The sequence below is a fragment of the Coregonus lavaretus genome, assembly GCF_964263955.1.
Source record: "Coregonus lavaretus genome assembly, chromosome: 37".
Lineage (NCBI taxonomy): Eukaryota > Metazoa > Chordata > Actinopteri > Salmoniformes > Salmonidae > Coregonus > Coregonus lavaretus.
Genome location: NC_140024.1, coordinates 24,116,010 through 24,188,098, shown reverse-complemented (window position 1 = coordinate 24,188,098; position 72,089 = coordinate 24,116,010). Strand labels below are relative to the sequence as shown.

Genomic DNA, 72,089 nt, shown 5'->3' with positions numbered 1-72,089 from the left:
AAAGGGTCTGAATACTTATGTAAATACATTTATTTTTATTTATTTTAAATTTGCAAACATTTCTAAAAACCTGTTTTCGCTTTGTCATTATGGGGTATTGTGTGTAGATTGCTGTGGATTTTTTTTATTTAATCAATTTTAGAATAAGGCTGTAACGTACAAAATGTGTAAAAAGTCAAGGGGTCTGAATACTTTCCGAAGGCACTATATAATCCTTATTATTTCGTTGAATGATTTTCTAGTTGAGTGTTATTATTTCTATATGGCCTGCACTTTCTCCATCTGAACTTCTAACACGGGTGAGAAGGGTGTGGCTTCGTGACAATGATCACAAGAGCAGCCGTTCACCGATTTGACAGCTCCAACTCAGTTACACCTCCGACATCGCTTAAATCAAAACAATTAAATGCTATGCAGTTTGTCGGTAATCATGGGTTAATGCTGAACTGATTGAATCTAGGCCCTAGTCTCCTTTCTCCCAGGTAGTTGCTACTCTCTCATCCTCTCTCTCAGTTCTAGTCTCTCTCATCCACTGCCTTAGCTAGCAACAATACTCTCTCAGTTTGTTATTGGGGATTCAAATAAACAATGGAGAGTTCTGTTTTCCTTTAGTTGCAATTATCTACTATTCTAAAGTTCCAGAAATGTGGTTGAAAAGGTCAGTGTCTCTTCTCTCCCATTGCTGTCTCAGTTAGAGCCTCCTAGACGGTTTCAGTTTCTGGGCTCAGATTAACAAAACAATAGATAGAGTTTTACTTTCCTTTAGTTGCAATGTACTGTATTCCCTATTATTTACAGTTCTAAAGTTTGGAGGAAAATGTTAGCAATCATTCATATGGGAGTGCATATGAGGGGCTTCCCCATCCATCCTTCTAGACTTCTTACTTCCTAGTTAGGCCTTCCCATGGCCCAATCCCAAAAGGACCCATAGACGCTACGGCTATGCCCTATTCACTTGTGGAGATCTGAGAGGATTTGACAGACCAATCAATATGGTAACAGTTCCACCTTGCCCTCTGGCTAGGTGGACATTTGACCATATTGCTTATACTATAACAGTCAAACGTTCTCAGATCTCCCCAATGCATAGGGCATAGGGCATGTATCTTTAGTCAGGGATTCTCCCAGTGGGGATTAGCTGCAGCTGAGACAGTCGTTGTCCACCGTCATGTGGTGCTGAACCTTGGAGTTTCAATTCCATCGCTGTCCGCTTCAGTGGTGCTGAATCTACCATTACTGTTATTACCTTGTTTGTTTACACTCCATCTGACCTTTTACAATTGTGATGAATTGCCACCACACCGTTATTTTCTCTATGCTCCATAGTCTCTATAGCATCTCATATGACAGTAATACTCTGTTTTCACCTGCTCCATATATTTCCCTGAGGTAGAGAGAGAAAGAGAGTGAAAGTGAGAGAGACAGAAAGAGAGAGAGAGACAGAAAGAGAGATAGAGAGAGCGAGAGAGAGAGAAAGAAAGAGCGAGCGAGAGAGATATAGAGAGAGACAAAGAAAGAGAGAGTGAGAGAGAAAGCTCGGCTCAGCTGGTGTTTAGTGTCCTTTTCACTTTCTGTGTGCGTCCCAAATGGCACCCTATTCCCTATATAGTGCACAACTTCTGACCAGGGCCCGCCAGAGGAAGAGTGAGCAGGGCTCCGCTGATGCTTGGTATGATCAACATGTCTTTTTAACTGTCAGTGTTTTCACACAACTGATTTCGAGCACAGACTATTAAAAGTCTCAGTGCATCAGCTACAGATCCCAGACTGAGAGAGAAAAGAAAAGCTTTGAGTCAACCCATTGGGATATTCTCTGGGGATTTGGTGGGTAAGTCGAGTCCCTAGTAGAAAATGCTGAGGTGCAGAGTTTTGTGTTCCTCCTAGAACAGTGCTTATCAAGCTACTACTGTAAGGTGTAATCATAGAGAACAGCCTGTACACCCTATGTAGTAAAGTCCTTAATAATGTTTACTCAGCTCTTAAAAACACCTGAAATACTTAAAATACCTGAAATACTTAAAATACCTGAAATACTTAAAATACCTGAAATACTCAGCATATTGTGTGGGTGTGGATGCGTCCCAAATCACACTATTTTCCCTGTATAGTGCACTATGTAGGGAATAGTGTGCCATTTGGGATGGACACACTCAGTGTGATGCGTGATTTTAAGGAGTCAGGCGCAGGAGGGTAAATCACAGTATACAGAGTTTATTCCGTAATCCAGCGTAACCAGTCCAGTGCGCAAAACAGGCGCACTGGAACAAACATGCACACGGGGAAAATACCCCAGCAATACAAAATACTGAGCTCAACCGAGCTACTAATCCTCACAATGAACAATCACCCACAAGGACAAGGGGGCAGAGGGAACACTTAAACATGTACTAATGAGGGGAATATGAACCAGGTGTGTATAATTGACAAGACAAGACAAATGGAATGATGAGATATGGAGCGGCAGTGGCTAGAAGGCCGGTGACGACGAACGCCGAAGCCTGCCCGAACAAGGAGGGAAGGCAGCTTTGGAGAAAGTCGTGACAGTACCCCCCCTCCTTGACGCGCAGCTCCAGCAGCGCACCGACCCCGGCCTCGGGGACGGCCAGGAGGACGCGGAGCAGGGCGAGCCGGATGGCGACGGTGGAAATCCCGCAACAGGGAGGGATCGAGGATATCCCTCACCGGGACCCAGCACCGTTCCTCCGGACCGTACCCCTCCCACTCCACGAGGTACTGAAGGCCCCCCACTCGACGCCTCAAATCCAAGATGGAACGGACGGAGTACGCCGGGGCCCCCTCGATGTCCAGAGGAGGCGGAGGGACTTCCCGCACCTCAGACTCCTGGAGCAGACCAGCCACCACCGGCCTGAGGAGAGACACATGAAACGAGGGGTTAATACGGTAATCATGGGGGAGTAATAACCTATAGGTAACCTCGTTGATTCTCCTCAGGACTTTGAACCACAAACTGCGGGCTCAACTTCCGGCAGGGCAGTCAACCACCGCAGGAGCCTCGGTCTGGCTCTGGTGCCATGGTGCCAGAACCGGTTGGTAACCTAAAACACATTGGAATGGTGTTAGGTTAGTGGAGGAGTGACGAGAGCGTTCTGGGCATATTCTGCCCATGGCAAGACAACCGACCACTCCCCCGGCCGGTCCTGGCAGTAGGACCGCAGGAACCTACCCACATCCTGATTTACCCGTTCCACCTGCCCATTAGACTTGGGGTGGAAACCACAGGTCAGGCTGACCGAGACCCCCAGACGTTCCATGAACGCCTTCCAGACCTTGGATGTGAACTGGGGACCCCGGTCAGACACTATATCATCTGGTACCCCGTAGTGCCGGAAGACATGTTTAAACAGGGCCTCCGCAGTTTGCAGGGCCGTGGGGAGACCGGGCAGAGGAAGGAGGCGGCAGGCCTTGGAAAAGCGGTCCACAACGACCAGGATGGTGGTGTTACCTTACTCTGGGCGTACACCGAGCAGGAGGAGACATCCACCCTCACGTCCTTAGTCAAGGTAGGCCACTAGTACTTTCCGGTCAGGCAGCGCACTGTACGACCGAGACCTGGGTGACCAGAGGAGTGTGACGTGTGTGCCCAGTAGATCAGACGGTCACGGATAAGAGCAGGCATGTACTGCAGCCCAGCTGGACACTGAGGTGGAGATGGCTCTGTGCGTAACACCTGCTCTATATCCGCGTCCATCGGCCATACTACCGGCGCCACAATGCAGGAGGCCGGGAGTATGGGGTGTTGTCTCTGGGCCTCTCCTCTGTGTCATACAGCCGTGACAAATGCGTCTGCCTTCACGTTCTTCGTACCCAGGATGTATGATAGTGTGAAATCAAACCGGGTGAAGAATAGGGCCCACCTGGCCTGGCGAGGATTCAGCCTCCTTGCTGCCCGGCTGTACTCCAGTTTACGGTGGTCCGTCCAGAAGAAGAAAGGATGTTTTGCCCCTTCGAGCCAATGCCTCCACACGGCCAGGGCTCGGACAACAGCCAACAGCTCCCAATCACCAACGTCGTAGTTCTGCTCCGCCGGGCTGAGCTTCTTAGAGAAGAAGGCACAGGGGCGGAGCTTGGGTGGCGTGCCCGAGCATTGAGATAGGACAGCGCCTAGCCCTACCTCGGACGCATCCACCTCCACTACGAACGGTAGTGATGGATCCGGGTGGGCCAGTACCGGGGCTGAGGTGGACAGACCCTTCAGGTTACTGAAGGCCCTGTCCGCCTCAGCAGACCAGCGGAGCCGGGACGGCCCACCCTTCAACAGAGATGTAATGGGAGCTGCGACCTTGCCAAAGCCCCGGATAAACCTCTGATAGTAGTTGGCGAAGCCAATAAAGCGCTGCACCTCCTTAACCGTGGTTGGAGTCGGCCAATTACACACAGCTGAAATCTGATCTCCCTCCATCTCCACACCTGAGGTGGTAATGCGGTATCCGAGGAAGGAGACGGACTGCTGGAAAAACAGACACTTTTCTGCCTTGGCATAAAGGTCATTTTCCAACAGTCGGGCCAGCGCTATACGAACCAGGGACACATGCTCGGCACGCGTAGAGGAATACACCAGAATGTCATCGATGTAGACCACTACACCGCGACCAAGCGTGTCCCAAAACACCTTGTTCACAAAGGACTGGAAGACGGATGGAGCATTCATCAAACCGTAGGGCATCACCAGGTATTCATAATGCCCCGTGGTTGTGCTGAAAGCTGTCTTCCACTCATCCCTCTCTCGGACACTCACCAGGTTGTACGCACTCCTGAGACTCCGGAGAAGCGCGCCCCATGCATTGACTCGATCACTTTTTAAATTTTTTTTATTTCACCTTTATTTAACCAGGTAAGCCAGTTGAGAACAGGTTCTCATTTACAACTGCGACCTGGCCAAGATAAAGCAAAGTAGTGCAATAAAAACAACACAGAGTTACATATGGGGTAAAAAACATAAAGTCAGAAATACAACAGAAAATATATATACAGTGTGTGCAAATGTAGCAAGTTATGGAGGTAAGGCAATAAATAGGCTATAGTGCAGAATAATTACAATAGTATTAACAATGGAATGCTAGATGTGCAAGAGATTATGTGCAAATAGAGATACTGTGGTGCAAAAGAGCAAAATAAATAACAATATAGGGATGAGGTAGTTGGGTGGGCTAATTTCAGATGGGCTGTGTACAGGTGCAGTGATCGGTAAGGTGCTCTGACAACTGATGCTTAAAGTTATTGAGGGAGATAAGAGTCTCCAGCTTCAGAGATTTTTGCAATTCGTTCCAGTCATTGGCAGCAGAGAACTGGAAGGAATGGCGGCCAAAGGAGGTGTTGGCTTTGGGAATGACCAGTGAGATATACCTGCTGGAGCGCAGACTACGGGTGGGTGCTGCTATGGTGACCAATGAGCTAAGATAAGGCGGGGATTTGCCTAGCAGTGATTTATAGATGGCCTGGAGCCAGTGGGTTTGACGACGAACATGTAGTGAGGACCAGCCAACAAGAGCGTACAGGTCACAGTGGTGGGTAGTGTATGGGGCTTTGGAGACAAAACGGATGGCACTGTGATAGACTACATCCAATTTGCTGAGTAGAGTGTTGGAGGCTATTTTGTAAATGACATCGCCGAAGTCAAGGATCGGTAGGATAGTCAGTTTTACGAGGGCATGTTTGGCAGCATGAGTGAAGGAGGCTTTGTTGCGAAATAGGAAGCCGATTCTAGATTTAACTTTGGATTGGAGATTCTTTATGTGAGTCTGGAAGTTGAGTTTACAGTCTAACCAGACACCTAGGTATTTGTAGTTGTCCACATACTCTAGGTCAGACCCGTCGAGAGTGGTGATTCTAGTCGGGTGGGCGGGTGCCAGCAGCGTTCGATTGAAAAGCATGCATTTAGTTTTACTAGTGTTTAAGAGCAGTTGAAGGCTACTGAAGGATTGTTGTATGGCATTGAAGCTCGTTTGGAGGTTTGTTAACACAGTGTCCAATGAAGGGCCAGATGTATACAAAATGGTGTCGTCTGCGTAGAGGTGGATCTGAGAGTCACCAGCAGCAAGAGCGACATCATTGATATACACAGAGAAAAGTGTCGGCCCAAGAATTGAACCCTGTGGCACCCCCATAGAGACTGCCATAGGTCCAGACAACAGGCCCTCCGATTTGACACACTGAACTCTATCTGAGAAGTAGTTGGTGAACCAGGCGAGGCAGTCATTTGAGAAACCAAGGCTATTTAGTCTGCCAATAAGAATGCGGTGGTTGACAGAGTCGAAAGCCTTGGCCAGGTCGATGAAGACGGCTGCACAGTACTGTCTATTATCAATCGCGGTTATAATATCGTTTAGGACCTTGAGCGTGGCTGAAGTGCACCCGTGACCAGCTCGGAAACCGGATTGCATAGCGGAGAAGGTACGGTGGTATTCGAAATGGTCGATGATCTGTTTGTTAACTTGGCTTTCGAATACTTTCGAAAGGCAGGGCAGGATGGATATAGGTCTGTAGCAGTTTGGATCTAGAGTGTCACCCCCTTTGAAGAGGGGGATGACCGCGGCAGCTTTCCAATCTCTGGGGATCTCAGACGTTATGAAAGAGAGGTTGAACAGACTAGTAATAGGGGTTGCGACAATTTCGGCGGCTAGTTTTAGAAAGAAAGGGTCCAGATTGTCTAGCCCAGCTGATTTGTAGGGGTCCAGATTTTGCAGCGCTTTCAAAACATCAGCTGTCTGAATTTGTGTGAAGGAGAAGCGGGGGGGGGCATGGGCAAGTTGCAGCAGAGGGTGCAGAGTTGGTGGCCGGGTTAGTGGTAGCCAGATGGAAAGCATGGCCAGCTGTAGCAAAATGCTTGTTGAAATTCTCGATTATTGTAGATTTATCGGTGGTGATAGTGTTTCCTATCCTCAGTGCAGTGGGCAGCTGGGAGGAAGTGCTCTTATTCTCCATGGACTTTACAGTGTCCCAAAACGTTTTGGAGTTAGTGCTACAGGATGCAAATTTCTGTTTGAAAAAGTTAGCCTTTGCTTTCCTGACTGCTTGTGTATATTGGTTCCTAACTTCCCTGAAAAGTTGCATATCGCGGGGACTATTTGATGCTAATGCTGTACGCCACAGGATGTTTTTGTGCTGGTCAAGGGCAGTCAAGTCTGAGGAGAACCAGGGGCTATATCGGTTCTTAGTTCTGTATTTTTTGAATGGGGCATGTTTATTTAAGATTGAGAGGAAATTACTTTTAAGGAACAACCAGGCATCCTCTACTGACGGAATGAGATCTATATCCATCCAGGATACCTGGGCCAGGTCAATTAGGAAGGCCTCCTCGCTAAAGTGTTTTAGGGAGCGTTTGACAGTGATGAGGGGTGGTCGTTTGACCGCGGACCCGTTACGGACGCAGGCAATAAGGCAGTGATCGCTGAGATCCTGGTTGAAGACAGCTGAGGTGTATTTAGAGGGTATGTTAGTCAGGATGATATCTATGAGGGTACCCATGTTTACGGATTTAGGGTTGTACCTGGTAGGTTCGTTGATAATTTGCGTGAGGTTGAGGGCATCTAGCTTGGATTGTAGGATGGCTGGGGTATTAAGCATATCCCAATTTAGGTCACCAAGCAGTACAAACTCTGAGGATAAATGGGGGGCAATCAATTCACATATGGTGTCCAGGGCACAGCTGGGGGCTGAGGGGGGTCTGTAGCAAGCGGCAACAGTGAGAGACTTATTTCTGGAAAGGTGGATTTTTAGAAGTAGAAGCTCAAACTGTTTGGGCACAGACCTGGATAGTATGATAGAGCTCTGCAGGCTATCTCTACAGTAGATTGCAACTCCACCCCCTTTGGCAGTGAGGGGATGAGGATAACTAAATCGTATCGTCTCCTTGTTCAGTGATTGATAATCAATGCAAGGACGCAGACCGCCGTCTTTCTTCTTCACAAAAAAGAAACTAGAGGAGGTGGGTGAAGTGGAGGGACGTATAAACCCCTGGCACAGGGACTCGGTGATGTATCTTTCCATAGCCTCTGTTTCAGCCTGTGACAGGGGATACACATGACTCCTGGGAGGCACAACGTCTACCCGGAGGTTTATTGCGCAATCCCCCGCCCGATGTGGTGGTAATTTGGTCGCCTGCATTTTGGAAAACGTGTGCGCCAAATCGAGGTATTCGGGGAGAATGCGCACGGTGGTTGCACCAACGGAAACACCGAGACATCTACCCTGACACTTTCGCGACCACACCGTGAGAACCCTCTGCGGCCATGAGAACGTGGGGTTGTGGAGTGCTAACCAAGGGATACCTAGTACAACAGGGAAAGCAGGAGACTCAATGATAAAAAACGTGACTTGCTCGCAATGAGTCTCGTGGGTAACCATGGTGATTGGTGCGGTAACTTCCCTAACAAACCTGGACCCTAATGGTCGACTATCAAGTGCTCTGATGGGGAGTGGAATGGACAGGGGAACCAATGAAATGCCTAGACTGTGTGAGAATGCCCTGTCCATAAAGTTCTCAGCTGCGCCTGAATCGACTAGCGCCTTACATTGGGGAACTACAATGTGATCAGGAAAGTGGATGGGTAGGGTACAGTGTGCAGCAGAGGGCTCTGAACAAGTGTGGGTGTTCGATACCTGGGGTGATGCGAGAGTGCCCTGCCTGCCGCCTCCAGACCCAAAAGAACGCTGACGACATCGTGCGGTGTAATATCCCTTTGTGCCACCAGAGTGACACTGGCACTGTCGTCCTCTGCTCTCTCGGATTGCAGCTCCACCCAGCTCCATCAGCTCGTGATCCGAGTCGGCCGGGTTTGGAATGGGCAGACCCCTCCAGGATGTCCTCTGGCCGCCAGCAGGTTGTCCAAACGGATGGCCATGTCTACCAGTTGCGTGAAGGACAACATGGTGTCCCGGCAGGCTAGCTCCCTTCGGACGTCCTCCCACAGATGGCACCGGAAGTGGTCAATAAGGGCCCGCTCGTTCCACCCGGACCCAGCTTGCTAGAGTCCGAAACTACAAGGTGAAGTCCTGCGCAGTCCTCGTCCCCTGCCTCAGGTGGACCAGCCGCTCGCCCGCCTCTCGACCTTCGGGCGGGTGATCGAAGACAGCCCGAAAGAGGCGAGCGAACTCCCCGTAGTTGTCCAACGCGGTTCCTCCTTAATTCCAGACCGCGTTGGCCCACTCCAGGGCTTTCCCCGAGAGACAGGAGATGAGGGCGGACACCTTCTCCCGCTCCGATGGGGCCGGCCTGATGCTGGAGAAGTAGAGCTCCAGTTGGAGGAGGAATCCCTGTCAGAGAGCAGCTGTCCCGTCCAACTCCCCTGGTCAGGATAAATGGATCCCTCTGGGTTCTGGGGAGTGGGTGGCTGGATCCGGTTGCCCAGCTGGTCTCGACAGATCGGGTCCTCTCCTCTCTAGGCGTTGGACGACCTGAAGAACCCGATCCATCGCTTCTCCCAAACTGGCTAGCATTGTTGAATGCTCCTGGACCTGTGCCACGACTCCAGGCATGCGCTCCTCTCCTGCTGACTCCATTTCGGGTGGGTGATTCTGTGATGCATGATTTGAAGGAGTCAGGCGCAGGAGGGTAAATCACAGTATACAGAGTTTATTCCGTAATCCAGCGTAACCAGTCCAGTGCGCAAAACAAGCGCACTGGAACAAACATGCACACGGGGAAAATACCCCGGCAATACAAAATACTGAGCTCAACTGAGCTACTAATCCTCACAATGAACAATCACCCACAAGGACAAGGGGGGCAGAGGGCACATTTAAACACGTACTAATGAGGGGAATATGAACCAGGTGTGTGTAATTGACAAGACAAGACAAATGGAATGATGAGATATGGAGCGGCAGTGGCTAGAAGGCCGGTAACGACGAACGCCTAAGCCTGCCCGAACAAGGAGGGGAGGCAGCTTCGGAGGAAGTCATGACACTCAGCTACTTTCTTTTGTTTATGAATGGCTTTTAATTCCATGATGAGGAATTTGCTTGGATTTTATTTGTTAGTAATTTGAGGTGCTTAATTGAATAGATTTGAAAAAATGCATATTTGCAAAAATGTTATAAATACATGAAAATACATAACACTTATTCAACAGTATGACAGTTTTATTTGCTATCGTGTGTGTGTGTGTTTGTTTTGTTGCCGTCCTGTGTGTGTGTGTGTGTTTCCTATGAAACTGTCAACCATTGGTTTTTGATCCCACAGCAACACAATGGTTCGTTACACAGAGCTATAGTTCACCCCAACATCTCATCTATCATAGACAGAGCTAGAAACGCTGTTATTGGTTCCATCCATCCACACACACGCACACATGCACGCTCGCACACACACACCTCTACCCCCAATGAAGCAGTGGAACAGGACAGAAGCTGTGTTTAATGGAGGTAGCAGGTTTCCCTGCCCACTGAGATGCAGGCTACTGTAATTACAGAGGCAGGGACACACACACACTCTCTCTGTGGTAGAGAGTAGCCTTTCTTCCCCAGCAGATGGTCTTGAGGAACAGTAATTAATACAGGGGGAAGGAGAGGAGAGGAGAGGAGAGGAGAGGGAGATGAAGGATGGAGAGGAGAGAGGAGGATAGGAGGAGAGGAAAGGAGAAGAGTGTTGAAGAGAGGGGAAGGAGAGGAGAGGGCTAACCTGAATCATCAGTAGCAGAAACTCACCAACCTTCACCGTGTAAACCCTCTCGTAATCATGATGTCATCATAATGCTGGGTTGAAGAGAGAGGGCCTCAGCTGGGTTGAAGAGAGAGGGCCTCAGGACTCTGAAGGCGTGGGGTCCATGCCTCTTGACTCTAAAGCTATGGGGTTTATTGTGTGTGCGTGCATGCATATGCAGCATGTGCATGTGTACATGTGTGAGTATACATTGTGGGTGTGTCCTAGACAACAGCTGGGCATGTCCAATTATCCCACAGATTGTGTGTCCCCCAGCCCCCCCGCCCCCCCCCCCCCCCTCTCTCTCTCTCTCTCTCTCTCTCTCTCTCTCCCATAAGGACTGCTGTGATTCATCTTCTCCTTGTTGATTCTCATCTTGATGATAATGTCTCCTGTCCTCTGCTCAGTCATTTGCCCCGGAACATTCCTCCAGGCACTTTACGTGATTTATCTACAAGTAAAGTGGCAGCTGTAAATCTACTGTCTGTCTGACTATCCGGGGGCGTTTATTTGTGTGTGTGTGTGTGTGTGTGTGTGTGTGTGTGTGTGTGTGTGTGTGTGTGTGTGTGTGTGTGTGTGTGTGTGTGTGTGTGTGAGAGAGAGCAAGAACGTGTGTGTGTACGTGTAGGGCTGTGGCGGTCACAAAATGTTGTCAGCCGGTAATTGTCATGCAAATGACTGCCGGTCTCACGGTAATTGACTGTTAATTAACATAAACATGTTTAGCATCTCTGGGCGTGTGTTTGTGCTGTGTGTGACACCTGTGTGAGGTATTCATTCATTAATAATAGTTGATGCCCTTCGCCAGTATATCTAACTGTACCTCAACGTTTCAACACACTGTACAGACATGAACCCCCTAGAGTCGATGTCCACGCCCCCCTGCAGAAATATAATTAGCATAATACCAAAATAAATCCCATAAAAAACGGTCAGTTTAAGATAGAGATATCTGGTTTGCACTTCAGCATCTGCAGTGAAAGGCGACAGAGCTAGAGCAGTGTTTTTCAGACCATGAGACATCCCGAAAAAAATCACAAAATTGTCTGTAGCGTCCGAACGGCCTACAAACTAGTATGACCCCTGTATGGAAAGATGAGACGCTCACGAATGTCGGTTGTTTTGCTCTAGGATGCCCACAGGCCTCACAAGACTTGTCTGAAGGTCAAGTTGAAAAAATTAATGGAAGTATATGGAGAAAAATAAGGGGTTAAATACATGTTTAAAAAAGTAATGCTTCCTAATCTTTCTTATATCGCTCAGATATAGGACAGACACTTCAGAACAAACTTCCTTTTGATTTTTGGGGGGACTATCTATTGTTCCATGTAGTGAATCTGTTATTCAATGCATTTGAATGGGCTAGTAGCAGTAAGGCCAAATACATTATTTAATCAAATAAATACATACTGCCAAGGACAGACAGAAGAGGCACAAAAGTAGTCACTTATTCTCACACAGCAACTAATTGCAAGACGTGTTTTACTGGTTGATAAAAATACATAACGTCCTTATGCAACCAGTATACAACCTGATCATAATGTTATAAAATACGTCATAACGACATCATTGCAACCAATTTTAGCCCACTAGGAAGGGTCCTGTGAGAAGGTGTGAGTTGTGGATACTGTATACTGTAATAAACAATATGTTGTGTCCCAAATGGCTCTGGTCAAAAGTAGTGCACTATGTTGTGAATAGGGTGCCATTTGGGACACAACCCATGTAAATGAGAAGCATCCGGAGCCTCCCAGGCATCATGCCACTGTAGCTATGACGTCATTATGTTAGAGGGTTCACAAGGTGAAGGTTGGTGAGTTTTTATCTTCTTATAAGTGCTACTGATGAGTCAGGTTAGTCCGCTCCTCTCCTCTCTTTTCCTCTCCTCTCTCCGGATGCTTCTCCCCTCTTCTTCTCTTTTCCTCTCCTCTCCCTCTCCTCTCCCCTCTGGCCTTAGCAGGGTCAGGGGGTTATGCCGTGCAGCCAGATCCGTGTTAACATGTTATTTAGTGAAACTCTGCAGTGCATGTGTAGGTCCCAAATGGCACCTTATTCCCTATTTAGTGCACTACATTTGACAAGGACCCAAAGGTCAAAAGTAGTGCACTATATAGGGAATAGGGTGCCATTTGGGATGGAGACCATTATACATAAAAAGCTGATTAACACATTTGCAAAAGTATGATTTTAAAAGACAGAGGGAAAACCGAATGTCACGCTCATAATAGCACTACAATGTGTCTAGACACTAGCTATATGAAATGTGCACAGTAATGTATGTGTGTGCACATTTCATATAGTAATGCATATTAATGATTTTATGTAGTCATATATATTATTTACACCCCTCCTCTCCTCCTCTCCTCTCTTCCTCTCCTCCTCTCTCTCCTTAGGAGAATCTCAATTGCATACTCCTCACGTCCTCTCTCCTCACCTCCTTCTCAAAACCCATTGGAGAAGGTCAGAGGGGAGGGTTTCTGTGCAGAACGATCATTATTTGACTAATAATGGCGGCCTCAAGGATAATAATGGGCCGGTGTTAGAAACGCTGTGGTGAATTTCTGGGCCCTGGCTTTCCCTGACTACGGATATCGGTCTATTAGAACTAAACGGCTAATGTTATAAATACTGATGAAGGTTTAATAATCATACTTAATGTATCTGGATATGTAATTATATAGAATGCATACTACAGGTGGCTGGTGGCACCTTAATTGGGGAGGACGGGCTCAGAGTAATGGCTGGAACGGAATGAATTTAACGGTATAAAAAGCGTCAAACATATAGTTTGATATCAATCCATTCACTCCATTACAGTCATTATGAACTGTCCTCCCCTCACCTGCCTCCTGTGATGCATACTGTATGTATTTAATGCATATAATGAGGATGCTCCCTAAAGAATCTGCAAGGCGTATAATCTCCCGGTGGTGCGGTGCTCGGAACTCGGTTTCCACAGCAACGCTCCTTGGATTCCGTTTGAGGGCTGCATGCAGTCAAAACCATATTGACTGAGATTGCATCTCAAATTACACACTATTCCCTTTACAGTGCACTGCTCTGGTCAAAAGTAGGGCACTATAGACTGAGTATGCCAAACAGTAGGAACACCATCCTAATATTGAGTTGCACCCACTTTTGCCCTCAGAACAGCCTCAATTCATCGGGCCATGGACTCTACAAGGTGTCGAAAGCGTTCCACAGGGGTGCTGGCCCATGTTGACTCCAATGCTTCCCACAGTTGTGTCAAGTTGGCTGGATGTCCTTTGGGTGGTGGACCATTCTTGATACTTTTAAGCATGAAAAACCCAGCAGCGTTGCAGTTCTTGACACAAACCGGTGCGCCTGGCACCTACTACCATACTCTGTTTAAAGGCACTTAAATATTTTGTCTTGCCCATTCACCCTCTGAATGGCACACATACACAATCTGTGTCTCAATTATCTCAAGACTTAAAAATCCTGCTTTAATCTGTCTCTTCCCCTTCATCTACACTGATTGAAGTGGATTTAACAGGTGAAATCAATAAGGGATCATAATAATATGCCATTTCGCAGACACTTTTATCCAAAGCGACTTACAGTCATGTGTGCAAATTTTTATGTATGGGTGATCCCGGGGATCGAACCCACTACCCTGGCGTTACAAGCGCTATGCTCAACCAATTGAGCTACAGAGGACCACATAGCTTTCACCTGGTCAGTCTATGTCATGGAAAGAGAATAGGATACCATTTGGGACTCATACAGAGACAGCGTCTCAAATGACACTACAGTGGGGAGAACAAGTATTTGATACACTGCCGATTTTGCAGGTTTTCCTACTTACAAAGCTTGTAGAGGTCTGTAATTTTTATCATAGGTACACTTCAACTGTGAGAGACGGAATCTAAAACAAAAATCCAGAAAATCACATTGTATGATTTTTAAGTAATTAATTTGCATTTTATTGCATGACAGAAGTATTTGATCACCTACCAACCAGTAAGAATTCCGGCTCTCACAGACCTGTTAGTTTTTCTTTAAGAAGCCCTCCTGTTCTCCACTCATTACCTGTATTAACTGCACCTGTTTGAACTCGTTACCTGTATAAAAGACACCTGTCCACACACTCAATAAAACAGACTCCAACCTCTCCACAATGGCCAAGACCAGAGAGCTGTGTAAGGACATCAGGGATAAAATTGTAGACCTGCACAAGGCTGGGATGGGCTACAGGACAATAGGCAAGCAGGTTGGTGAGAAGGCAACAACTGTTGGCGCAATTATTAGAAAATGGAAGAAGTTCAAGATGACGGTCAATCACCCTCGGTCTGGGGCTCCATGCAAGATCTCACCTCGTGGGGCATCAATGATCATGAGGAAGGTGAGGGATCAGCCCAGAACTACACGGCAGGACCTGGTCAATGACCTGAAGAGAGCTGGGACCACAGTCTCAAAGAAAACCATTAGTAACACACTACGCCGTCATGGATTAAAATCCTGCAGCGCATGCAAGGTCCCCCTGCTCAAGCCAGCACATGTCCAAGCCCGTCTGAAGTTTGCCAATGACCATCTGGATGATCCAGAGGAGGAATGGGAGAAGGTCATGTGGTCTGATGAGACAAAAATAGAGCTTTTTGGTCTAAACTCCACTCGCCGTGTTTGGAGGAAGAAGAAGGATGAGTACAACCCCAAGAACACCATCCCAACCGTGAAGCATGGAGGTGGAAACATCATTCTTTGGGGATGCTTTTCTGCAAAGGGGACAGGATGACTGCACCGTATTGAGGGGAGGATGGATGGGGCCATGTATCGCGAGATCTTGGCCAACAACCTCCTTCCCTCAGTAAGAGCATTGAAGATGGGTTGTGGCTGGGTCTTCCAGCATGACAATGACCCGAAACACACAGCCAGGGCAACTAAGGAGTGGCTCCGTAAGAAGCATCTCAAGGTCCTGGAGTGGCCTAGCCAGTCTCCAGACCTGAACCCAATAGAAAATCTTTGGAGGGAGCTGAAAGTCCGTATTGCCCAGCGACATCTCCGAAATCTGAAGGATCTGGAGAAGGTCTGTATGGAGGAGTGGGCCAAAATCCCTGCTGCAGTGTGTGCAAACCTGGTCAAGACCTACAGGAAACGTATGATCTCTGTAATTGCAAAAAAAGGTTTCTGTACCAAATATAAAGTTCTGCTTTTCTGATGTATCAAATACATATGTCATGCAATAAAATGCAAATTAATTACTTAAAAATCATACAATGTGATTTTCTGGATTTTTTGAAGTGTACCTATGATAAAAATTACAGACCTCTACATGCTTTGTAAGTAGGAAAACCTGCAAAATCGGCAGTGTATCAAATACTTGTTCTCCCTACTGTACAGTGGGGAAAAAAAGTATTTAGTCAGCCACCAATTGTGCAAGTTCTCCCACTTAAAAAGATGAGAGAGGCCTGTAATTTTCATCATAGGTACACGTCAACTATGACAGACAAAATGAGAGAAAAAAATTCCAGAAAATCACATTGTAGGATTTTTAATGAATTTATTTGCAAATTATGGTGGAAAATAATTATTCGGTCAATAACAAAAGTTTCTCAATACTTTGTTATATACCCTTTGTTGGCAATGACACAGGTCAAACGTTTTCTGTAAGTCTTCACAAGGTTTTCACACACTGTTGCTGGTATTTTGGCCCATTCCTCCATGCAGATCTCCTCTAGAGCAGTGATGTTTTGGGGCTGTCGCTGGGTAACACGGACTTTCAACTCCCTCCAAAGATTTTCTATGGGGTTGAGATCTGGAGACTGGCTAGGCCACTCCAGGACCTTGAAATGCTTCTTACGAAGCCACTCCTTCGTTGCCCGGGCGGTGTGTTTGGGATCATTGTCATGCTGAAAGACCCAGCCACGTTTCATCTTCAATGCCCTTGCTGATGGAAGGAGGTTTTCACTCAAAATCTCACGATACATGGCCCCATTCATTCTTTCCTTTACACGGATCAGTCGTCCTGGTCCCTTTGCAGAAAAACAGCCCCAAAGCATGATGTTTCCACCCCCATGCTTCACAGTAGGTGTGGTGTTCTTTGGATGCAACTCAGCATTCTTTGTCCTCCAAACACGACGAGTTGAGTTTTTACCAAAAAGTTATATTTTCGTTTCATCTGACATTCTCCCAATCCTTTTCTGGATCATCCAAATGCACTCTAGCAAACTTCAGACAGGCCTGGACATGTACTGGCTTAAGCAGGGGGACACGTCTGGCACTGCAGGATTTGAGTCCCTGGCGGCGTAGTGTGTTACTGATGGTAGGCTTTGTTACTTTGGTCCCAGCTCTCTGCAGGTCATTCACTAGGTCCCCCCGTGTGGTTCTGGGATTTTTTCTCACCGATCTTGTGATCATTTTGACCCCACGGGGTGAGATCTTGCGTGGAGCCCCAGATCGAGGGAGATTATCAGTGGTCTTGTATGTCTTCCATTTCCTAATAATTGCTCCCACAGTTGATTTCTTCAAACCAAGCTGCTTACCTATTGCAGATTCAGTCTTCCCAGCCTGGTGCAGGTCTACAATTTTGTTTCTGGTGTCCTTTGACAGCTCTTTGGTCTTAGCCATAGTGGAGTTTGGAGTGTGACTGTTTGAGGTTGTGGACAGGTGTCTTTTATACTGATAACAAGCTCAAACAGGTGCCATTAATACAGGTAACGAGTGGAGGACAGAGGAGCCTCTTAAAGAAGAAGTTACAGGTCTGTGAGAGCCAGAAATCTTGCTTGTTTGTAGGTGACCAAATACTTATTTTCCACCATAATTTGCAAATAAATTCATAAAAAATCCTACAATGTGATTTTCTGGAAATTTTTTCCTCAATTTGTCTGTCATAGTTGACGTGTACCTATGATGAAAATTACAGGCCTCTCTCATCTTTTTAAGTGGGAGAACTTGCACAATTGGTGGCTGACTAAATACTTTTTTCCCCCACTGTATGTGGCAACTTTATATGTACGTATGGGGAATAGGTTGTAATTTGATATCTGGAGTATTGAGAATCAGTGAATAGATCAACCAAATCTCATTTAATAATACTGGTTGGTAGAGAGATAGCTAACATGTCAATGGTTGTTTTCATTCGATTTTTGGTAATCAATTCCTGTCCCTGAGGAAATGGAGGCTGCATCCAATAAGACACACCTTTCCGTATATAGTGCACTTCTTTTGACCGGGTCCTATAGGGAATAGGGTGCCATTTGGAACGCAAACCAGAGAGTGCTGTTATTTGAATATGATGGTATAGGATAAATGAATAGCATGATGTAAGAAGTGTTTCTCTAACTCAGACACGTCCTTGATTTAACCTCTAAAAAATTGATTTACGACCACCTGCAGTCAGAGCATAAATAAATAATAGAAGAACTCTATATTCACACTACATCACCCTATCAATTATACTACCACCTTCACCATCAAGACACTACACTGTTACACCATCACTTATAGTAGCACCATTCCTTACCTACCCTACTGTATTCACCTCCCCTCCCATTCCTTACCTACCCTACTGTATTCACCTCCCCTCCCATTCCTTACCTACCCTACTGTATTCACCTCCCCTCCCATTCCTTACCTACCCTACTGTATTCACCTCCCCTCCCATTCCTTACCTACCCTACTGTATTCACCTCACCTCCCCTCCCATTCCTTACCTACTCTACTGTATTCACCTCCCCTCCCATTCCTTACCTACCCTACTGTATTCACCTCCCCTCCCATTCCTTACCTACTCTACTGTATTCACCTCCCCTCCCATTCCTTACCTACCCTACTGTATTCACCTCCCCTCCCCTTCCTTACCTACTCTACTGTATTCACCTCCCCTCCCATTCCTTACCTACCCTACTGTATTCACCTCCCCTCCCATTCCTTACCTACCCTACTGTATTCACCTCCCCTCCCATTCCTTACCTACCCTACTGTATTCACCTCCCCTCCCATTCCTTACCTACCCTACTGTATTCACCTCCCCTCCCATTCCTTACCTACCCTACTGTATTCACCTCCCCTTCCTTACCTACCCTACTGTATTCACCTCCCCTCCCATTCCTTACCTACCCTACTGTATTCACCTCCCCTCCCATTCCTTACCTACCCTACGGTATTCACCTCCCCTCCCATTCCTTACCTACCCTACTGTATTCACCTCACCTCCCCTCCCATTCCTTACCTACCCTACTGTATTCACCTCCCCTCCCATTCCTTACCTACTTTACTGTATTCACCTCCCCTCCCATTCCTTACCTACCCTACTGTATTCACCTCCCCTCCCATTCCTTACCTACCCTACTGTATTCACCTCACCTCCCCTCCCATTCCTTACCTACCCTACTGTATTCACCTCACCTCCCCTCCCCTTCCTTACCTACCCTACTGTATTCACCTCCCCTCCCATTCCTTACCTACCCTACTGTATTCACCTCACCTCCCCTCCCATTCCTTACCTACCCTACTGTATTCACCTCCCCTCCCATTCCTTACCTACCCTACTGTATTCACCTCCCCTCCCATTCCTTACCTACCCTACTGTATTCACCTCACCTCCCCTCCCATTCCTTACCTACCCTACTGTATTCACCTCCCCTTCCTTACCTACTCTACTGTATTCACCTCCCCTCCCATTCCTTACCTACCCTACTGTATTCACCTCCCCTTCCTTACCTACCCTACTGTATTCACCTCCCCTCCCATTCCTTACCTACTCTACTGTATTCACCTCCCCTTCCATTCCTTACCTACTCTACTGTATTCACCTCCCCTCCCATTCCTTACCTACTCTACTGTATTCACCTCCCCTCCCATTCCTTACCTACCCTACTGTATTCACCTCCCCTCCCATTCCTTACCTACCCTACTGTATTCACCTCACCTCCCCTCCCCTTCCTTACCTACCCTACTGTATTCACCTCCCCTCCCATTCCTTACCTACCCTACTGTATTCACCTCACCTCCCCTCCCATTCCTTACCTACCCTACTGTATTCACCTCCCCTCCCATTCCTTACCTACCCTACTGTATTCACCTCCCCTCCCATTCCTTACCTACCCTACTGTATTCACCTCACCTCCCCTCCCATTCCTTACCTACCCTACTGTATTCACCTCCCCTTCCTTACCTACTCTACTGTATTCACCTCCCCTCCCATTCCTTACCTACCCTACTGTATTCACCTCCCCTTCCTTACCTACCCTACTGTATTCACCTCCCCTCCCATTCCTTACCTACTCTACTGTATTCACCTCCCCTTCCATTCCTTACCTACTCTACTGTATTCACCTCCCCTCCCATTCCTTACCTACTCTACTGTATTCACCTCCCCTCCCATTCCTTACCTACCCTACTGTATTCACCTCCCCTCCCATTCCTTACCTACCCTACTGTATTCACCTCCCCTCCCATTCCTTACCTACCCTACTGTATTCACCTCACCTCCCCTCCCATTCCTTACCTACCCTACTGTATTCACCTCCCCTTCCTTACCTACTCTACTGTATTCACCTCCCCTCCCATTCCTTACCTACCCTACTGTATTCACCTCCCCTTCCTTACCTACCCTACTGTATTCACCTCCCCTCCCATTCCTTACCTACTCTACTGTATTCACCTCCCCTCCCATTCCTTACCTACCCTACTGTATTCACCTCCCCTTCCATTCCTTACCTACTCTACTGTATTCACCTCCCCTCCCATTCCTTACCTACCCTACTGTATTCACCTCCCCTTCCTTACCTACTCTACTGTATTCACCTCCCCTCCCATTCCTTACCTACCCTACTGTATTCACCTCCCCTCCCATTCCTTACCTACCCTACTGTATTCACCTCCCCTTCCTTACCTACTCTACTGTATTCACCTCCCCTCCCATTCCTTACCTACCCTACTGTATTCACCTCCCCTCCCATTCCTTACCTACCCTACTGTATTCACCTCCCCTCCCATTCCTTACCTACTCTACTGTATTCACCTCCCCTCCCATTCCTTACCTACTCTACTGTATTCACCTCCCCTCCCATTCCTTACCTACCCTACTGTATTCACCTCCCCTCCCATTCCTTACCTACCCTACTGTATTCACCTCCCCTTCCTTACCTACTCTACTGTATTCACCTCCCCTCCCATTCCTTACCTACCCTACTGTATTCACCTCCCCTCCCATTCCTTACCTACCCTACTGTATTCACCTCCCCTCCCATTCCTTACCTACCCTGCTGTATTCACCTCACCTCCCCTCCCCTTCCTTACCTACCCTACTGTATTCACCTCCCCTCCCATTCCTTACCTACCCTACTGTATTCACCTCCCCTCCCATTCCTTACCTACCCTACTGTATTCACCTCCCCTCTCATTCCTTACCTACTCTACTGTATTCACCTCCCCTCCCATTCCTTACCTACCCTACTGTATTCACCTCCCCTCCCATTCCTTACCTACCCTACTGTATTCACCTCCCCTCCCATTCCTTACCTACCCTACTGTATTCACCTCCCCTTCCTTACCTACTCTACGGTATTCACCTCCCCTCCCATTCCTTACCTACCCTACTGTATTCACCTCACCTCCCCTCCCATTCCTTACCTACCCTACTGTATTCACCTCACCTCCCCTCCCATTCCTTACCTACCCTACTGTATTCACCTCCCCTCCTTACCTACTCTACTGTATTCACCTCCCCTCCCATTCCTTACCTACCCTACTGTATTCACCTCCCCTCCCATTCCTTACCTACCCTACTGTATTCACCTCCCCTTCCTTACCTACCCTACTGTATTCACCTCCCCTTCCATTCCTTACCTACCCTACTGTATTCACCTCACCTCCCCTCCCATTCCTTACCTACTCTACTGTATTCACCTCCCCTCCCATTCCTTACCTACCCTACTGTATTCACCTCCCCTCCCATTCCTTACCTACCCTACTGTATTCACCTCCCCTCCCATTCCTTACCTACCCTACTGTATTCACCTCCCCTTCCTTACCTACTCTACGGTATTCACCTCCCCTCCCATTCCTTACCTACCCTACTGTATTCACCTCACCTCCCCTCCCATTCCTTACCTACCCTACTGTATTCACCTCACCTCCCCTCCCATTCCTTACCTACCCTACTGTATTCACCTCCCCTCCCATTCCTTACCTACTCTACTGTATTCACCTCCCCTCCCATTCCTTACCTACCCTACTGTATTCACCTCCCCTCCCATTCCTTACCTACCCTACTGTATTCACCTCACCTCCCCTCCCATTCCTTACCTACCCTACTGTATTCACCTCCCCTTCCTTACCTACTCTACGGTATTCACCTCCCCTCCCATTCCTTACCTACCCTACTGTATTCACCTCACCTCCCCTCCCATTCCTTACCTACCCTACTGTATTCACCTCACCTCCCCTCCCATTCCTTACCTACCCTACTGTATTCACCTCACCTCCCCTCCCCTTCCTTACCTACCCTACTGTATTCACCTCCCCTCCCATTCCTTACCTACTCTACTGTATTCACCTCCCCTCCCATTCCTTACCTACTCTACTGTATTGACCTCCCCTCCCATTCCTTACCTACCCTACTGTATTGACCTCCCCTCCCATTCCTTACCTACCCTACTGTGTTCACCTCCCCTCCCATTCCTGACCTACTCTACTGTATTCACCTCCCCTCCCATTCCTTACCTACCCTACTGTATTCACCTCCCCTCCCATTCCTTACCTACCCTACTGTATTGACCTTCCTTCCACTCCCATTTCCTAAACCCTTACCCTCTCCCCTGCCCTCCGCTCCCTTGCCCTGCCCTGCCTCCCCATCTTCTCCTCTCTCCTGCCCTGCCCTGCCTCCCCCTCCCCTCCCCTGCCTCCCCATCCTCTCCTCTCTCCTGCCCTGCCTCCCCCTCCCCTCCCCTGCCTCCCCATCCACTCCTCTCTCCTGCCCTGCCTCCCCCTCCCCTCCCCTGCCTCCCCATCCACTCCTCTCTCCTGCCCTGCCTCCCCCTCCCCTCCCTCCCCTCCCCTGCCTCCCCATCCACTCCTCTCTCCTGCCCTGCCTCCCCCTCCCCTCCCCTGCCTCCCCATCCACTCCTCTCTCCTGCCCTGCCTCCCCCTCCCCTCCCCTGCCTCCCCATCCACTCCTCTCTCCTGCCCTGCCTCCCCCTCCCCTCCCTCCCCATCCACTCCTCTCTCCTGCCCTGCCTCCCCCTCCCCTCCCCTGCCTCCCCATCCACTCCTCTCTCCTGCCCTGCCTCCCCCTCCCCTGCCTCCCCATCCTCTCCTCTCTCCTGCCCTGCCTCTCCTTTCTCCTGCCTATCTATGAAAAGCTGAGACTCTCACAAACATGCACGTTTTGCTTTATAATACTCACAAGCTACACAAGAGTCGTTAGAACGCAAGGGGTTCTTTTACATAGAACTTCATAGGACATTCATGGACATAGTGTCTATAATACTGTAATAAGCTCCCATAGTTGCTGTCACAAACACCAAACTCCACACAGTTGTCACTGACTAGTTGGATATTCATTTCCACTGAGCAAACCATTTCTGTACTTACAGTATTCATATAAATACATTTTTATCAGGTTTTTGCTTTGGCGGACAGTTTTTTAAATTTATATTTGTCAAAATAACTAATGAATGCAACTGTTTATGTCTAAATTGTTTTGTGTTATACTTATAGCCCTGCTTGACCTGAAAATAAAATGGTTAAACACTTAATCGTGAGGCTAAATATAAGGGCTCGACATGCAGATAATGACAGGTTTTTGCTGGTGTTAACATTCCTCTACTGTCTGCTTCTGCTACCATTATTCTACATTACAGAGTTACACCATTGGGCGAGAATATCTACAAAGGCACCCATACTGTTTGTGACGTGCGTCTGCGCCGATGGAGACTTAGTGCACTACTTTTGACCAGGGCCCATAGCAGTATGTAGAGAATAGGGTGTCATTTAAGACACACCTTGCCCAGCAGGAAGTGTTAGCTAGCTTCAAATGCTTCAGGCTGAGCCTCTATGAGCCTAGCTCAGACATTACAGCTTGTGTGCTGAGAGAGAGAGAGAGAGAGAGAGAGAGAGAGAGAGAGAGAGAGAGAGGAGAGAGAGAGAGAGAGAGAGAGAGAGAGAGAGAGAGAGAGAGAGAGAGAGAGAGAGAGAGAGAGAGAGAGAGAGAGAGAGAGAGAGAGAGAGAGAGAGAGAGAGATGAGAGAGAGAGAGAGAGAGAGAGAGAGAGAGAGAGAGAGAGGAATTTGATCTCGATCTCTGAAGGCACCATGCATCCAACAGCAGAATTATAAATAGCTCTCCTCCCAGCAGCCAGCCAGGCCCCCTTCACTGTATAACAAAGACAAGACTGCATCCCAAATGACACCCTGTGCCTTATGGGGAATTTATAGCCCTATTGGCTATGGTATAAAGAAGTGTACTATATAGGGGGCTGTTTGGGATGTAGACAATAGGATGACATTGATAAATCGAGACCTTGAGGCTATAAGGGTCTATCTGACATTTTTGTCAAAATGTAGTTATTGACATAGCCTTGTTCTGTTCAATGTTCTCTACTTATAGTAGTATCGAATTACCCCAATTCATGTTGTTAAGTTCAAAAGAATACAATATATTAAAAAAATTGCAAATAGAACATATGGTCCCAAGATCCCAAAATGCTCTTTGTACAGACTAATTAAAGACTGGTCTGTCTATTGAAGCCTTTCAGCTCTCCACAATAACACGATTGTTGGGGAGAATGAGCAAGCAGCTAAGATTAGCTAGCTAGCTGCCTCGGGACTACACAGAAGAATAGCCCATGGTGAGTGTTCTCTATTGGTCAGTGTCTCAAATGGCACCCTATTCCCTACATAGTGAACTACTTTTGACCAGGGCCCATAGGGCTCGGACACACCCCTCGATTCCGCTGGCTAGAACCAATGAAATGACTTCCTTGTTTTTGACACACCCAGTCTGAACAGGACCTGTGAGTAATTTCATTCTCACTCTGAGCTTCAAAAGGGGCATTGAAAATGTTCTCTATTGATTAGTGTTAAAGTATTGTCATCCTCGGAATGTTGGGGCTAGCGCGAAAATGAGCACTGTCTGGTGGTCCCCCAGGAGAGGGTTAGGAAAGGTTAGGGTTGATTACTTGGTGGGTTTCATTTGAGCCCATGGCCACAGGGGACAATGAAGTTACAGATTGCATCTTTTAGTAGGAAGGTTCATACAATAGAATGACTTAAAGATGCAATCTGTAACTTCATTGTCCCCTGTGGCCATGGGCTCAAATTAATCCCACCAAGAAATCAACCCTAACCTCTAGTGATTTACAGAATCTCTGTGGGCCATACAGTACATTACTCTCTCATGCCATTTGAGAAGTGGAATTTCTTCTGGTAATACATACTGTATATAGAGGCTACAGCCTATAGGACTATATCACTGACTTAATGTATCAGATTATGTAACAACTAAAAACCACTTTGAACAATGTGTTGGAAATAAAGGAGACTGTTGTTTTGTACAATTTCTCACTAAATATATTTACATGACATACAATTCGCCATCAGTGCAATACATAGGAATGTTGCATATTTACCCAATGTTAGACTCTTTCCTTTATGAAGAAAAAATAACCAAATGGCAGATGCTGAATTCAACTCATGTGTAAAGTAACATTTTGCGACTCTCAAATCTTGTAAATAGCTTCACACAAACTCAAAAAAATAAAGTTCTAGAACCACCCCATCAACAATCAGATATTTAGCATTGTAAAAGTAAATAGATCACATGTACATATATCTTTTTCATACATGTAATGGATTGCTTTTGTACAAACATTTTTATATAACTTTGGCAGTTTCTCAGGAACAAAGTAATCTTAATAAATATGAAACAACAATATCAAACCGTCAGCAATGTAATGTAGGCTTGCCTTCCAAAGCTCGTGTTCACAGTGGTCGTACAGAAAGGCTGGAAGCCGATGGCTGAACGGAAAGATTACAGGCAAAAATAAAAAGAGAAAATAGGATCCACCCTTTCTGTGTAGACTGACAGCACTGGAGGCTTTTTGTTGTTGTCATGGTTATAAAATTACAAACACCTATGAAGGTTTACATAGCAGTCATCGCTGTTTAAAAAAATGGTCTCTTTTCAGGTTTCGGCTTAAATACAAAGAGTTTTAGGGCCAGGGTACATGGACCCTGACCCTGTGGTCACTGTGAGATGATGGAAGAGACATGGTTGTAAACGAAACATGCACAACAAGTGCTGTGTGAGGGGACGAGTAACAAAACAAGGGTGCAAATGAACGATTTTTAACGATTAAAATGCCACCGTTTTATAGAGAGAGAATGATTTTACACTGAACCAAATAATCAAGCAAATTTTTCATCAAACATACTAAGTATCACCATAATTCATCACCGTTATATTTTGTTGTTTTGTTTTGTTGTTGTTGTTATACTTTTTTCCCTCTGGTTTGGCACTTTATCGGAACAAATCTAAATGTTGTACAAAAAGGTATTTCATGTCTCGTTAACATAACTCGTAGAATATAGTACTTAATATTGAGCATACGGTAAGTAAACACTGGTACATACTGTAGTTTAAAATGAACATTCCAACAGATGTTTTACGCACATGCACCAAAACACACAACATAACTCCTCAACTCAGTCAGCCTTCATCTTCCTTCCTTCCTTCCCCTTGTCCCCCTTCCTCTACTCCCTTCCATGCAATCATCCATTCATTCCATCCATCCCTCCATCACATCTCCATACTAGGAGGCCACCTCCTCTGAAGAGCGTGTGTCTGTCTTGAGACGACAAAACTCTTTGGCCACTTCGTCGTTGGTCCTTTGAGAGAGTATCCTCATGATGGTGAGTCCGGTCTCGTCCATGGTGATACTCTTCACCAGGGGGTAGCAGGCACAGCAGCTCCCCTGGTCGGCCAGTTCTCTGAGCTGGAGGACCGCCATGCCGATGATGCGGTCCTCTCTGGCGAAGCAGTAGTCCTTCACTGAGACGTGGAGCTCGTAACACTCTGGACCGTGCTCGTTGCTCAGAATACTGGGGAGGAAGAGAGACAACAACATGATCAACATCAGTAGTAGTTTATTGAACAGGATAGAGAGAAAGATGCTGGATAAGAACCCATGCTGCAGCGGTATATGTGATCTGAAAGGCAGTAGCTTAGACCGCTAGACAACCGTAGGCCACATCAACATCACATCAATAACATATTTATTAACAACAACAACAACTTGCAGTCAGAAAGGAGAGGTCATGTCATGTTGTATGACTGATTGATTAATTGAATGATTGATTAGACAACGGAACTCATTCAGTCAGAGACCAGACACCACAGTGCTAAAGGTTGGTTAGATAACACGAACACAAGCACACACACACAGAAACCACACACACGCACAGAAACCAGACACAAACACACACGCCACTCTCCTTATGTAGAAAGGCTAATATCAATGAGAACTGAGAGCATTTCACGAGAGGCCAGATGGCTTTGTCCCATAGCAGGGTGTATAAGAATGTGTATAATAATATATATAATTTGTCAGTGAGAGACGTTGGCTCGGTGACATCTCTATGAATGGAGAGGGTTCATTGTTGTAACTGACTGAAATGAGGGACACTTCAATTATGTTTTGCAACAGAGTTAAACGTCTGTGTTCAGAGGGACCATTATTTCCAAGCCAACCTTTTCTTTAGGATCCTACCTAATTATCCACAGACTACTAATGGCTTCTGAAGATTCAAACAAAAGCACACAAACGCATGCTCGCGCACGTACGCATGCACGCACGCAAACACACACACACACACAGAGAGCGCATCAGGAAGGAAGATATTTTACTAACAAATTCTAAGAATCCTTGAATAATATAAAGTCAACTTGGAAAACCATACATCAACTGATGAATAAGAAAAATCATCTACAACTATCCCATCTCAATTTATTGTTGGAAATAAGACCTATAGTGATCCTGATGTTATTTCATGTGAATTTAATAACTTTTTTGTGAATGTGGGTTCCTCTCTGTCAAAGAAAATAGAGAACGCTGATGGAAATCTCTTGGATTACATTAAGGGACATTTCCCTTCTCTGCTTTAGTTTGATCCTCCTGATGTAATGGAGGTGATGGAGGTCATTGGTAACTTAAAGATATCAGCAGCAGGTCATGATGAAATTGGTACCTCTTTGGTGAAATCAGTGTCTTCCTGGCTTACTGAGCCTCTGAGTACTGTATATCTTCACCAAATCTATGCAAACTGGTATTGTTCCTAAAGATTAGAAAATTGCCAAAGTTATCCCCCTCTATAAATCTGTGGATCCAAGATATCTTACAAATTATCGCCCAATATCTGTACTACCATGTTTTTCTAAAATCCTAGAAAACCAATATGGTTTTCATAAAAACTACTTCACAGCTCTTTTGCAACTTGTAGATAAAATCTTTACAGCCCTGAACAACAATGAAGACGTTCTTGGCATCTTTTTAGATTTATCCAAAGCGTATGACACAGTTGATCATTAAATATTACTTTCTAAATTGCATTATTACGGTTTTCATGATTATACATAAAAATTGGCTATAGTTATGTTTATGATAGAGAACAGTTTGTTTATGCAAACGGCTGTGCATCTACCAGGGCCAAGATATCCTGAGGCATGCCACAGGGTTCGATAATTGGACCTTTGTTATTCCAATGACCTTGCTGCTGTTTCTTCTACCGAACTTCCCATTCTCTTTGCTGACGTTACCAATTTGATTTTATCACACAAAAACTTTTATTCACTAATTAATGAAGCCAACTCAGGCATGGCCAAATTTTCTGAATGGTTCCAGATAAATCAAATGATCTTTAAATGTAAAAAAATTGAACTTTATTGTATTCACTACTAAGAATAAGATATATAAAAAATATAAATAAAAGCCAGAATCTCAATTGGTGGGAATGAAATGGAACAAGTCACATCCACTAGATTCTTCTGAGTTTCCTCCTGGAAAGATCATATTCAATTTGTCTGCAGCAAAGTGATGAAATCTGTTGGTATCATCAGAAAGATTAGTAGTTTGGTACATCAGGCTTGCTTCCTAACTCTATACTATAGCTACATTTACCCATATCTCATTTACTGTAATATTGTCTGGGCCATTACATATGCCTCCTACCTACACAAATTACTCATCCTACAAAATACATTTGCAAGACTAGCCACCTCCTCTAATTACCTGGAGCCATCTGCACCTTTGGTTAAGAAACTCAATATCTTGTCTATTTACGACATTAATGTACGCCAATTATGCACTTTCATCTACAAATACTCCTACCTGCCAGACAGTTTACCTAAACACTTCAATGGATTCTTCCAGGCTAATTCTGAAATCCATCTATATAACACAAGACACTGCGATAACATTCACCCTCCCAACTGCCGCACCTCACATAGTCAATTCTCTATCAAATACAGAGGTACCATACTCTGGAATTCTTATCTTCACATTGCCAAAACATCATCATCCCTCAATAATTTCAAGCGAAGACGGGGTCAGCCTGATGAACCAAACTACTCAGTAATCTCCTCCATAACTAACTCTCACACATTCACATGCACACATTTTTTTCGTGATTACTGATCAATTCATTTATAGATTTATAATTAGTGAGTTTTGTTATCTGTTTTATCAAACCTTTTTTATTTTTGTCCTTATATATTGTATATTGTTTTTTTGTGTTGTGGGTATCATATAAGCCCTTGGGCTTCCAACCACACCTGCACACCGTTTTATACATTTCGTTTTTATCTGTATTGTTGTTTTCTTTGGTGCAAATAAAACAAAACAAAACAAGAAGTGCATGTATATGCAGACAGTGTTCCTGTTGACATTGATCTCCGTCGGTGGACGGTGGCATTAACAGAGCACCAGAGACTACGTACGCAGTACGGAGGATCATTCTCTCTGTCTCTCTCTGACTGAGCGTCAGATGCAGCTGGCTCAGTATCAGAAACACAGTGAGAGGATTGGATGCAGCTGCATAGATAGACCCTGTCTGCATCCCAAATGGCACCTTATTCCCCATGTAGTGCACTACTTTTGACCAGGGCACAAGACACTGAGTGTACAAAACAGAAAACACCTGCTCTTTCCATGACATAGACTGACCAGGTGAATCCAGCTGAAAGCTATGATCCCTTATTGATGTCACCTGTTAAATCCACTTAAATCAGTGTAGAGTAAGGGGAGGAGACAGATTAAAGAAGGATATTTAAGCCATTGAGACATGGATTGTGTGTGTGCCAATGGGCAAGACAAAATATTTAAGTGCCTTTGAACGGGGTATGGTAGTAGGTGCCAGGCGCACTGGTTTGATTGTGTCAAGAACTGCAAAGCTGCTGGGTTTTTCATGCTCAATAGTTTCCGGTGTGTATCAAGAATGGTCCACCTCCCAAAGGACATCCAGCCAACTTGACACAACTGTGGGAAGCATTGGAGTCAACATCGGCCAGCATCCCTGTGGAACGCTTTCGACACCTTGCAGAGACCATGCCCGACAAATTGAGGCGGTTCTGTGGGCAAAAGGGGGTGGAACTCAATATTAGGAAGGTGTTCCTAATGTTTAGTACACTCAGTGTATAGGAAATAGGATGCCTTTTGGGACACAGGCTCTACATTGTGCTTTAAATGCAGCTGGCTCAGTATCAGACATACAGTGGTACAGCTGCATAGATAGGGTGAGTGATCTATCTCACCCCTCTCTCTATTCAAGTAATTGAAATGTCTCCATTTTTAAAAGCACTTCATCATCTCATTACTTTCTGCTATCATGCTGATAAAGTATTTCTAGTTTCATTTGTAACCTTTTCCAAACGTTTTGACAGCGTCACTGCAGGTGACCAAGACACACATTACTGAAGCCAAAACACAGGATTATGTTATCTGCTTTAGACAATAAACCAGACTTACTATCAGAATGTTTAATTGTACTTCAGACAATTAACCAGACTTACTTTAGACAATAAACCAGACTTACTTTAGACAATAAACCAGACTTACTATCAGAATGTTTAATTGTACTTCAGACAATTAACCAGACTTACTTTAGACAATAAACCAGACTTACTTTAGACAATAAACCAGACTTACTATCAGAATGTTTAATTGTACTTCAGACAATTAACCAGACTTACTTTAGACAATGAACCAGACTTACTTTAGACAATAAACCAGACTTACTATCAGAATGTTTAATTGTACTTCAGACAATTAACCAGACTTACTTTAGACAATAAACCAGACCTTTAGACAATAAACCAGACTTATTTAGACAATAAACCAGACTAACTTTAGACAATAAACCAGACTTACTATTGGAATGTTTCGTTGTATTTTGGTGACCAATTGTTGTTCTTGGTCTTGGTGGTGAACTTGCGTTTCTTGTCGGCGAGGTGTGGTCCGACCGCATTCACCTCCACGAACGGTCGGAACATGGCATTGGTCTGCCAGCTTAGGTTGTTGACCCCCACCACTGCAAAGGAACAGCAGAGACACGTCAATCAATCAGTCGATCAATCAATCAGTCGATCAATCAATCAATCAGTCAATCAGCCAATCAATCACAGTCAATCAATCAATCAATCAATCAATCAACCAATCAATTAATTAATACATCAATCGATCGATCAGTCAATCAATCAATCTATCTATCAGCCAATCAATCAATCAATCAATCGATCAGTCAATCAAATCATCCATCCATGCACACATCCATCCATCCATCCATCCATCCATCCATCCATCCATCCATCCATCCATCCACTATGTAAACTTAAATAAGATACTTGTTGTAAAACCACTGGTCCATTTACTTTTAAATAAAACACGTGTTCTTAAACCACTGGTCATTGAGTGTGAGTCACTCCGGCTGCATTTACACAGGCAGCCCAATTCAGATATTTTTTTTACTAATTTATCTTTTGACCAATTAGATCAGCTCTGAAAAATATCTGATGTGAAAAGATCTGATGTGATTGGTCAAAAGACCAGTTAGTGGAAAAAATATCAGAATTGGGCTGCCTATGTAACGCAGCCACTGTCTCTGTCTAACTAGTGTTCTGTAAAATAGGGTTTTAACCACTGGTCTCTGTCTCTGTCTGACTAGTGTTCTGTAAAATAGGGTTTTAATGATACCTTCAGAAATGTTTTTATGCTATGGTGGTTATTATTCTCTATAGAAGTCTCCAACAGACAGTAGGACGCAGTGTAGCAGAAATCTATCTGATAATGACCACAGCTTTACCATTAGAATACATCAACTACAATCCAACTATCCATGTTCCTCCCAGTGGTTCCTCTTTGAACATTACAGGTGTGAATAGATTTGACTAAGAATGATAAATCGTTGCTGTAAAGTCAGGTTTAATTGTTTCACAGTTTCTGCTTTCTTCCTCTGTGTGTGCGTGTGTGTGTTTGTGTGTACAGGAATGGGATGTGCGAGTGCTTGTGTGTGTGTGTGTGTGTGTCTCACCCTTCACGTTGACTTTGTGCTCTCCAGTGCCAGGGTGAGAGATGAGATCCACCTGCATGGACACCTCCCCCACGGAGCTGTCTGTAGACTGACCTGCAGACCAACAACACAACACTACTGTCAGAGAGAGAGAGAGAGAGAGGAGAGAGAAGAAGAGAGATGAGGAGGAGGAGAGTGAGAGAGAGAGGAGGAGGAGAGAGAGCACAGCGAGAATCTTCACCTGGAGACCACCATATAACACTACCGTCAGAGAGAGAGAGGAGGAGAGAGGAGGAGTGAGAGAGAGGGAGAGAGCGGGGAAGAGAGAGGGAGAGAGGAAGAGAGTGAGAGAGAGGAGGAGTGAGAGAGAAGGAGAGAAAGAGAGAGAGGGAGAGAAAGAGAGAGTGAGAGAGAGAATCGTCACCTGCACGGACCTGCAAGTCATTACAACCACATGTTGTAACAGAGTCAGAGGGGAGAGACAGAGAGAGAGAAGGAGAGACAGAGAGAGAGAGAGAGAGAGAGAGAGGAGAGACAGAATGAGAGAAAAGGAGAGACAGAAAGTAAAAAAGACAGAAACACTGCATCTCAAATAAGGTTACACACACACTGATCCAGAAAGGTAGAGAAGAGACCCCTGTGTGTAGTGACTGAAACATAAACTGCAACAAGAAGTGAATGACTCACTCCACTTCCTCCTGTGTCACTGAGAAGTAGGGTTCTCTGGAAACCAATGACATAAGAAAAACAAGCTACATAGAAAACAAAACAACATATGGAGCCGTAGATAAATGCATTAAGCTCTGAGTAAAAGAACAGAACAGAATGGAACACATGCACGCACGCACGCACATACACACACACACACACAAACAGACACAGGCACGCATGCACACACACACACACACACACACACAGAATGGTAACGCAAAGTGCTGGCCTACACAGAGACTCCAAACATTTAGGACCACTACCCTCTCTGGAGCAGAGAACAAACAAACAAACAAACATTAAATATGGAGGTGCACTCAATGACAGACCCAGGAGAGAGAAAGGAAGAGAGTGGGGATAATAGAGAAAGAGAGGGAGGGAGAGAGAAATAGGGATGAGGAGAGGGGGGTAAGAGAGAGAGAGAGAGAGAGAGAAAGAGAGAGCTAGAGATGAACAAGAGAGAGGAGGAGGAGGAGAAAGATGGGGTAAGAGAGAGAGAAAGACAGACAGAGAGACAGAAACATGGACACAGACAGAACAGCCAGACGTGGGGGTAGTAGCACAGAGAGAACAGCCAGACGTGGGGGGTAGTAACACAGAGAGAATAGCCAGACGTGGGGGGTAGTAACACAGAGAGAATAGCCAGACGTGGGGGGTAGTAACACAGAGAGAACAGCCAGACGTGGGGGTTAGTAACACAGAGAGAACAGCCAGACGTTGGGGTAGTAACACAGAGAGAACAGCCAGACATGGGGGGTAGTAACACAGAGAGAACAGCCAGACATGGGGATAGTAACACAGAGAGAACAGCCAGACGTGGGGGGTAGTAACACAGACACAACAGCCAGACGGGGAGGTAGTAACACAGACACAACATCCATTTGGGGGGGTAGTAACACAGACACAACAGCCAGACAGGGGGGTTGTAACACAGACACAACAGCCGGATGTGGGGGTAGTAACACAGACAGAACAGACAGACGTGGGGGTAGTAACACAGACAGATGTGTACTGTTGTTTGTGTGTCTGTTGTGTCATTAACAGAGAGAGGTGAGAGCGGGAGAGAGAGCGAGAGAGAGAGAAAGAAAGAGAGCGAGAGAGAGTGAGAGACAGAGAGCAGAGAGACAGACAGACACAGAGAGAGAGAGAGAGAGAGAGAGAGAGAGAGAGAGAGAGAGAGAGAGAGAGAGAGAGAGAGAAAGAAAGATAGAGAGAAAGATAGAGAGAAAGATAGAGAGGTCAGAGCGGGAGAGAGAGGTCAGAGAGGGAGAGAGAGAGAGAGAGAGAGAGAGAGAGAGAGAGAGAGAGAGAGAGAGAGAGAGAGAGAGAGAGAGAGAGAGAGAGAGAGCTGATGAATGGATCCTGATTAAGGAGGGGGATATCACATCAATACAATTAAGACCTGGAACAGGGGAAATGTGTGTGTGTGTGTAGGAGAGGGGACGAGAAACATTACTACAACACAATTAAGACCTGGACCTGGGGAAATCAACACTAACAACCATATCAAATTCAAGTCAGTTGGGAACAGTGTTTTGATGTCCCAATACCTTGGCATCAGGTCTATGAACTGACATATAAAACAACAATTGACTCATCAATCGGTTCATTTCAATTTAAGCTACTATATAAAATACTTGCTACAAAAACAATGCTCAATATATGGGGCATTGAACAGTCAGCCTTCTGCAGACTCTGCCATGAGGAAACATAATTAATATAACATATTTTCTGGTACTGTCCATCGGTGGCTCGCATTTGGAGTCAGGACCAGGAATGGTTGTTATGTCATAATATCCGGGTTCAGATGGACCTGCAAACTGTTTTGTTAGGGGATCTGAAAAACCACGATCAGTCAATGGGAAATATCATTATACTCTTGGGAAAAGTATTTATTTTTAGTACAATATCAGTAGAAATGTTACAAATAGGGAGGTTGAGGACCCTTGTAAGACATCAGTAAAATGGAGGGATGTACTGCTAAAGGAAATATCAAAATGGTGTTATACTGGGAAAGATGGGTTGATCTGTGGACATCAGAGAGTTAAGATCAGAATGAATGGTGGATTGGCCGCTGTGGGTGAAAATCCAGCACTTGTGGAAAGAAGTATATAATTATTTATTATTTAACTACAGGTACTGTAGATGTGAGTGAAAATAGCTGTAGCAGTAGAATTATTGTTGTCTGTTAGTTTACTCCAATCAGGTTAGGGATGGTAGGATAGCCGGGAAAGAAGTGTAGAATAAAACAATAAAATAAGGGGGATTAGAAATGATGCAAACAATTACATTGATAGAACCTACAATCTATCTGCAATATTAAAACCCACTAACAACCTAGCAGGCTGATAAACTAGCCATCCTCCCTCTGCTAGTCTAACGGATTCTATGAACAATATTTTTTCTTTCTTCCAGATTTTCTCTCACAACCCCTAGTTGCCCTAAAGCTAACCAACAGAATAGACATGTAAACACCACAGATTTTCAGAGAGTAGGTCTGCAGAGGCTGCTGTCCCTCTCCTCTCCACCCCTATATCCTCTCTCCCCCTCCACTCCCCTCCTCCCCTCTCCTCCTCTCATCCCTTTTCCTCCCATTCCTCTCCTCTCCACCTATCTCCTGCTCTCCTCTCCTCCTCACCCTTCTTCTCCTCTCCTCTCCTCTCCAGCCTGTAGAGGACCAGTATCATGCTAGGCTGAGTACTGAGGAAATAGAAAGGCGTGCAGCTCCACTGCTCTGCTCTGCTGGACTAAGCCACACTGAGGTCCCATCCCCCTAGATAGACCATCAGGTAGCTCTACTCTGTCATGAAAACAGAAAACCTACACTTCCACAGAGACACAGTTAAACACAGCATGGAACTGGGACAGATAGAGAGACAGCAAGAGAGAGATAGAGTGACATAGAGTTAGAGAAAGCGACAGAGAATGACAGAGAGGGAAAGAGAGAGCAAAAGAGAGAGAGAGAGAGAGAGAGAGAGAGAGAGAGCGCCAGAGAGAGAGAGAGAGAGAGAGAGAGAGAGAGAGAGAGAGAGAGAGAGAGAGAGAGAGAGAGAGAGAGAGAGAGAGAGAGAGAGAAGAGGCAACAGTAAAATAGAAAGAGAAAGGGATTGAAGAAGACAGTGGATGATGGAAAAATGCAATTACTGCAATAACCATCTCACACGGTAAACTGGAGAGAAACCAAGCTGACATGGAAAAACACTGTAGCCCACTGTAAGAGAAGCAAGGAGAACTATCACAGGGTCACAGGATGTTGGTGGCACCTTAATTGGGGAGGACGGGCTCATAGTAATGGCTGTAACGGAATAAATTGAATGGTATCCAACTCATCAAACACATGGTTTTCATGTGTTTGATACCATTCCATTCCAGACATTAATATGAGCTGTCCTCCCCTCACCAGCCTCCTGTGAACAGGGTTAGGGTCAATTGAGGAAGTTAACTGAAATTCTAATTCCTATTTCCCTCAATGCTTCTCTATGAGAAAAACAATTGAATTGTTATTTCTTCCTGAATTGACTGAAATGGAATTGACCCCAACCCTGAACTCTAACCCTAACCTCTAGAGAGGACATTTGTGGACTTTCAGAGACATTTGGTGACACAGATGAAGTGTGTTCTTCCCTTGAGTGGTTAGGGTGTATATACTGGGGGAAGTGTCCTTAACTTGAGAGGTTTGGGTGCATATCTACTAGCTCAGTGTCCTTAACTTGAGAGGGTTGGGTACATATCTACTAGCTCAGTGTCCTTAACTTGAGAGGGTTGGGTGCATATCTACTAGCTCAGTGTCCTTAACTTGAGAGGGTTGGGTACATATCTACTAGCTCAGTGTCCTTAACTTGAGAGGTTTGGGTGCATATCTACTAGCTCAGTGTCCTTAACTTGAGAGGGTTGGGTGCATATCTACTAGCCCAGTGTCCTTACCTTGAGAGGTTTGGGTGCATATCTGCTAGCTCAGTGTCCTTAACTTGAGCGGGTTGGGTGCATATCTACTAGCTCAGTGTCCTTACATTGAGAGGTTTGGGTGCATATCTACTAACTCAGTGTCCTTACCTTGAGAGGTTTGGGTGCATATCTGCTAGCTCAGTGTCCTTAACTTGAGAGGGTTGGGTGCATATCTACTAGCTCAGTGTCCTTAACTTGAGAGGTTTGGGTGCATATCTACTAGCTCAGTGTCCTTAACTTGAGAGGGTTGGGTGCATATCTACTAGCTCAGTGTCCTTAACTTGAGAGGTTTGGGTGCATATCTACTAGCTCAGTGTCCTTAACTTGAGAGGGTTGGGTGCATATCTACTAGCTCAGTGTCCTTAACTTGAGAGGTTTGGGTGCATATCTACTAGCTCAGTGTCCTTAACTTGAGAGGGTTGGGTGCATATCTACTAGCTCAGTGTCCTTAACTTGAGAGGTTTGGGTGCATATCTACTAGCTCAGTGTCCTTAACTTGAGAGGGTTGGGTGCATATCTACTAGCCCAGTGTCCTTACCTTGAGAGGTTTGGGTGCATATCTGCTAGCTCAGTGTCCTTACCTTGAGAGGTGTGGGTGCATATATACTAGCTCAGTGTCCTTACCTTGAGAGGTTTGGGTGCATATATACTTCTTGATCAAGGCATCAGTAGGCTGTGTGTAAAGGCTCAGAGCGTATTTGAGGGACTTGAGGTCAGGGCTTTTCTCAAGGAACGTCTTCTTCAGACCGTTTCCTCCAGCGTGGAAATATTGCTACGGAGAAGAGAAAGAAAGAAAGAAAGAAGGAAAGCGTACTGAGTCAGAGACCAGAAAGAGAACAGTCAGTGTCAGTACATTTAGCCTGCTTGTCTGTCCCGTAAAACAAAGATTCTGTATATGCTGACAGAGTCAGTACATTTAGCCTGCTTGTCTGTCCCGTAAAACAAAGATTCTGTATATGCAGACAGTGTTCCTTTTTCTTTTCTGGGATAGTCACCTGTTGAAGTGTCCTGGAGTAAGGACAATGTTTCGGAATTGTCCCCTCAGTTGAGCACCTGATTACCCTTTTTGTTAAAGCTGAGCTGAAGTTTACTTGGGTAAGCTTTCATTCACCACATTCACCGAGTTCATGTACTTTTCAGCCTTCCGACCAGACTGTAATTTGTAAGTTGCTCTGGATAAGAGCGTCTGCTAAATGATGTAAATGTAAATGTAAATATAGGAGACTGTGTGGGAGAGATAATAAGCATGTTTGCTTATGTAACAGTTGTCAAACTGCTTACTTAACAATACATCTTCCTCCCTCACAAATCCGCAACTTCATCTCAGGTCCTCTGTCTCGCAAACACACGTGACAGCCCTCTTGACAACGTCTTAGCCAGCTACACCACCAAAAAAGCTAGCAATTCAAGGCATTTCAATCTGAGGAGTGAGGTTACCAATCCAATTCGGGTACACGCAGACCAGATAAAACACGTACAGAGTTCATGTACTTTTCACATCTTCAGACCAGACTGTGTGGAAGACAGTGTGGAAGAGGTAATAACTATGTATGCTTATCCAGGCTGGCAGCAGTAGGCCTAATAACTATGTACTGTGTAGTGTTGCATTAAGACAGAGGATAATTGCTTCAAGCCCTGCCACCTCTGCCACATATACATATACCACCCCCACACACTCTCCACCCCACTAGAGTTTATGAGTTCATGAGCACACACACACACACACAGAGTTTTGTACAACTAACCTTGTGGAGACACAAAATTACATCCCATTCAAAATCCTATTTTCCCTAACTCTATCCCTAACCTTAACCCCAAAACCTAACCTTAACCCTAACCCTAACCCTAACCCTAATCCTAGCTCCTAACCCTAACCCTAAAACTATCCCTAGCTCCTAAACCTAATTCTAACACTAACACTAATTCTAAACTTAACCCTAAACCCCCTAGAAATAGCATTTGACCTTGTGGGGACTAACAAAATGTCCTCAGTTGGTCAAATTTTAGTTTGTTTACTATTCTTGTGGGGACTTCTGGTTCCCACAAGTATAGTTAAACACGTCCACACACACACACACACACACACACACACACACACACACACACTCTCCACCTCACTGGAGTTTATGAGTTCACAGGTCATCCTCCATGTGCTCTGGAACAAGGAAGTAATGTTCAGATATAATCCAGTCACTGATGCATTATGGCATATCATCATCAGGCGGATATAGTCTGAAAACAGTGGGTTGAGTCAATGAGCCAAAGCTGCTCAGAGTAAATGATCCTAAGTGCTGTGGCTCTGTGTCCCAAATGACATCCTATTACCTATAGCAAACTACTTCTGATCAAAAGTAGTGTCCTACTTAGGGCATACAGTGCCATTTGGGACTAAGCTCTGTAGCTCTGCTGCCTCGGCAGAAAAGGCACAGCCCAGATTCACTCTGTAGATACTGTTGGTGTTGATGGGGGAAGAATGGCAGAGAAACCATCAAAGACGTATCCAACACAACACCAACTCCAAGTGCTAGTCCATACAACACTAACTCCAAGAGCTGGTCCATACAACACTAACTCCAAGAGCTGGTCCATACAACACTAACTCCAAGAGCTGGTCCATACAACACTAACTCCAAGAGCTGGTCCATACAACACTAACTCCAAGAGCTAGTCCATACAACACTAACTCCAAGAGCTAGTCCATACAACACTAACTCCAAGAGCAAGTCCATACAACACCAACTCCAAGAGCTAGTCCATACAACACCAACTCCAAGAACTGGTCCATACAACACCAACAATAACATCCACAACAAAACATTTTTTGTCACATACACGAATAGGTGTATCATATTATCATCTCACCAACACCGGATAAATCATTTAATGGTTTTGCTTTTCGGCACTACATTTAACACCATACAAATGTTTCCTCTTCAGAATTCCAATCCTTTTTGTTCCATTTCTTTTTCTGTCTCTTTCCCTCTCTCTATCCCTCTCTACCGCCCTATCAATTTCCCTTCCTCCCCCTCTCTGTCATCCCCTCTCTCTACCCCCCCTCCTCTCCTCTCTCTCTCTCTCTCTCTCTACCTCCCCCTCCCCTCTCTCTACCTCCCCCTCCCCTCTCTCTACCTCCCTCCTGTACCCCTCTCCACCTCCATCCTGCCCCCCTCTCCACCTCCCTCCTGTACCCCTCTCCACCTCCCTCTTCTCCACCTCCCTCCTGCCCCCCTCTCCACCTCCCTCCTGCCCCCCTCTCCACCTCCCTCCTGTACCCCTCTCCACCTCCCTCCTGCCCCCCTCTCCACCTCCCTCCTGCCCCCCTCTCCACCCTCCTGCCCCCCTCTCCACCTCCCTCCTGCCCCCCTCTCCATCTCTCTTTGCCTTATTACTGCAGGCATAAAGTATTTAACCAGTCCTGCATTCAGCCTGTGTATCTCTGCTAGTCTCTCTCCCCCATCTCTCCCTCCCCCCTCTCTCCCTTTAAGTCTTTAACCAGTCCTGCATTCAGCCTGTGTATCTCTGCTAGTCTCTCTCCCCCATCTCTCCCTCCCCCCTCTCTCCCTTTAAGTCTTTAACCAGCAGTGAATTCAGCCTGTGTATCTCTGCTAGTCTTTCTCCCCCACCTCTCCCTCCCCCCTCTCTCCCTGTAAGTCTTTAACCAGTCCTGCATTCAGCCTGTGTATCTCTGCTAGTCTCTCTCCCCCATCTCTCCCTCCCCCCTCTCTCCCTTTAAGTCTTTAACCAGTCCTGCATGCAGCCTGTGTATCTCTGCTAGTCTCTCTCCCCCATCTCTCCCTCCCCTCTCTCTTCCTTTAAGTCTTTAACCAGTCCTGCATTCAGCCTGTGTATCTCTTCCACCTAAAGGTATTACTTAACTGTGATTGGCCAGAGTCTCCTGGAGGCATTACTCAACTCCTCTAATTGGACATTCTCCTCGGAATACTGATGGAGAGAATTCCACAGCATGACTGATCTAAACAGGGAGCTGGTGTCCATGGAGATGTAGGAATCAATTAGATTCTGTTTCACGGCGCTGCGTTGAGTGTTCACACAGACCCCGGTCTGAACTGTCTTCATCCCAAATGGCACCCAAAAGGCTCTGGTCAAAAGTAGTGCACTATGTAGGGAATAGGGTGCCATTTGGGAAGCACTTACTGACTGCATCGACTCCTCTCAGCACTGCTACTCCTCTTAAAGACCTCCACTCTCTTACAACCCTACTACCCTGTTAAAACAGCCACCACTCTACAACAGTGGAGGCTCCTCAGAGGAGGAAGGGGAGGACCATCCTCCTCAGTGAATATCATAAAACATAAAGTTAAAACTATACTAAATATAATCACGTTAACAAATAACTGATTAAAACACACTATTTTGCAAAGAAGGTCTACAGTAGCCTCCACAGCACACTGTATGGTAGCACCATGGTGTAGCTGGAGGACAGCTAGCTTCTGTCCTCCTCTGGGTACATTGGTTTCAATACAAAACCTAGGAGGCTCATGATTCTCACCCCCTTCCATAGACTTACACAGTAATTATGACAACTTCCGGAGGATGTCCTCCAGCCTATCAGAGCTCTTGCAGCATGAACTGACATGTTGTCCACCCAGTCAAAGGATCAGATAATTAAACTAGTACTGAAAGCATAAGCTACAGCTAGCTAGCACTGCAGTGTATAAAATGTGATGAGTAGTTAACTCAAAGAGAGAGAAAGACAATAGTTGAACAGTTTGAACAAATTAATTTATTCCAAAATGAAGGAGAAGCAAGAGATAAATAGAGAGAGAAAGATTTCGTTATTTTTTTTCACTTGCAGATTCACTTACTTAGCTAGCAAATGCAGCTAGCTAGTTTAGCTTACTGAAACACCCTGCTCAAACAGAGGGATGCTATGTTATCTAGCTTGCTATGACTTTCCAACACAACACTGGAACTCTTCCAAGTCAAGGTAAGCTTTTGGTATTACTAATTTATTGCCACCGGGCCCCGCCGGTGTAACTGCTTACTGATTGTACACTTACGTTACTGCATGATTGTAGCGGGTTTGCTAACGCGTTAGTTATATTATCTATGCTGACTATGACGTTACTTTAGCTAATATGGTGACAACGATGTAGACTGTTTGTAGAGGTTTGGCTTGGAAAGGTTTTTTCACCTGGTCACATTCAGCTGATTTGTTGTGCATTGAAGTCCACAAGCAAAGGGAAGAGAAGGAATGTGGCTGTTATGAGAGTGAACTCTGTTTACGCGTGATCAGGGTGTATTCATTCTGCCGATTCTGTTGAAAAACGTTTCTTAAACGGAAGCAAATGGAACAAAAAGGGGATAGACATACCTGAATTTGTCAAATTGAAACTCTTGTTTGCAACTGTTGGACTATTGATTACACCCTATATCAGATAGATGCAGGCAAGGGTGTGCAAGGCGGTATTGAATGTGACTGTCTGTCACCTCAAATCTCTCGACCTGTTTGCACCAGCGTTTAAACTTTCACTCATAGGCTAGTGATGGGTATAGGGAAACTTCGAGTATCATGTAGTAGCGTAAACCTATCGCTGTAAATTGAACTGGGTGAATGGAATATGAATGAGTCATCCAATATGCTGTAATAGAAATAAGGCCATGCTCATGAAAGAAAATCGTCCTCCCTCATCTTAAACAGCACTGACCGCCACTGCTCTACAACTATCCTTTAGGTAAACTTTCAATACAACCCTACTACCCTGTTAAAACAGCCACCACTCTACAACTATCCTTTAGGTAAACTCTCATTACAACCCTACTACCCTGTTAAAACCCTGTCCATCTCTCTTTCCACAACATTTCTATTCAGGGACGGAGAAAGGTAGGCAGGGATGGTTAGAGGGAGAAAGGAATGAGGGTAGGGATGGAAGGTGAAAGGGAGGGAGGGATGTAGGAGGCACGGATGGATTGAGAGAGGAAGGGATGGAGGGATGGGAGGGATGGATGGAGGCCGAAAGGGATGGAGGAAGAGAGGGATAGACGGAAAGAGAGAGGGATGGTGGGCGAGACAGATGGAGGGAGAGACAGATGGAGGGGGGGAGAGAGGGATGGATAGACAGAGCGAGATCTCTCCATTACCTTGATGGTGGGAAGGACAAGGTCCATGGCTGCACACTGTCTTGGTGTCAGGCTACGGGCTTCCTCTCTGATCACATGGTCCTACAGAGGAGAGAACAGAAAGAGAGCAATTCATTAATACATGTTTCCATAACATTCTTCTTGGAGAGGATACACACACACATACACACACACACACACACACACACACACACACACACACACACACACACACACACACAGCCAGATTACATTTCAGATGTTCGCATATGATAAGATTGCTATGTACACTGTCATGGAAAACTGTAATTTATACATTCATTTTAGGAATTATCAACAGTAAAACAAAAATATGTTTCTGCAGCATACTGTAAATTATGGAGCACTGTGGGAAAATTGCTATATTTAAAATGGTACTATAATTCCACCGAGAATACAGTACCGTACCATATCTTTGGAGCGCCAAAAACATTTTGACCACTAGTGGGTACATGGTATTGTTGTTTCTTGCTCATTAACATATTTTGAGGCATACTGTAATATAAAATACTTAATTTTACTGGCCACCGAGCTGCCTGTAAGCTACTGTCAAATTCATGGCAACCCCTTTACAGTGTATTATTAATGTGGTTCCTGAGATGGTAAACACATTGTGAGATCAGATTATTTGATTCAGCAGGAGAATACAGCAAAACAGTACAGACAGCGACAGTACAGTTGCTTGCAAATTGCTCCTCAATCATGGTGCATTACAGACACAATGCTGTCTCCCTATCTTTCTGCTGTGCCTCTTGGAACATGAAATGAGAAGAGCGACTGTGATCAAAGATTGTAACTGTGGGAAGATCTTTTACTTAGGAGCAGAGATAAAGGGACTTCATTAAAAACAGTTCAACTGTGTTACAGACGGATTGGAAAGCAACCACGATTACATAATATGATGAACACTTGGCCTGTTTAGTCATGGGTTTATAGCATGAAGTGAAGTTGCATGACTAGTGTAGGAGAGGAGTGGGCTGGCTTAGCAGAGATTACCTCAATCTGGATGTAATCACTATGGGAACTAACCAACTAACACAGATCTACTGCTCTGGAGGATGTACGTTGATTTTTTTCTTTAGGGGGTAGATCAGCTTTAATATTGCAGATAGATTGTAACTTCCATCAATGTAATTGTCTGCATCACTTCTAATCTCCCATACGTTTTTCATCTCGCATTTATATATATAAAAACGTTTTTTTTTTTTTTTTTTTTCACCTTTATTTAACCAGGTAAGCCAGTTGAGAACAAGTTCTCATTTACAACTGCGACCTGGCCAAGACAAAGCAAAGCAGTGCGATAAAAACAACAGCACAGAGTTACATATGGGGTAAAAAAACATAAAGTCAAAAAAAATACAACAGAAAATATATATACAGTGTGTGCAAATGTAGCAAGTTATGGAGGTAAGGCAATAAATAGGCTATAGTGCAAAATAATTACAATTATTATTAACACTGGAATGCTAGATGTGCAAGAGATTATGTGCAAATAGAGATACTGGGGTGCAAAAGAGCAAAATAAATAACAATATAGGGATGAGGTAGTTGGGTGGGCTAATTTCAGATGGGCTGTGTACAGGTGCAGTGATCGGTAAGGTGCTCTGACAACTGATGCTTAAAGTTAGTGAGGGAGATAAGAGTCTCCAGCTTCAGAGATTTTTGCAATTCGTTCCAGTCATTGGCAGCAGAGAACTGGAAGGAATGTATATATACACATATACATATACATACTCATACATATAAATACATATACATACATATACAGTTGAAGTCGGAAGTTTACATACACCTTAGCCAAATACATTTAAACTCAGTTTTTCACAATTCCTGACATTTAATCCTAGTAAAAATTCCCTGTCTTAGGTCAGTTAGGATCACCACTTTATTTTAAGAATGTGAAATGTCAGAATAATAGTCGAGAGAATAATTTATTTCAGCTTTTATTTCTTTCATCACATTCCCAGTGGGTCAGAAGTTTACATACACTCAATTAGTATTTGGTAGCATTGCCTTTAAATTGTTTAACTTGGGTCAAACGTTTCGGGTAGCCTTCCACAAGCTTCCCACAATAAGTTGGGTGAATTTTGGCCCATTCCTCCTGACAGAGCTGGTGTAACTGAGTCAGGTTTGTAGGCCTCCTTGCTCGCACACACTTTTTCAGTTCTGCCCACAAATGTTCTATAGGATTGAGGTCAGAGCTTTGTGATGGCCACTCCAATACCTTGACTTTGTTGTCCTTAAGCCATTTTGTCACAACTTTGGAAGTATGCTTGGGGTCATTGTCCATTTGGAAGACCCATTTGCGACCATGCTTGAACTTCCTGACTGATGTCTTTGTCCCCATGTGCAGTTGCAAACCATATTCTGGCTTTTTTATGGCAGTTTTGGAGCAGTGGCTTCTTCCTTGCTGAGCGGCCTTTCAGGTTATGTCGATATAGGACTCGTTTTACTATGGATACAGATACTTTTGTACCTGTTTCCTCCAGCATTTTCACAAGGTCCTTTGCTGTTGTTCTGGGATTGATTTGCACTTTTCGCACCAAAGTACGTTCATCTCTAGGAGACAGAATGCGTCTCCTTCCTGAGCGTTATGACGGCTGCGTGGTCCCATGGTGTTTATACTTGCGTACTATTGTTTGTACAGATGAACGTGGTACCTTCAGGCATTTGGAAATTGCTCCCAAGGATGAACCAGACTTGTGGAGGTCTACAATTATTTTTCTGAGGTCTTGGCTGATTTATTTTGATTTTCCCATGATGTCAAGCAAAGAGGCACTGAGCTTGAAGGTAGGCCTTGAAATACATCCACAGGTACACCACCAATTGACTCAAATGATGTCAATTAGCCTATCAGAAGCTTCTAAAGCCATGACATCATTTTCTGGAATTTTCCAAGCTGTTTAAAGGCACTGTCAACTTAGTGTATGTAAACTTCTGACCCACTGGAATTGTGATACAGTGAATTCTAAGTGAAATAATCTGTCTGTAAAGAATTGTTGGAAAAATTACTTGTGTCATGTACAAAGTAGTCCTAACTAACAAACTATAGTTTGTTAACAAGACATTTGTGTAGTGGTTGAAAAACTAGTTTTAATGACTCCAACCTAAGTGTATGTAAACTTCCGACTTCAACTGTATATGCACATATCCTTTTTTATTACTTTCCAACCCTACCACCCCTTCCCTAATTGGAGTAAACTAGCGAACAACAATGCTTAGGCCTCTACTTCCAGCTTATACATACTATATACATTTTATGGACACAGTCAATTTTACAATAATTCTATTTTGTTTGTTTTTACTCCTGAATTTCCTCTACCCTCAACCTCTCCGATCATTTTCATGATGTCCATCCGGTTTGCTTCTATCAATCAATCAATCAATTTTATTTTATATAGCCCTTCTTACATCAGCTAATATCTCAAAGTGCTGTACAGAAACCCAGCCTAAAACCCCAAACAGCTAGTAATGCAGGTGTAGAAGCACGGTGGCTAGGAAAAACTCCCTAGAAAGGCGAAAACCTAGGAAGAAACCTAGAGAGGAACCAGGCTATGAGGGGTGGCCAGTCCTCTTCTGGCTGTGCCGGGTGGAGATTATAACAGAACCATGCCAAGATGTTCAAAAATGTTCATAAGTGACAAGCATGGTCAAATAATAATCAGGAATAAATCTCAGTTGGCTTTTCATAGCCGATCATTAAGAGTTGAAAACAGCAGGTCTGGGACAGGTAGGGGTTCCATAACCGCAGGCAGAACAGTTGAAACTGGAATAGCAGCATGGCCAGGCGGACTGGGGACAGCAAGGAGTCACCACGGCCGGTAGTCCCGACGTATGGTCCTAGGGCTCAGGTCTCTCAGTTGGCTTTTCATAGCCGATCATTAAGAGTTGAAAACAGCAGGTCTGGGACAGGTAGGGGTTTCGTAGCCGCAGGCAGAACAGTTGAAACTGGAATAGCAGCAAGGCCAGGCGGACTGGGGACAGCAAGGTGACATCATGCCCGGTAGTCCTGACGTATGGTCCTAGGGCTCAGGTTCTCAGAGAGAAAGAGAGAACGAGAGAATTAGAGAGAGCATACTTAAATTCACACAGGACACTGGATAAGACAGGAGAAGTACTCCAGGTATAACCAACTAACCCCAGCCCCCCGACACATAAACTACTGCAGCATAAATACTGGAGGCTGAGACAGGAGCGGTCCGGAGACACTGTGGCCCCATCCGAAGAAACCCCCGGACAGGGCCAAACAGGAAGGATATAACCCCACCCACTCCGCCAAAGCACAGCCCCCGCACCACTAGAGGGATATCCCCAACCACCAACTTACAATCCTGAGACAAGGCCGAGTATAGCCCACAGAGGTCTCCACCACAGCACAAACCAAGGGGGGGGGGGCGCCAACCCAGACAGGAAGATCACGTCAGTAACTCAACCCACTCAAGTGACGCACCCCTCCCAGGGACGGCATGAAAGAGCACCAGCAAGCCAGTGACTCAGCCCCTGCAACAGGGTTAGAGGCAGAGAACCCCAGTGGAGAGGGGAACCGGCCTGGCAGAGACAGCAAGGGCTGTTCGTTGCTCCAGCCTTTCCGTTCACCTTCACACTCCTGGGCCAGACTACACTCAATCATATGACCTACTGAAGAGATAAGTCTTCAGTAAAGACTTAAAGGTTGAGACCGAGTCTGCGTCTCTCACATGGGTAGGCAGACTGTTCCATAAAAATGGAGATCTATAGGAGAAAGCCCTGCCTCCCGCTGTTTGCTTAGAAATTCTAGGGACAATTAGGAGGCCTGCGTCTTGTGACCGTAGCGTACGTATTGGTATGTACGGCAGGACCAACTCGGAAAGATAGGTAGGAGCAAGCCCATGTAACGCTTTATAGGTTAACAGTAAAACCTTGAAATCAGCCCTTGCCTTAACAGGAAGCCAGTGTAGGGAAGCTAGCACTGGAGTAATATGATCAAATTTCTTGGTTCTAGTCAGGATTCTAGCAGCCGTATTTAGCACTAACTGAAGTTTATTTAGTGCTTTATCCGGGTAGCCGGAAAATAGAGCATTGCAGTAGTCTAACCTAGAAGTAACAAATGCATGGATTAATTTTTCTGCATCATTTTTGGACAGAAAATTTCTGATTTTTGCAATGTTACGTAGATGGAAAAAAGCTGTCCTTGAAACAGTCTTGATATGTTCGTCAAAAGAGAGATCAGGGTCAAGAGTAACGCCGAGGTCCTTCACAGTTTTATTTGAGACGACTTTACAACCATCAAGATGAATTGTCAGATTTAACAGAAGATCTCTTTGTTTCTTGGGACCTAGAACAAGCATCTCTGTTTTGTCCGAGTTTAAAAGTAAAAAGTTTTCAGCCATCCACTTCCTTATGTCTGAAACACAGGCTTCTAGCGAGGGCAATTTTGGGGCTTCACCATGTTTCATTGAAATGTACAGCTGTGTGTCATCCGCATAGCAGTGAAAGTTAACATTATGTTTTCGAATAACATCCCCAAGAGGTAAAATATATAGTGAAAACAATAGTGGTCCTAAAACGGAACCTTGAGGAACACCGAAATGTACAGTTGATTTGTCGGAGGACAGACCATTCACAGAGACAAACTGATATCTTTCCGACAGGTAGGATCTAAACCAGGCCAGAACTTGTCCGTGTAGACCAATTTGGGTTTCCAGTCTCTCCAAAAGAATGTGGTGATCGATGGTGTCAAAGGCAGCACTAAGGTCTAGTAGCACGAGGACAGATGCAGAGCCTCGGTCTGACGCCATTAAAAGGTCATTTACCACCTTCACAAGTGCAGTCTCAGTGCTATGATGGGGTCTAAAACCAGACTGAAGCATTTCGTATACATTGTTTGTCTTCAGAAAGGCAGTGAGTTGCTGCGCAACAGCTTTTTCTAAAATTTTTGAGAGGAATGGAAGATTCGATATAGGCCGATAGTTTTTTATATTTTCCGGGTCAAGGTTTGGCTTTTTCAAGAGAGGCTTTATCACTGCCACTTTTAGTGAGTTTGGTACACATCCGGTGGATAGAGAGCTGTTTATTATGTTCAACATAGGAGGGCCAAGCACAGGAAGCAGCTCCTTCAGCAGTTTAGTAGGAATAGGATCCAGTATGCAGCTTGAAGGTTTAGAGGCCATGATTATTTTCATCATTGTGTCAAGAGATATAGTACTAAAACACTTAAGTGTCTCTCCCGATCCCAGGCCCTCGCAGAGCTGTGCAGATCCAGGACAGCTAAGCCCTGGAGGAATACGCAGATTCAAAGAGGAGTCCGTAATTTGCTTTCTAATGGTCATGATCTTTTCCTCAAAGAAGTTCATGAATTTATCACTGCTGAAGTGAAAGCCATCCTCTCTTGGGGAATGCTGCTTTTTAGTTAGCTTTGCAACAGTATCAAAAAGAAATTTTGGATTGTTCTTATTTTCCTCGATTAAGTTGGAAAAGTAGGATGATCGAGCAGCAGTGAGGGCTCTTCGGTACTGCACGGTACTGTCTTTCCAAGCTAGTCGGAAGACTTCCAGTTTGGTGTGGCGCCATTTCCGTTCCAATTTCCTGGAAGCTTGCTTCAAAGCTCGGGTATTTTCTGTATACCAGGGAGCTAGTTTCTTATGACAAATGTTTTTCGTTTTTAGGGGTGCAACTGCATCTAGGGTATTGCGCAAGGTTAAATTGAGTTCCTCAGTTAAGTGGTTAACTGATTTTTGTCCTCTGACGTCCTTGGGTAGGCAGAAGGAGTCTGGAAGGGCATCAATGAATTTTTGTGTTGTTTGAGAATTTATAGCACGACTTTTGATGCTCCTTGGTTGGGGTCTGAGCAGATTATTTGTTGCGATTGCAAATGTAATAAAATGGTGGTCCGATAGTCCAGGATTTTATGGAAAAACATTAAGATCTACAACATTTATTCCATGGGACAAAACTAGGTCCAGAGTATGACTGTGGCAGTGAGTAGGTCCAGAGACATGTTGGACAAAACCCACTGAGTCGATAATGGCTCCGAAAGACTTTTGGAGTGGGTCTGTGGACTTCTCCATGTGAATATTAAAATCACCAAAAATTAGAATATGATCTGCTATGACTACAAGGTCTGATAGGAATTCAGGAAACTCAGAGAGGAACGCTGTATATGGCCCAGGAGGCCTGTAAACAGTAGCTATAAAAAGTGATTGAGTAGGCTGCATAGATTTCATGACTAGAAGCTCAAAAGATGAAAACGCCATTTTTTTTTTTGTAAATTGAAATTTGCTATCGTAAATGTTAGCAACACCTCCGCCTTTGCGGGATGCACGGGGAATATGGTCACTAGTGTAACCAGGAGGTGAGGCCTCATTTAACACAGCAAATTCATCAGGCTTAAGCCATGTTTCAGTCAGGCCAATCACATCAAGATTATGATCAGTGATTAGTTCATTGACTATGACTGCCTTTGAAGTGAGGGATCTAACATTAAGTAACCCTATTTTGAGATGTGAGGTATCACGATCTCTTTCAATAATGGCAGGAATGGAGGAGGTCTTTATCCTAATAAGATTGCTAGGGTGAACACCGCCATGTTTAGTTTTGCCCAACCTAGGTCGAGGCACAGACACAGTCTCAATGGGTATGGCTGAGCTGACTACACTGACTGTGCTATTGGCAGACTCCACTAAGCTGGCAGGTTGGCTAACAGCCTGCTGCCTGGCCTGCACCCTATTTCACTGTGGGGCTAGAGGAGTTAGAGCCCTATCTATGTTGGTAGATAAGAGGAGAGCACCCCTCCAGCTAGGATGGAGTCCGTCACTCCTCAGCAGGTCAGGCTTGGTCCTGTTTGTGGGTGAGTCCCAGAAAGAGGGCCAATTATCCACAAATGTTATCTTTTGGGAGGGGCAGAAAACAGTTTTCAACCAGCGATTAAGTGCTGAGACTCTGCTGTAGAGCTCGTCACTTCCCCTAACTGGGAGGGGGCCAGAGACAATTACTCGATGCCGACACATCTTTCTAGCTGATTTACACGCTGAAGCTATGTTGCACTTGGTGACCTCTGACTGTTTCATCCTAACATCGTTGGTGCCGACGTGGATAACAATATCTCTATACTCTCTACACTCGCCAGTTTTAGCTTTAGCCAGCACCATCTTTAGATTAGCCTTAACGTCGGTAGCCCTGCCCCCTGGTAAACAGTGTATGATCGCTGGGTGATTCGTTTTAAGTCTAATACTGCGGGTAATGGAGTCGCCAATGACTAGGGTTTTCAATTTGTCAGAGCTAATGGTGGGAGCCTTCGGCGTCTCAGACCCCGTAACGGGAGGAGTAGAGACTAGAGAAGACTCAGACTCAGACTCCGACTCGCTACATAATGGGGAAAACCGGTTGAAGGTTTCTGTCGGCTGAATGAGCGACACTGGTTGAGCATTCCAACAGTATTTCCCTCCAGAAGCCATGAGAAAGTTGTCCGGCTGCGGGGACTGTGCGGGGGGATTTATACTAACGTTACTGTCTGTACTTACTGGTGGCACAGACGCTGTTTCTTCCTTTCCTACACTGAGATTACCCTTGCCTAACGATTGCGTCTGAAGCTGGGCTTGTAGCACAGCTATTCTCGCCGTAAGGCGATCGTTCTCCTGTATATTATGAGTACAGCGACTGCAATTAGAAGACATCATGTTAATGTTACTACTTAGCTTCGGCTGTTGAAGATGTTGATGAACCATGTCCAGATAAAGCGTCCGGAGTGAAAAAGTTGAATAAGGGAAAAAAGTTGCGATGGAAAAAAGGAAAATAACGTAAAGTTGGCAGCTAAAACGCACAGGAAAATGACTCTTCTGTCTCGGGATAAACGTCCGGGGTGAAAAAGTTTAACGAAAAAAGATGAGTGAGGACAAAACTAAAAAGTTGGTAAATTTGTTGAACACAGAGATTGATTAAACGTTTATTAAAAGTAAAACGTGAATAGTTTGGCAGGTAGCCAAGTAGCAACAAACAGCACAGCAGCACGGAGACAATGCGGAAGCGAGACGGAAGTCACGTGAGTCAGTAGTCCCTGTTAATCAGCACCCAGTATTGGGTATATGCCATATCTTTCTAACTGTGCTCTTTCACAAAAGCTCTCAACCTATAACCTATATCCTTATTATGGACACAGTATGCTTTACATTAGTTATCTTGTTGTTATTAGTTGTTGTTAGTCCCATCCTTCAACTCCATTCAACACATCCCATCTATCTCTTAACACCATCCATATTGGATTTCTATTTGCCATATATTTTTCAACTGTACTGTGATGTTTCACAAAAGTTCTGAACCCTTCTATTCTCATTGTTTCTACAGATTGTAAATTGAAAATAAACATTTTTGCTAAAAGTATTATTATAGTATTGATTGATTGACTTTGACTTTTCAGATCACCCAGTAGTGCCTATTCAACTCTGTTTTTATCTCTCTCTCACACACACACACACACACACACACACACACACACACACACACACACACACACACACACACACACACACACACTCAAATGCACGCACACACACACACTCATGGTGTGTAAGGTGTCATGAACGCCCCAGACCTACCTTGAGTTTGGATAGCTGTCCCAGGTCCTTGGCAGCACTGAAAATCATCTGGGCTCCTTGCTGTGAGGAGAAAAGACAGACAGACAGGGTTATATTGTATATATACACCTTTGAAGCCCTTACATACTGAATATAATGTGAAAGGAAACACGAAGGTGGTACAGTAAAGGAAATCGTTTTTTGTTGTTTGTGTGTGTGTGTCTATGGACGTGTTTCACTATACTTGTGGGGACCAGAAGTCTCCCCAAGAATAGTAAACGTTTTTTTTGGGACCAACTGGGGACATTTTGTTAGTCCCCAAAAGGTAAAATGCTATTTCTAGGGGGTTTAGGGTTAAGGTTAGAATTAGTGTTAGTGTTAGGGTTAGAATTAGGTTTAGGGTTAGGGTTAAGGTTAGGTTTTGGGGTAAAGGTTAGGGTTAGGTTAGGGTTAGGGGTTAGGGAAAATAGGATTTTGATCAGGACAGAATTGTGTCCCCAAAAGGTTAGTTATACAAGACTGTGTGTGTGTGTGTTTGAGAACATCCCTTCTGGGTGTTGTCAGCCTGGTCAGTGTTGCCTGTTGGTTAGAAAAGCAGGTTTTGGCTTTTCATTCCTCTATCCAGGCTTAACTAACATTTCCTGCATGACTGACACACAAAGAGAAAAGGAGACACCATCTTATCCTCTATGGTGTGTCTGTGTTTTGTACATATTTGTGTGTGTTTGTGTGTGTGTGTGTGTGTGTGTGTATCTACAGCCTAGAGGACATTTCAGCCAGAGGTAGAGAGGTAGGCAACCCTGGTCCTGAAATGTTGCAGATACTGCACTGTACTGATTTCTCTGTTAGATAGTTTTTTGCTTCAGTCCTAAAAGAGACCAGGTAAAGTAGGTGGAATTTAGCCCAGCTCTGATATTGGCCAATTATCTCATTTGGTGCCTGTTGGGGGCAAGTAAACAGTGCAGTACCTGTAGCACTCCAGAACCATGGCAACCTACTTCTGCTCTAGTGTAAGAGGTACTGCCATCATGGTTAGAATAGATTCATGGCTTACAGTGGTCTATCTGTCTCTCCATGGTGTTGTTGGTGTTGTATGTCTGTGTGTGTGTGTGTGTGTGTGTGTGTGTGTGTGTGTGTGTGTGTGTGTGTGTGTGTGTGTTTGGTGTATATAACATAACATCTCACATTCTGGTCATTGAGAGGTGGTAAGACTATCATTCTCTCAATGGTGTTGAGGACGATCTTCCACAGTTCCTTCAGGACTCGTTTCAACACCGTCTTCTCACAGATCTTTGCGAATAAAATCAAACTGCAGAGCAGAGACAGAGCAGAGCAGAGACAGAGCAGAGACAGAGCAGAGCAGAGACAGAGCAGAGCAGAGACAGAGCAGAGCAGAGACAGAACAGAGACAGAGCAGAGACAGAACAGAAACAGAGCAGAGACAGAGCAGAGACAGAGCAGAGACAGAGCAGAGACAGAGCAGAGACAGAGCAGAGACAGAACAGAAACAGAGCAGAGACAGAGCAGAGACAGAGCAGAGACAGAGCAGAGACAGAGCAGAGACAGAGCAGAGACAGAGCAGAAACAGAGACAGAGTAGAGACAGAGCAGAGACAGAACAGAAACAGAGACAGAGCAGAACAGAGACAGAGAAGAGCAGAACAGAGCAAAGCCAACAGTCAAAGTCAGATCTAAAACCACAGCAGAAACACAATCAAGTTAAAGGGACATTAGACTTTCAAATCAACGTTTTTGAGATGTTTTGAGACCTCTAAAGTAGTCTAATGCCAAGATGAAACCCCGTCCCACGACATCAGTTGTGTAGATCCACCCCAAAGATAAGCATAGAATAAACCAGGAAAACCAGGGAATTAGACAGTGCTTATCTTTTTTATTTATTTTGTGATTGAGGCATATAGCTGAATTTCCACAACTGATGTTGTGGGACATGGTTTCATCTAGACGTTAGACTACTTTAGAAGTCTGAAAACATCTGACAAACTTTAATGTATGAGTGAAATGTCCCTTTAACACGTTCAAACGTTACACGCCACATACGTCAAGCCACAGGGCCTATAGGAAGACAACAGGATCAAACATGGACAAACACAATCACGTGTGAAGTTCAAAAAGCCATGATATGTGGAATAAATGCATCAGCTTTACATTATAATCTCAGTGAATGGAAAACCTTGGCTAAGGAGATAGGAGAAAGGATTTAGTTTTTGCATAGTATTAAGAGGATTCTACTGTAATACCCCACTGGCCTCGATGTTGCTGTGAGTGTCTGAGAGAGAATCACAGCTTACACACACACACACACACACACACATACACACACACACACACACACACACACACATACAAGCAAACACACACCACACACACACACACACACACACACTCTTTCAGGGGTGGATGCCAGAGTAGAGAAGATGGCCTACAAGATAATGTTGGAATACATACAGCTCCCTGGTGAATACTGGATTGAATATCAATATGGATGTTACCACTCTGAAGTAGAGAAACACCTACACCAATAACAAACACACAAAGGCACACAGGCACTCATACACGCACACACACACACGCACACACACACCTAAACACACTGAGAAACACCTACCCTATAGAAAACACAAATTAACACAAAGAACAAACACAGACGCATGTACACACACAGAAAAACACTGACATGTTTTTCAGTGCGCATGTGTGTGTGTATGTTTGTGTGTGTATGTTTGTGTGTGTGTGTTTGTGTTTTTTGTGTGTGTGTTTCTTTACTGCAGGGGGAGTGGTTACATCAGTATTGATATTGAATCCAGTGTATCCAAAACACCTCCAGACTGATTATTCTGATGTGGAATAGAGCCATATCATCCTGCCTTTACACAGCATGGGACCTACTCTAGAACTGCTAGGACAGGGATCATCAACTTGATTCAGCCGCAGGCTGATTTTTTCTTGAGCTGATGGTCAGGAGGCCGTAACATTATTACAAATCATTTGTAGACGGCAAATTGACAGCAATAATCCCAAACAGATATAATATTTGACTAAAACATAATAATTTCAAACCTTGCTTACATTTGTATACAATCACATATACAGGTAACTGCCAAAATAATGGAAACACTTGAGTAAATGAGGGATACAAAGTATATTGAAAGCATGTGATGCCACACAGGTGTGGTTCCTGAGTTAATTAAGCAATTAACATCCCATCATGCTTAGGGGTCATGTATACACATTCTGGGCTGGCCATTATTTTGGCTACCATGGCTTTGCCCCCATAATATGACAATGCCCCCATCCAAAGGACACGAGTGGTCACTGATTAGTTTGATGAGCATGAAAACGATGTAAACCATATGCCATGGCCGTCTCAGTCATCAGATCACAACCCAATTGAACACTTATGGGAGATTCTGGAGCGGCACCATCGACAAAACACCAAATGATGGAATTTCCAGTGGAAGAATGGTGTCGCATCCCTCCAATAGAGTTCCAGACACGTGTAGAATCTATGCCAAGGTGCATTGAAGTTGTTCTGGCTCGTGGTGGCCCAACACCCTATTAAGATACTTTATGTTGGTGTATCTCTATTATGAGTGGGAATATATATTATGCATGGGAATACTTTGGAACAGATTTCCACAATTATTATAATAATTATTATAATTTTATTTGCTCAGAAAACTTGGCTTGTGGACCGCCAGTTGGGGAACCCTGTACTAGGCTAACTGGTTAACTGGTTACCTAACCCAATGCTCCAACTAGAGGGCTGCAGAGATCAGAGATTGTGTCCTGACAGAGATCATTGCGGGGTGGTCTGCATTTTTCATGCTGCGGTTGGGAGCGGGCGGTCAGATTCAATTATTTTTGTTTGTCCCGCAGTATATTTGGAAACGGTTGTCTTTCTGCTTTGTATGCTTTAACCTACCTACTGTATTATAAACACATCTTTGTTGCATTATTCACACACTCAGAATTCACAGAGCAGGGAGAGAAATCCCCCGACCCCCCGCAACCCCCCCTCCCATCTTCCCACAACCATGAACCTATATGTTCAGTTATTTTTGCACATTTTGATATTGCCTATAGGTTTCAAAATGGCTGCGACCATGGCTGCTGGCAAGTGAGCTGCGTCGTCACATAGGCCTATGCCTAAAATAACATTGCAGGACTGCGGTTGGGTTTGGGACCAGTTCTTGCTCTAGCAGGTGGGAGTCAGACAGAAAGCCAGCGGGTGTGGGTGGGAGCGGGAGAGGGAGAGGGATGAATACATCAGTTCCATGCAGACCTCTAGCTCCGACCTCTAGGATAACTGGTTAACTAACCCAAAGCTCCGACCTCTAGGATAACTGGTTAACTAACCCAAAGCTCCAACCACTAGGATAACTGGTTAACTAACCCAAAGCTCCAACCTCTAGGATAACTGGTTAACTAACCCAAAGCTCCAACCTCTAGGATAAGTGGTTAACTAACCCAAAGCTCCGACCTCTAGGCTAACTGGTTAACTAACCCAAAGCTCCAACCACTAGGATAACTGGTTAACTAACCCAAAGCTCCAACCTCTAGGATAAGTGGTTAACTAACCCAAAGCTCCGACCTCTAGGCTAACTGGTTAACTAACCCAAAACTCCAACCACTAGGATAACTGGTTAACTAACCCAAAGCTCCAACCTCTAGGCTAACTGGTTAACTAACCCAAAGCTCCAACCTCTAGGCTAACTGGTTAACTAACCCAAAGCTCCAACCACTAGGATAACTGGTTAACTAACCCAAAGCTCCAACCTCTAGGCTAACTGGTTAACTAACCTAAAGCTCCAACCACTAGGATAACTGGATAACTAACCCAAAGCTCCAACCACTAGGATAACTGCCACATGCATTCAGACACCTACTGAGTCTCACAATATAAATCCTCAGTAACTCCATGGTGAAAACAAACAGCTACTTTTTATCCAGGAGTTGCATGAGGGTTTACTAACCTCTCAACTAACGGGTTACTAACCCAACCCTCTCACTTCTTGGCTAACTGGTTACAATATTAACTCAAGGGTGTAAACAGAAACCTACTTTTTATCCAGGAGATCCATAGATAGGCTACTGGTTACTAACCTCTAAGCCAGCTGATAATATGCATATAGGGACCTACTTTTTATCCAGGAGGTCCATGAGTGGTCTGAGGACGGTCTCAGCATCCATGGCAGCGTTGCTCTTCCCTGCAGCACTCCCCTTCATCTGGACTAACTCCTGGTTCATCTGTTTTACACAGTCCTCAATCACCGGCTTGAAACTGGACAGGGAAATAACACATGGTTAGCACAGATACACACAGACCACAGATACACACAGACCACAGATACACACAGACCACAGACACACACAGACCACAGATACACACAGACCACAGACACACACAGACCACAGACACACACAGACCACAGATACACACAGACCACAGACACACACAGACCACAGACACACACAGACCACAGATACACACAGACCACAGATACACACAGACCACAGACACACACAGACCACAGACACACACAGACCACAGACACACACAGTAACAGAAACAGCCACAAAAACACACACACAGACACACACAGACACAGAACCCCACCCCCCACACACACACCTGGAGCCGAAGACTGCACTGAGCTCATCCAGCACGGTGTTGAGTTTGTTCTGCAGTTCCTTCAGTAGTTCACTGGCCTCAGCATCCAGCTGCAACAGCAACAGGCAGGGAGATGCCCCATCATTAGCTGCTACATCAATACAGCATTATATCACTAACATCATACATCTCGATATCTCTGCATCACTATGGGCCTTATTTTCACTTGAGATCTGCGCACATAACTCAACTTTTTGACTCACAGGGGCTGCGTCTGAAATGGCACCCTATTCCCTATATAGTGCACTACATTTGACCATAGCCCTACGCGAGCCCTGGTCAAATGTTAAAAAGTATTGCACTAAATAGGGAATAGGGTGCCCAGGGCCTATAGGGCTCTGGTCAAAAGTAGTGCACTGTAAAGAATAGGATACTATTTGGGAAACAGACTATATCTCTACATCACTACATTACTATGGGCGGCATTCTGACTTGACATCTGACTTGATCCCATAACTCACATTTTTTTACATGTTGAGTCTCTCATTGACATCAATGAATGATTTATGTCAGGGTCTGAGTTATTCTTATCTCAACCCTGAACCTGACCCTATGCCAATACATCATTACTTCACTACAACAATATGTCAGTGTCCCAAATGGCACCCTATTCCCTATATAGTGCACTAATTTTGACTAGGGACCATAGGGCTCTGATTAAAAGTAGTCCACTATAAAGGGAATAGGGTTCCATTTGGGATGGGACCTATGTCAGTCTCTCTGGCATAAAGGGGGACAGAGTTCAGACTGGATAAGCCAGGGAGGGATGGGTGGATAGGATGGGGGTGAGAGTAGGGGTGTGCCATGGAGGGGGTCAACAGCCACTCTAAGTGTGTGTCCCAAATGGCACCCTATTTCCTATATAGTGGCTCTGGTCAAAAGTAATGCACTATGTAGAGAACAGGGTGCCATTTGGGATGCAACCTAAAGGTGTTTTAGGGCAAGAGGGTTTGGCAGAGACAGATAGATCCCCAACCCTCTAAATGTGTTTTAAAGGGGAGATCTAATCTATCTGTGTGTGATGGTCCCTTTGTCACTCAGTCAGCTCACAGGACCCAGGCTCCCACCTCAACTCACTGATAGTCAGTCAAGTAGATGTTTAGTACGCTAAGCACATGTTGTGTCTGGCTCACAGTCCCCCCATCACTGGATGCCTCTGTAGTACCATGTCAGGAGGAGAGGACACTGGATGCGTCCCAAATAGCACCCTGTTCCCTATACAGTGCACTATGGGCCCTGGTCAAAAGTAGTGCACTACTGTATGTAAGGAATAGGGTGTAATTTGGGACATAACATCTATAGGGCCTGTCTGTGTACTCCAGGGAGGACTGAAAAGAGAACAGAGGGGCAGACAGCATCATTTAGAATGACTAAAGACTTTCTGAGTGGCCTGCTCATTGATGTGTTTAAGTCTACTCTATAGATCCTACAATTCACCAGTAACATTGCCACTTATTCTGCACACAGAAGTCTGTGTGTGTGTGTTGTGTGTGCTTGTGTTGTGTGTGTTTCTGCTGTGTGTGTGTGTGTGTGTGTATTGGAGAGTGGGAGCTGTTTCAGGCCTGGTCCCTGAGATAGATGTGTGACAAAAGCTAGCTGCTCCATATGCATGACAGGTCATCACATTAAGCCTGTGTGTGTGTGTGTGTGTGTGTGTGTTTGTGTGTGTGTGTGTGTGTGTGTGTGTGTGACAGATCATCACTTTAGGTTAGATAAGAGTCATGCAGCCACAGACCAGCTCTCTAATCCTATCTCGTTCTGATGGTGGATGGCTTGTCGAGACAGGTGTTGTGTATAGCAGGCCATTATAGAAGCCATTACACAGTGATCAAGCTGTTATCCTGAGCATGTTTCAGAGACTGACGTGTTTACATACGGTTTGTCAGTATTATTGACCATAGCATGCACATACAGGGATCTGCCAAAATAATGGAAACACTTGTTTGAATGTTTTCTGTATGTATCATAAGAGCTATATTATCTTCACCCTCTGAGTGGAGAGGAGATCCACTCTCTCTCACGTCTCTGTCTCAGCCTTGCAGAAGTTGATGTTGATCTATTATTTCAAATCCTATGAAATGACGGATTTATTATTTCTAATTCTAAGATATGTAGAGCCTGAAATATGTGTTATTTCAAATTCTAGGATAGCACATTGGTCTGTGTAATTGCCGTGGCTTTCAGTTTGCTAATTGCGTTGGGAACACTTTCACTGCCAGTTAGCCAGTAATGTGTTTTTGTGCTGAGGTCTGCCTAAATGGAAAAAAAACATTTAGTTCATCAATCTGCATTATCCATTATGTTTAGAGATCATTAGGAATAGCTGTCTAATGCCTGAATGACAAGGTAGTTTATAGCGTTATCAGGTTGTAATTACTATTGTATGTTTCTCCTGAATAATGCAACATCCCTGTCACTCAATTCGCCTAAATAAATCACCTGTCAAACGTCTAATGCAAGCAGCTGCAGCCAAACCAACTAAAGCATTTCCTTTCAGTCAGACATGCCTATGTCTGTGTCCTGAATGGCACCCTTTTCCCTATATAGTGCATTACTTTTATAGAGCACTACTTTCTCAAACGTAGTACACTAAATAGGGAATAGGGTGCCATTTGGGACGCAGCCTCTATCTGTTCAGACACCTCATTAACAGAACCGTTCCTTTAGAGAGAGAGAGCAAAGCTGGGGAGTTTTGTAAGCGTTTGAGAAGCTCATCAGAGTTTCTGTGAAATCCTGTCTGGAGCATTTTGTAGCTTCAGCTTGGGGACCAAAGAGAGGCAATCAAAAAGACCCTGACTCCAGGCTGCAGGCTGAGGGACACTGACGACTCCACTAAATGAGCCAGGAAAAAAGGCACCAAGCTAAAAATGGTGGGACCGGGTGGGTTGGAACCATTATCCTTAGTGACAGAATGTGGGCTGTGTGTGTGTGTGTGTTGTGGATGAATACTGCTCCCTGACAGAGCGCGGGGACTAGCTGACAGATGGGTAGCTCTGATTCCGTATGCCCTGTGGCACATGCTGCTGAGAGGGTCAGAGCGTAGGTGGGGTGTGTGTGTGTGTGTGTTGCTGAGAGTGGGAGAAGCATAGGTTGGGGGGGGGGGGGGGGGTGAGAGGTGGGGGTACATGCATTTACTATAGTTCAGTAGATGGTGGTAGGGATAGTTAACGGCTCCTATGCTAAAATAGAAAACGTCCCTAACACTGTATGGTCCTAATTACCACCATTTCCATCCAGAGGATCTTACATTTACATTTTAGTCATTTAGCAGACGCTCTTATCCAGAGCGACTTACAGTTAGTGAGTGCATACATTATTTTTTACATTTTTTATTTTCATACTGGCCCCCCGTGGGAATCGAACCCACAACCCTGGCGTTGCAAACGCCATGCTCTACCAACTGAGCTACATCCCTGCCAGCCAGCCATTCCCTCCCCTACCCTGGACGACGCTGGGCCAATTGTGCGCCGCCCCCTGATCTTCATCAGGTTAAACAGAATGCATGACCACAACCATTTGTAAGAACTCCTATTCTAAGTGAAAGATGGTAAGGATGGTGGAAGACATATCCTTAGTAGGCCTAAAGGGTGTTATAAAGCATATTAGGGATGGTGGGAGTTCTATGTTTAGTTAAGAGTGGTAGGTAGGATGTAGGAGTTCTATGTTTAGTTAAGAGTGGTAGGTAGGATGTAGGAGTTCTATTCTTAGTAAAGGGTGTTAGGTAGGATGTAGGAGTTCTATTCTTAGTAAAGGGTGTTAGGTAGGATGTAGGAGTTATATTCTTAGTAAAGGGTGTTAGGTAGGATAGTAGGAGTTCTATGCATAGTAAAGAGTGTTAGGTAGGATGGTAGGAGTACTATGCTTAGAAAAGAGTGTTAGGTAGGATGGTAGGAGTTCTATGCTTACAAAAGAGTGTTAGGTAGGATGGTAGAAGTTATATGCTTAGTAAAGGGTGTTAGGTAGGCTGTTTAGTAAAGGGTGTTAGGTAGGACAAGTCATCATTGTAATTAAGAATCTGTTCTTAATTGACTTACCTGTATTAATAAAGATTACATACATATTTAAAAATAAAGGAGGGCAGGAGTCCTATGTTTAGTAAAGGGTGGTTAGGATGGTAGGTGGTAGGAGTCCTATGTTTAGTAAAGGGTGGTTAGGATGGTAGGTGGTAGGAGTCCTATGTTTAGTAAAGGGTGGTTAGGATGGTAGGTGGTAGGAGTCCTATGTTTAGTAAAGGGTGGTTAGGATGGTAGGTGGTAGGAGTCCTATACTACACACCTTGCAAAAGGACACAGCCCCCTCCTCCTTGAGAGAGAGCAGAGTAGAATGGGGAAACACAAGACCACAGAAGACAAAACTCAAGGCATTTAAAACGTTAGAAAGAGGAAAGAGACAGCATGCACATTACAGAAAACGTTTGCTATATTCTCAGGATTAGACAGACAGACAGGCAGAGAGAGACCAACACAGAGACAGTCAGAGAAAAAGACAGACAGGCAGAAAGAGAGACATACAGGCAGAGAGACAGAGAGACAGACAGACAGAGAGACAGACAGGCAGAGGGAGAGAAAGAGAGAGAGACAGACAGAGAGACAGACAGACAGATAGAGGGGGACATGCTAGAATATCTGAAACCCAAGACACAGACTAAGGGCTTTCATCTAGACATTTATCAAACATTTATAAAACAACATTTATAAAACAAACAAACTAGAACGCACAAGACCAGACAGGATGGAGGGAGAAGAGCTAGAAGAGTGGAGAAACAGAACAGGGTGGGCGAATAAAAATCAGTCTTCACAGGGATGGTGACAGATCTAGGGGGAAGGTGAGGATTGTCTGATGGGGTAGGACTAGGATTAGGGCCATGGAGGGTGTGGGAAAATGGGGATATGAGGGGTGAAGAAGAGATACAGACCTGCTTGCCTCCCATGGAGTTGGGGTTGGGGTAAAGGTTAAAGGGATGGGGGACAGGGTAAGGGGTTGGGGTAAAGGTTAAGGGGATGGGGGACAGGGTAATGGGATGGGGGACAGGGTAAGGGGATGGGGACAGGGTAAGGGGATGGGGACAGGGTAAGGGGATGGGGACAGGGTAAGGGGATGGGGACAGGGTAAGGGGATGGGGACAGGGTAAGGGGATGGGGACAGGGTAAGGGGTATGTATAAAGGTAAGGGGTTGCTACAGACCTGTTTGCCTCCCATGGACTCAAACATCTTCTCCAGCTGAACTCTGAGCTGCTGGATGTTGTTGATGAGAATGCAGGGCTGTCACAGAGACACAGTCATAGTATTATTCATCTAGCATATAATAGTACTATTCACAACCAGACTGGCCATAGGGGAGTTTGGGCAAATGCTAGATGGGCTGGTCCATCTTTTTGTGTGTGCAGAAAGATCATTATATGCATCCAGAGAACACTTACCACTTTCTCCTGGTTCAGATACAATCCAAAATCCTTGGTTATGATTGCAGCATATTGCAACAGAACTTTGTTGATGGTCTAGAAAAACAAACAAGAAAAGGAATGAACAATATTGAGTTGTTACAATATTAAAACACTCTTAGAAATAGTATTGGACACACACATACGCACACACACGGTCAAACAAACAAACACACACACACACACACACACACACACACACAGCTAGGGACTTTAGGTTAGGGGTTAGTGTCTGACCTTAGCAAAGCGGCACATGAAGTGAGCCAGGGCCTGTGGGTTGGGGCACTCCAGCTTCTTAATGATCTCAAAACTCTGGTTGAGCTGAGTGAACACATCCACCACTGAACAGGAGAAAAGGACATGCTCCGACGTTGGCTGGAACTGGAGAACGAGCGAGAGAGAGAAAGAGAGACAGAGAAAGAGGGAGAGAGAGAGAAAGAGAAGGGGGAGAAAGAGAGGAGAGAAATAGATTGAGCGAGAGAGAAAAAGAGAAGGGGGGAGAGAGAGATAGATTGAGAGAGAGAAAGAAAGAGAAGTAGAAAGAGAGAGATAGGGAGAGAAGGGGAAGAGAGATTGAGAAAGAGAGAAGAGAGGGAGAGAGTGAGAAAGCGAGAAGAGAGAGAGAGCTTTAGTATCTCACAGTGGTGCAGTATTTCATTGGAGTGAGCAGAGCAGAGCAGCAGAGTGCTGTATGTCAACACTGCTGTTATTCCTTCATCCCTCACTGAGAAGAGACAGAGGACTACCAGACAGTGAACGAGTGAGAGTGAGTGAGTGAGAAAAGAGGAGAGTGTGTGTGAGTACTCACGCCAAGCTTCTTGTCGCTCCCTAGAGCTCCGTGCAGGAAGTCCATGGCAACATCCTCATTCTCAGACAGCCACTGAATGACAAATGGCTCGAACCACCTGGAGGACACACACACACACACACACACACACACACACACACACACACACACAGTGAGTGTACTGTACATACTATCCAAAGTGTGTGTGTGTGTTGAAAGTGTATTCCCTGCTGTGCGCCTTGTTTAAGGGCATCTGTCACAAGAGAAAGTGATAAGGTGGGCGGTGTGTGTATGTGTGTGTGTGTGTCCTTAACTCCTGAAGGTGCTTTGTGTTTAAATGACAGCAGCAAGTGGGCGGGACTGTGAGCTGTCATTCATAACTCACTCTGTAATGGATTGGACGCTGTTTGACCAACAGTGACAGGGAGGTGTGTGTCTAAGAGGGCACTAGCAAGGTTGTCTGAGAGAGCAGTATTCCATATCTTTACATATTTAATACAATCACCTGTCTTTTACCTGACCCTCATGACATTCTCTCCTTTAATTTTTTATCTAGTTTTAAATGCTGATTTGTAAAGCACTTTGGGGTTTAACATGTATGGCAGGGTTGGGGTAAACTATATTTCAATTCAGTCAATTCAGGACGTAAACTGAACTTGGTGTTTGTTTGTTTGTGTGGGTGCATTACAGTACTTACAGAGAATACTCAGTTGTACATATATGGTGTGTTTGTATGGGTACATTACAGTACTTCCAGAGAATACTCAGTTGTACTTGTATGGTGTGTTTGTGTGGGTACATTACAGTACTTCCAGAGAATACTCAGTTGTACATGTATGGTGTGTTTGTGTGGGTACATTACAGTACTTCCAGAGAATACTCAGTTGTACATGTATGGTGTGTTTGTGTGGGTACATTACAGTACTTCCAGAGAATACTCAGTTGTACATGTATGGTGTGTTTGTGAAGGTTGATTGCATGACTGTATTTATTTACTGACTAAAATAATATGGCTGCTCCTGTTGGAGACAACATGACATCATCAAGGATAAAACAAAGGCTTATTTCCACTGTGCCGTAGTATTTACAGAGAATACTCAGGTGGTGTAAGGTGTGTGTATTTGTTTGGAAAGTGATTTTATTTGGCTTTATACTCCAGCATTTTGGATTTCAGATCAAATGTTTTATATGAGGCGACAGTACAGAATGTCACCTTTTATTTGAGGGTATTTTCATACATATCTGTTTTACCGTTTAGAAATGAAAGCACTTTATGTATCTAGTCCCCCCATTTGAAGGTGTCATAAGTATTTGACAAATTCACTTATAGTGTATTAAATGTAGTCAAAAGTGTAGTATTTGGTCCTATATTCCTAGCACACAATGACTACATCAAGCTTGTGACTCTACAAACTTGTTGGATGCATTTGCAGTTTGTTTTGGTTGTGTTTGGGATTATGTAGTGCCCAATAGAAATGTTAAATCATGTATTGTATCATTTTGGAGTCCCTTTTATTGTAATAGTTTATTGTAATTTTGTTATGTGTCGGACCCCAGTAAGACTAGCTGTCGCCATTGGCGTTTGCTAATGGGAATCCTAATAAAATAAAATAAAAAACCTATTTGGTTCCAGGTAGAACCCTTTTGGGTTCCATGACAAAAAGGGTTCTCCTATTGGGACAGCCGAAGAACCTTTAAAACATTTTTTTTTAAAGAATGTACCATGATCACGGCTAATCATGAATGAATGGTGAATAATGATGAGTGAGAAAGTTACAGAGGTATATCATACCTCCCCAATAATGTTTACCTCCCCTGTTATTGGTAATGGTGAGAGGTTAGCATGTTTTTGGGGCATAATCTTTGTTCATCTGTGTGTGTGTGTGTGTGTGTGTGTCTGTGTCTCTGTGTGTGTGTGCAGCACACTACTTACAGAGAATACTCAGGGGGTGTGTCCTTGAAGGCAGCCAGTTCGCGGACGTACTCATTGTGGAACCACTTGACTTTGAAGTGAAGGTTCATGTACTCTGTGCTCTTGCATAGACGGTGCTTATCGTGCTCTGTCAGGGGAAATGAAAAAGGCAGAATGTTAACATGCATGTCTGGACTCAAATATGATGTGGTTGGCGGCAGGTAGCTTAGTGGTAAAGAGCATTGTGCCAGTAACCGAAAGGTCGCTGGTTCTAATCCCCGAGCTGACTAGGTGAAAAATCTGTCGATGTGCCCTTGAGCAAGGCACTTAACCCTAATTGCTCCTGTAAGTCGCTCTGGATAAGAGCGTCTGCTAAATGACTAAAATGTAAATGTCACAGGAGTAAAAGGCTCAATGCTGAATCAATCAATCAAGCTAATAGGGAAGATCTGAAATCCAGAACCACTGAAGCGGACAGTGATGGAATCAATGCTGAATCAATCAATCAAGCTAATAGGGAAGATCTGAAATCCAGAACCACTGAAGCGGACAGCGATGGAATCTGAATTCTGAAGTTCAGCACCACACGAGACTGGACAGCGACCGTCGGGTACAGGCAGTCACTCTACTCTAGTGTTACATCCTGATTCTCCACCCTTCTCCTAAAGTGTGCACTTGTACACTCCCTGTCATGGATGGTGGAGACTCCCTCCAGCCAATGCTTACATCAATCCAATGCTTTGAAATCCCTGACAGGGAGTGTGCCAGTGCACACTTTGGGAGAACAGAGGCGAATCAGGACAAGGACTAGGTGAATCCTGAAATATATCCAGGAAGCCAGTAAGTAAGAATCCTGATATATATCCAGGAAGCCAGTAAGTAAGAATCCTGATATATATCCAGGAAGCCAGTAAGTAAGAATGCTGATATATATCCAGGAAGCCAGTAAGTAAGAAGCCTGAAATATATCCAGGAAGCCAGTAAGTAAGAATCCTGATATATATCCAGGAAGCCAGTAAGTAAGAATCCTGATATATATCCAGGAAGCCAGTAAGTAAGAAGCCTGAAATATATCCAGGAAGCCAGTAAGTAAGAATCCTGATATATATCCAGGAAGCCAGTAAGTAAGAATCCTGATATATATCCAGGAAGCCAGTAAGTAAGAAGCCTGAAATATATCCAGGAAGGTTCCCCATGAACTCGGATTTACCTTCTACAACTAGGCCTATAACATGGCTGACCTAGTCTCACGTTGTCATAACTCTAAAGTCACGTCGTTGTCACGCGTCAGTCTGGTTCACGACAAGCTATAGCTGACCTGATATTGACAGAGACAGGTAATCTAAGACTAGACCAGGAATCCTGTAAACACAGACACTGGTATTGACATTACCTTCATGGACACACACATACACATACACACACACACACACGGTCTAATGAGATCTGACTTGGTACATAATGAAAGTTCAGTCTGATGACATGGTAAGCTCTATCAAAGTTGGACACATGAACTACCACAGACCTTGGAGAGGAGAGAGAAGGGAGAAGGGAGGGAAGAGAGAGAGGGGAGGGGGTAGAGAGAGAGAGAGGGGGGAGGGGGTAGAGAGAGAGATGGGAGGGGGTAGAGAGAGAGTGGAGGGGGTAGACAGTAGGGAAGGTGGGGGAGGCAGGGGATAGAGAGAAGGTTAGGAGAGATCTGAAAAGTCATAGTCAATCGATCAATAATATAATAATACTTTTAGCAAAAATGTTTATTTTCAATTTATAATCTGTAGAAACAATGAGAATAGAAAGGTTCAGAACTTTTGTAAAACATCACAGTACAGTTGAAAAATATATGGCAAATAGAAATCCAATATGGATGGTGTTAAGAGATACTGTAGATTGGTGGTGTTGAATGGAGTTGAAGGATGGGACTAATAACAACTAATAACAACAAGATAACTAATAATGTAAGCATACTGTGTCCATAATAAGTATATAGGTTATAGGTTGAGAGCTTTTGTGAAAGAGCACAGTTAGAAAGATATGGCATCATGAAAATGATCAGAGAGGTTGAGGGTAGAGGAAGTTCAGGAGTAAAATAAACAAAATGGAATTATTGTAAAATTGACTGTGTCCATAAAATGTATATAGTATGTATAAGCTGGAAGTAGAGGCCTAAGCACTAGTTTACTCCAATTAGGGAAGGGGTGGTGGGGTTGGAAAGTAATAAAGGGAAATATATTTAAAAAAAGGAAATGTATATGTATATATATGTATATATATATATATATATATATATATATATATATATATATATATATATATATATATATATATATATATATATTTGCGAGAGAAAAATACATATGGGGGATTGGAAGTGATGCAGACAATTACATTGATGGAAGTTACAATCTATCTGCAATATTAAAGCTGATCTACCCCCTAAAATTTTTTTTACAATTGTTAAGAGAGAGAGAGTAGGAAGTGGGATAGAGGGGAAGAGGGGGGGGACAGAGAGAAGGTTAAGAGAGAGAGAAAGAGAGGTATAGAGAGGTATAGACAGATTCGCCAGATAGAAAAACAGCAAAAGTGAGAAATATAATTCCAGTGAAGATACAAAGACTGTCTCTACTAAACACAAAGCCTCTTCACAACACTCACACACACTTCAAAGGCAGGTTTAAATGTGTGTGTGTGTGTGTGTGTGTGCATGTGTGTGTGCGTGTGTGTGTATGTGAGATAGTGTGTGTAAGTGTGTGGGTGTGCGTGAGCGTGTGAACGTGTGTTTTAAAGCCATACATTGAGCAACACACATTAAAACACCTCAGATAAGCACCTGGGTGCCTCAATCAGAAATAAGAAAATGTCTTGAAAAAGGTATTAAACATATCAAAAGGTATTATTTCAATACCAAATTGTCTTTTGTAGTTGTCTCATAAAGTGCTTGTCATTATATTTGCATATTTATGATAGATTCCCATAAGCAATATTATTATAGGAGATTAGTTTTAACAAGTCAAAGCAAGCAATCAAAGGAAAGCGCTTCCTGAATGTTTGGGTAGCTGAAAAGTTTTAGCACAATGCTAAATGCTGTGTGTGTGTGTGTGTGTGAGAGTTCTCTCAGACTGAGTGTATGTATGTGCGTGAGAGAGAGAGAGAGAGAGAGAGAGAGAGAGAGAGAGAGAGTTGTAACTCTCAGAGTGTGAAGGCAGAATATCTCCAGTCACAGAGGTTTATCTGCTGTGACGCTGCCACTTCAATAACTCAACACATTTCACTAACACTTCGTTTGAACTACCTAGAGTACATACACTGAGTGTGCAAAACATTAGGAACAGCTTCCTAATATTGAGTTTGACTCCCTTTTCCCCTCAGAACAGACTCAGGGCATGGACTCTACAAGGTGTCGAAAGCATTTCACAGGGATGCTGGCCCATGTTGACTCCAATGCTTCCCCAGTTGTGTCAAGTTGGCTGGATGTGCTTTGGGTGGTGGACCGTTCTTGATACACACGGGAAACTGTTGAGCGTGAAAAACCCAGCAGTGTTGCAGTTCTTGACACACTCAAACCTGTGCACCTGGCACCTACTACCATAACCCGTTCAAAGGCACTTAAATATTTTGTCTTGCCCATTCACCCTCTGAATGGCACACATACACAATCAATGTTTCAATTGTCTCAAGGCTTAACATTTATTATTTAACCTGTCTCCTCTCCTTCATCTACACTGATTGAAATGGATTTAACAGTTGACATCAATAAGGGATCATTGCCTGGATTCACCTGGTCAGTTTATGTCATGGAATGAGCAGCTGTTCCTAATGTGTTGTACACTCAGTGTATACTTTGTGTGTGTGTGTGTGTGTGCCTGTGTGTGTGTATGTGTGTGACTGAGTATGTGCCTGTGTGTGTGTTCCCTGCAGATGGTAGACAGTGTAAGCTGGGGTCCAGAGGGAAAAACAGACTGTCCCTGATTCCCTAATGAGGATGTGTTCATGTTAGACCATCATTCTACTGGGACAGACAGACAGACTCATCCCTCCTCCCTCCCTCCCCTCCCGCCCTCCCTCCCTCCCTCCCTCCCTCCCTCCCGGCATTCATTTCTTCCTTCCTCACTCCTTCTCTTGTGATGTCCTTGCTGTCAGAAGTTGTTTTGTGGTGGGAACGTTCCCACCCACACACTACTGACATCTTCAGCAGGCAGGCAGGGAGGGACATCTTAAGATAGCTTAAAAGGCTTCACCCTTTAAGATAAAGTTCACATTAATAATGAATAATAAATCACTAACCCTTAAACCCTGACACTAGAGCTCTAACCCCTGACCTCTCACCCTCCCTGATTTGATTTCGAGGAGAGACGAGTGTCACTTTGTATCTTCTCCCTACAAAACCCTTTAAGTAAGATGAGTAAACCACAGCATCAGACCTACTAGACAGAGAGAGAGAGAGAGAGAGAGAGGGAGGGAGGGAGAGAGGGAGGGAGAGAGAGAGAGAGAGAGAGAGAGGGGGAGAGGGCTGTGGCAAAGACCATACAGCGGTTTAACAGGACAGGTTCCACTCAGAACAGGCCTCGCCATGGTCGACCAAAGAAGTTGAGTGCACGTGCTCAGCGTCATATCCAGAGGTTGTCTTTGGGAAATAGACGTATGAGTGCTGCCAGCATTGCTGCGGAGGTTAAAGGGGTGGGAGGTCAGCCTGTCAGTGCTCAGACCATACGCCGCACACTGCATCAAATTGGTCTGCATGGCTGTCGTCCCAGAAGGAAGCCTCTTCTAAAGATGATGCACAAGAAAGCCCGCAAACAGTTTGCTGAAGACAAGCAAACTAAGGACATGGATTACTAGAACCATGTCCTGTGGTCTGATGAGACCAAGATAAACTTATTTGGTTCAGATGGTGTCAAGCGTGTGTGGCGGCAACCAGGTGAGGAGTACAAAGACAAGTGTGTCATGCCTACAGTCAAGCATGGTGGTGGGAGTGTCATGGTCTGGGGCTGCATGAGTGCTGCCAGCACTGGGGAGCTACAGTTCAATGAGGAAACCATGAATGCCAACATGTACTGTGACATACTGAAGCAGAGCATGATCCCCTCCCTTCGGAGACTGGGCCGCAGGGCAGTATTCCAACATGATAACGACCCCAAACACACCTCCAAGACGACCACTGCCTTGCTAAAGAAGCTGAGGGTAAAGGTGATGGACTGGCCAAGCATGTCTCCAGACCTAAACCCTATTGAGCATATGTGGGGCATCCTCAAGCGGAAGGTGGAGGAGTACAAGGTCTCTAACATCCACCAGCTCCGTGATGTCGTCATGGAGGAGTGGAAGAGGACTCCAGTGGCAACTTGTGAAGCTCTGGTGAACTCCATGCCCAAGAGGGTTAAGGCAGTGCTGGAAAATGATGGTGGCCACACAAAATATTGACACTTTGGGCCCAATTTGGACATTTTCACTTAGGGGTGTACTCACTTTTGTTGCCAGCGGTTTAGACATTAATGGCTGTGTGTTGTGTTATTTTGAGGGGACAGCAAATGTACACTGTTATACAAGCTGTACACTCACTACTTTACATTGTAGCAAAGTGTCATTTCTTCAGTGTTGTCACATGAAAAGATATATTCAAATATTTACAAAAATGTGAGGGGTGTACTCACTTTTGTGAGATACTGTGTGTGTGTGTATATATATATATATATATATATATATTCAGGACTTTTTTACAGTTTCATTGTAGCCTAGACGCAATATGAACTGATTGT

General features: G+C 44.7%; 1 protein-coding gene across 1 annotated transcript; it reads right to left on the bottom strand.

The window, feature by feature from the left end:
* Positions 1–25,809: 25,809 nt before the first annotated feature.
* Positions 25,810–66,527, bottom strand: LOC311111381 (protein unc-13 homolog A-like; the record flags this gene model as incomplete). Its single annotated transcript, XM_084154098.1, has 15 exons — positions 25,810–26,724; positions 31,047–31,206; positions 32,206–32,298; positions 37,465–37,612; positions 42,943–43,023; positions 52,530–52,589; positions 53,694–53,817; positions 57,669–57,809; positions 58,161–58,249; positions 62,475–62,501; positions 63,384–63,461; positions 63,620–63,697; positions 63,878–64,021; positions 64,449–64,545; positions 66,361–66,527. The coding sequence occupies 15 exons, from the start codon at positions 66,525–66,527 to the stop codon at positions 26,436–26,438; spliced, it is 1,776 nt and encodes a 591-aa protein (XP_084010224.1). The 3' UTR covers positions 25,810–26,435.
* Positions 66,528–72,089: the final 5,562 nt, after the last annotated feature.